This window comes from Oncorhynchus mykiss, chromosome 3, assembly GCF_013265735.2.
Source record: "Oncorhynchus mykiss isolate Arlee chromosome 3, USDA_OmykA_1.1, whole genome shotgun sequence".
Taxonomy (NCBI): Eukaryota; Metazoa; Chordata; class Actinopteri; order Salmoniformes; family Salmonidae; genus Oncorhynchus; species Oncorhynchus mykiss.
Window position 1 is genome coordinate 63,022,251 of NC_048567.1, and position 72,089 is coordinate 63,094,339.

Consider the following 72,089-nt stretch of genomic DNA (forward strand, 5'->3'; position numbering starts at 1 on the left):
TCTCAGAGGTCCGTTAAAAGCTCAGAGAGCATCATGAAGAACAAGGAACACACCAGGCAGGTCCGAGATACTGTTGTGAAGAAGTTTAAAGCCGGATTTGGATACAAAAAGATTTCCCAAGCTTTAAACATCCCAAGGAGCACTGTGCAAGCGATAATATTGAAATGGAAGGAGTATCAGACCACTGCAAATCTACCAAGACCTGACCGTCCCTCTAAACTTTCAGCTCATACAAGGAGAAGACTGATCAGAGATGCAGCCAAGAGGCCCATGATCACTCTGGATGAACTGCACAGATCTACAGCTGAGGTGGGAGACTCTGTCCATAGGACAACAATCAGTCGTATATTGCACAAATCTGGCCTTTATGGAAGAGTGGCAAGAAGAATGCAATTTCTTAAAGATATCCATAAAAAGTGTTGTTTAAGGTTTGCCACAAGCCACCTGGGAGACACACCAAACATGTGGAAGAAGGTGCTCTGGTCAGATGAAACCAAAATTGAACTTTTTGGCAACAATGCAAAACGTTATGTTTGGCGTAAAAGCAACACAGCTCATCACACTGAACACACCATCCCCACTGTCAAACATGGTGGTGGCAGCATCATGGTTTGGGCCTGCTTTTCTTCAGCAGGGACAGGGAAGATGGTTAAAATTGATGGGAAGATGGATGGAGCCAAATACAGGACCATTCTGGAAGAATGAATGAACCTGATGAGTCTGCAAAAGACCTGAGACTGGGACGGAGATTTGTCTTCCAACAAGACAATGATCCAAAACATAAAGCAAAATCTACAATGGAATGGTTCAAAAATAAACATATCCAGGTGTTAGAATGGCCAAGTCAAAGTCCAGACCTGAATCCAATCGAGAATCTGTGGAAAGAACTGAAAACTGCTGTTCACAAATGCTCTCCATCCAACCTCACTGAGCTCGAGCTGTTTTGCAAGGAGGAATGGGAAAAAATGTCAGTCTCTCGATGTGCAAAACTGATAGCGACATACCCCAAGCGACTTACAGCTGTAATCGCAGCAAAAGGTGGCGCTACAAAGTATTAACTTAAGGGGGCTGAATAATTTTGCACGCCCAATTTTTCAGTTTTTGATTTGTTAAAAAAGTTTGAAATATCCAATAAATTTCGTTCCACTTCATGATTGTGTCCCACTTGTTGTTGATTCTTCACAAAAAAATACAGTTTTATATCTTTATGTTTGAAGCCTGAAATGTGGCAAAAGGTCGCAAAGTTCAAGGGGGCCGAATACTTTCGCAAGGCACTGTATATATATATACTGTACGCACGTCACACAGACATACATACCCACATATATAAATTTATATAAAAATGCATACATATACTGTGCCTTTGGAGAGTATTCATGACACATGATCTTAGGTTAAAAGCAGCCAGCTGAATCAGATGCTTGCCTGTTTCTTCATGTTGTCATTGAGTTCCTTGATGGAGTTGAAGCTGGACTTTAACCTCTTGTTCTCTCTGGTTCTCTCACTCAGCTGCTCCTGTAGCTGACTCACCTCCTCACTGCGGCTCTGACGGAATACAAACATTTTCAGAACTGCTCACACAACGCACTTTTCAAAAAACTGTGAAGAAGAGATCATATTCAACCTTGAGGGATTGCTGAAGATGTGTGTTTACCTCCTCTTGCTGTAGCAGTCTGTTCTCTCTGTCCTGGAGCTGGGCCGACCACTGCAGCTGGCTCAAACGTTCTGCCTGTAGTTGTTGGTAGATGTGCAGCATCTCCTGGTAAACCTGTCCCATCACTGAGGGGCAGGAGGGGGAGAGGACAGGGGAGGACTGCTTCTGCCTCACCCCTCTCTCCTCTTTCTCCCCCCTCACCTCCTCTTCTCTGGCCAGGCCTACGGTGGACTCAGTCTCTCGGGAGCCCAAGGTACGGGCTAGGCTGGAGGGCAGGGTCACATCTGAAACAGAAGAACTCATACATTGTTTTTTTGTCAAGTGTTTTCAGTTTGAAGAAAGCAGTATTGGTATGATTAATATGATTATTATTAATATGAATATATTACCTTTATTATCAACATAAAAACAATACATTATCTTGCTACATCTGTTGAGACATGCTGAACATAAGAAGACCCGACACACCTGTCTCTGTGTAGTGGGTCTGTGTGTCCAGGAGAGGGCTGAAAATATAGTTCTCACTCAGGTCCTCCTCACTGTCATCCCGACTACAGTCACTGTACAACCTGGGTAAGCAGACAGGTACACGTCAGTGGCATATAGTAGCTTGGCACCATCAATTATAACACAAGGTGTTGGTCTGACAGAAATGCCTGGAGAAAGACTGACCTGTCTGGAGGGTTGGTGACAGCCTGGAACAGCTCCTGTAAGGCTCTATTGTAACCGCTCATCTCCCTGGTGGTGCTGCGTCTAGACCTGGGGGACTTCACAACTCTCTGCTGCCCACCATGGTAGTGTCTTCCACTCAGCGCAGGTGCTTTCTGCTCTGTAGAGACCTGTCAAAAGGCAATAATGAGCTATAGCATGTTCAGTTACTGCAACGTACGTGCGTGCACAACCTAGTACTAGTAATAACAAGCCAACTAACGTTAGCTAACTATTTAGCTAACTAACTAAGTCGATAACGTTAGCTAGCTAGAGTTAGCTGGTTTGCTTCTTCTCTTGGTAACGACTCCGAGTGATCCAGCTAGCTAGCAAACACAGATAGCTAGCTGGAGCACTCGGGGTCGTTACCAAGGGAACAATCAAACCTGCTAGCTAGTTACTGTAAGCTAGCTAAATATTTAGCTAGTTTGCTTGTTAGCTATATACACATTACTAACCCGTTTCCTTTCCAGATATTTCATTTTCAGCCTCTCAACCGTAACGTCCAACTCGCTCCCTGACGATTCCTTGTTCATCTTGAGATTTCACACAGATGTATTGTTTTTCAACAAACGCCAAAAGCAGTCAACTTGTTGTCAGTTTGAATTATGTGCATTTTTCCTAAACCGGAAATGAAAAACCTACAAGTCTGCTGTCATCCTGAGGGCGGCGCCATTACACAATACATACATATACACATACCTATTCTGACGTTGTGCTCGTGTTGCAGTTTGAGGGACCGTCACTGCTGTTGTAGCCTTCTGTGCTCAGTGCTTGGATGAATCTATCAACCTGTTCAAGAACCTGTTCCACATTCTGTAAAATAATACATTCACATGCATACATTATTAAGATACTGTTAAGACCAGCTATTATTTGCCTCAGAATGATGTAAAATTGTATTAGTTCCTCACCCAGGTGGTATTTAAATGCATATAGGTTAACAGTGAGATATGATTCATACTGTATGAATCATAACATAACTCATCTTTAGACTGATATAGATACATAAATACCATCTGGGTGTGGAGGGAACCATAGTCTGAGGTAACAGAACCATCAGAGTGGAGGCACGTTCTGTTGGGGAGGCATCATCTGATGGAACTCTTCCATAACACCATGACTCCCCTCTTTCTGGCATCGTTTTCTTTTCAAGAGAACACACTATCAAATTAACATTTTCAAATCTTGTCATTGTGTTGTTTATTTCAAAAACAAATCTCCTTACATTTGCCTCACAAACATTACCCTCTGTACTTACGGTAAGAAAAACATTCATACCATATTCTAAGTTTATGAGTGGGAGTTAAATAATCAGTATTCTAGCACCTCCTCTCTTAATGACACACGTATTCGCCTGCTGTGCCTCTGGATCAGAGCTCTCTGTGCTATGGGTGGAGGACAATGGTGGAGCAACTTTCTCAGCTCTCTTTAATCAGCTATAGAGATCTCTGCATTAAGACAGAATATAAAGCACCCATATGGCATATAACACAAAAGTTGCACTGTAGAAGTGGAATATCTAGCTTATTAACAACACTGATTGAGTATCACAACTTTAATCACTACTTTTGTAGCATCAACAAAAACAATGATCACAACAAATATTGTTTGGAGAATAAGTCAAAACTTTTGATATGTTATATTTCAGATATGTCTACTAGCTTGGGGAGGTTGGTAGTTATAGAACAGACAGAAACACCATGATCAGCTATTCTAAGACCTTGCAATGATCGAGGCTGATGGTTTAAGTCCAGAGTTTCATCCTACAGTTTAACCAGTTTCTGTCTATTCATTTAAACACCATCCCGACTACGACAGTAACCCAATCAAACATCAAGGAGATGATGACCTCATGGCTCTCTATAAATAGACTCTTATGGATCTGAGGTCCTCTTAACTTTCCTCCAAAGCTCAGCAATGTGCCAGTCCCATTAGACTGACCTGGCTGGAGTGTCCATTAGTCTTGGCAGAGTATTACAGGTAATTTCCTCCGGGTAAAGATTTAAAGTCTCTTGTGTTTATTCTGTTGATAGTCTCTGATCTCAGGCAGTCAGATGCTATCCCGGATCCAACACAACTCTGAACTGAATGGCGTGCACATGCTTGCGTGTGTGTGTGTGTGCGTGCATGTAACATTACAACAACCTAACATCGTTATTAACCTATAGAAGTACGAGATCGCCATCCCTGTGACCGGGTATGTGACTAAAGATTTACAGTGCCTTCAGAAAGTATTCACACCCCTGGACTTTTTCCACATTTTGTTGTATTACAAAGTGGGATTAAAATGGATTTCATTGTAATTTTTGGTCAATGATCTACCCAAAATACTCTGTGGTGGATAAAAAAAAAACACTTGTAAAAACTTTATAAAAAATAAAACACTCATATTTCTTGATTAGATAAGTATTCAACCCCCTTAGTTAATACATGTTAGAATCACCTTTGGCAGCGATTACAGCTGGGAGTCTTTCTGGGTCTCTTAAGAGCTTTCCACTCCTGAATTGTACAATATTTGCATTATTCTTCTTTTTCAATTCTTCACACTCTCTCAAGTTGGATGTTAGTCACTGGTAGACAGCCATTTTTAAGTCTTGACATAGATTTTCAAGCAGATTTAAGTCAAAACTGTAACTAGGCCACTCAGGAACATTCAATGTTGTCTTAGTAAGCAACTTCAGGACATCCAGTGCCTTCAGAAAGTATTCACACCCCTGACTTTATCCACATTTTGTTGTTTTACAGCCTGAATTTAGAATTGGTTAATATTAGATTTTGTGTGCATGGCCTGTACACAATACTGTCAAAGTTTAATTATGTTTTTAGAAATGTTTACAATTTTTTTTAAATTAAAAGCTAAACTGTTTTGAGTCAAAAAGTATATAACCTCTTTATTATGACAAGCCAAAATAAGTTCAGGAGAAAAAAAATATACTTAACAAGTCCCATAATAAGTTGCATGGACTCACTCTGTGTACAATAACGTGTTTATCGTGATTTTTGAATGACTACATCATCTCTGTACCCCACACATACAATTATCTATAATGTCCCTCAGTTGAGCAGTGAATTTCAAACACAGATTCAACCACAAAGACCAGGGTAGTTTTCCAATGTCTTGAAAAGAAGACTACCTATTAGTAGATGTGTAAAAAAGCAGACATCGAATATCCCTTTAAGAATTGTGAAGTTACATAATTACACTTTGGATGGTTTCACGGATCCCTCCGGAATTTTCATTACGCGCACCTGTCCCCTATTCCCACTGATTAGTACTTGTATAAGTGTGCCCTTTGGTTTCCATTGGGCTGTCCATTATCGGTACAATGTCCATTGGTGCGTGTGAGTACCTGTGCTGTGTGTTTAGGCTTTCGTGCCATTGTGGATTGCGCAGATGACTACAGGTCTCATCCCGTGTGTTAATCATTGTGCGAGTGTGTTATTTATTCAAGGTACTCCTCGCTCTTTTGTTTTGGGTTTCTACCCTGTTTTTTGTTACGTGTTTGTTTGGTCTTCGTTCCCGTGCCTTTACACGGCACGCCGTAATTTGGGCTTAATTTAAAAAATTATATTACGCATTCCTGTGCCTGTCTCCCGAATCTCTTCATACCAACGTGACAGTATCAATACACTCAGTCACAACAAAGATATAGGCACCCTCAACTCCAATGCCAGAAAGGAAGGAAACTGCTCAGGGATTTCACCTTGAGGCCAATGGTTACTTTAAAAAAGTTAGAGTTTATTGGTTTTATTGGAGAAAACTGAGGATGGATCAACAACATTGTAGTTACTCCACAATACTAACCTAATGGACAGAGTGAGGCACTAAAGGAAAACGGCAAAAAATGAGTTATGTTTGGGGCAAATCCAACACATCACTGAGTACCACTCCTTATATTTTCAACAGGGTGGTGGCTGCATTTTGTTATGGGTATGTTTGTCATCAGCAAGAATAGAGGTTTTTTTTTAGGATGAAAAGAAAATGAAATAGAGCCAAGTACAGGCAAAATCCTAGAGAAAAACCTGGTTGAGTCTGCTTTCCAAGAGATACTAGGAGACAAATTCAGCTTTCAGCAGGACAATAACCTAAAACACAAGGCCAAATATACACTGAAGTTGCTTACCAAGATGCCATTGAATGATCCTGGAGTGGCCTAGTTATAGTTTTGACTTAAATCGACTTGAAAATATATGAATAGACTTGAAAATGACTGTCTAGCAATGATCAACAACCAACTTGACAGAGCTTGAATACTTTTTTTAAGAACGTGCAAATATTGTACAATCCAGGTGTGCAAAGCTCTTAGAGACTTACCCAGAAAGAGTCACTGTAATTGCTGCCAAAGTTGATTCTAACATGTATTGACTCAGGGGGTTGATACTTAGTTTGTCAGTATGGGTTTTTTTTGTGTAGATGTGTGAGAAAACATTTAAGTAAAATGTAATCCATTTTGAATTCAGGCTACAACACAACAACATGTGAAATAAGTCAAAGGGTATGAATACTTTGAGGGCACTGTAAAGTTAATTTCTTTTCCACATTTTTTGCAGTTTTACTTTAGTGACTTGTTGCAAACAGGATGCATGTTTTGAAATATATGTATTCTGTACAGGCTTCCTTTTTTTCACCCTGTAAATTAGTTTAGTATTGTGGAGTAACTACAATGTTGATCCATCCTCAGTTTTCTCCTATCACAGCCATTAAAGTTTCAATATGTACATTTTTGGGCGACCGACAAAATGCACATAGAAATGTGAGTTAGACGGTCATTCTCATTGAAAGCAAACGTAAGAAGCGGTAGATCTGTTCTGTGTTCTATTTCTATGCTTCTCGTTCTTAAGTATGGCTTTTGCGTCTTTTACTTTCAGTTATGTACACCAGCTTCAAACAGTTGAAAATACAATATTTTGGTTATTGTAAAGATTTTTCACAGCGGATTAGATGGTGCAATGATTCTCTACACTATAAACTGCTTGTTTTGTCAAACTGAAATTAGACGGAGTATTAGAATTTTAGCAACCAGGAAATGGCGGAGAGATTTCTGAATATTGTACCTTTAAACTCTGTAACTGTTTTAAAGTCAGCATTGACCTCGTGGTGAAATCGTGGTTTTCTTCCTCTCCGGCAACTGAGTTAGGAAGGACGCCTGTATTTGTAGTATTTGTAATGAATAACTTCACTATGCTCAAATGGATATTCAATGTCGTTTTCTACCCATAGGTGCCCTTCTTTGCGAGACATTGGAAAACCTCACTGGTCTTTGTGGTTGAATCTGTGTTTGATATTCACTGTTCGACTTAGCGACCCTACAGATACTTGTATGTGTGAGGTACCTTTGTCTAAATTGGACTCCACCCTGCCTAAATAAAGGTTAAATAAAAAACAAATGTGTGTCCTCTCTGCCCGTGTCAGAGGCGAAGCCTACACCTGACCAGTCTCTGGAAGGCCTTCTTAAAGTCTTCGTTGAAGATAGTGTAGATGAGAGGGTTGATAAGGGAGTTGAGGTACCCCAGCCAGGTGAGGAAGTCAGCCAGCTCTATGGAGGTGTTGCAGGAGCCACACGTGTTGACGATCACCTCCTTCAGGAAGAAAGGCATCCAGCAGACCACGAAGGCCCCCAGTATCAGTCCTAACGTAGATGCAGCGCGTCGCTCCCTGGTCCCTGAGATACGCTGCCGTCTCAACCCACATTCACGCTCCCGCCTCGACTCGCTCTGGGGACTTTTTACGGCGATGCGCACGCGGTCTCCCTCCGTGGAGGGGTCTGAGTAAGACTTTTCCGGGGGGTTCAGGGTGTCTGGGCTCTGGGGGTCTCCATCAGTGGGGCAGGAGGGGAGGGTGGTTCCGTTGACCATGGAGGAGTGCTGGCTGGCTCTGCTGGCCCCCCTGCGGAGGTACAGAGTCTGAGCTGCTCTGTAGATCTTATAGTAGAGGATGAGGATGAGGAGCAGGGGAATATAGAAGGCCCCCAGGGTGGAGTAGAGGGTAAAGGCGATGTGGTGGTGCGTTATCAGACACTGGTCCTCCTCTGGCCCCCCACCATGGTTCCTCCACAGCAGAGGGGGAAGGGATATGAGGACGGACAGGAACCAGACGACGGCGACAGTGATGCCAGCTCGGAGGCCGGTGCGTTTGCGTGAGTACTCCACGGCGTCAGTGATGGCCCAGTAGCGGTCCAGAGCGATGGCTGCCAGGTGGAGGATGGAACAAGTGCAGCAGGTGATGTCAACACTCAGCCAAACATTACAGACAGCCTCACCCATCACCCAGCTTTCCCTGAGGATTCAGACAGAATATTGATAGGGATTATGTTTGTGACTGCACTTTATTATTATTTTGATCACAAACAGTATACTTTGATTACATGTCTTTTAAACATATATGTGCATCTGAAATGCTGTAAGACACTTTATGCTGCAAGACAAATCAAACAAATTGTGCAATAATGAATCTTTGTAGCTACCTCTGTATGTAGAGGATGCTGAAGGGCATGACCAAGATGGCCACCAGCAGGTCCGTCACCGCCAGAGAGCAGATCAGGTAGTTGGCCGGATGATGTAACTTTCTGGTTACGATGATGGCTGTGATCACCAGGGAGTTGATAACCATTGTCATGACAGCGAGCAGGGACAGGGTGAGGGTGAGGATGATTTTACTTGGTGGGGTTATAGAACCCCCATCCCCCTCCTCACCCCCACCCAGGGAGAAGACCCCCTCTGTACAGTTAGACAAGTCCATCCTAGAGAGGAGAGGAGACAAGAGAAAGATAAGGTTCTGCACCAAGGCTAGCAGTATAGATGAACGATGCGTAAGAGTTTAAAAAGGTACTCACACTCAAACCATGTAGGACTTCAGATTGACCAGGCAGATGATTAATGAAGCGTAATCCTCCATAGCTGTATAAGCTGTGTGTACCTTTGTGATGTGTGTTTATTGGTGTGCCCTCTCCAGCAGTAACCTGTGTCAGTAGCTTCTTTCTGGTATCTCTGGACTCAACCAATATTTCACAGACACCTGGAAAAAGAAAGGGAGGAAAGGAGGGGGAGAGAGAGAGAGAGAGAAACAGTCAGTGGAAAAATAAATCACCAATGAGAGTCCAGCCGCTGATTTCATAACACCCACCCATCCACCCACCCACCCACACACACACACGCCTGATGTGATCTCTGATCAAAGCCGTGACCATCATCACATGCACGCACGCACACAAACACACACAAGGTGCAATCACGGATCAAAGGCGGTACAATCTGCACAAAAGCAGACGCTCATCGGTGTATGTGTATACTTGTATCTCTGTACTCTAGTTACCACTTATTTTGAGTTGATCAGTTAAGAATTGAACGGGAATTCAGCATTGACCCTAAAGACACTCATGTTAATTTCCTTGTTCCATATGATGTTCTGTGCTTTATTGTCCATTTACATGGAAGTTCATTTTGTGAAGCCAGCATACAAATACACAAAAAACAATACACTATAATACATACAATATGGAAAACACCAGAAAGATAATAATTAATGCACATTTACACTGAGTGTACAAAACATTAGGAACACCTTCCTAATATTGAGTTGCACCCCGTTTTGCCCTCAGAACAGCCTTAATTCGTCAGGGCATGGACTCTACAAGGTGTTGAAAGCATTCCGCAGGGATGCTGGCCCATGTTGACTCCAATGCTTCCCACAGTTATGTCAAATTGGGTGGATGTCGTTTGGTTGGTGGACCATTCTTCATAAACACTGAAAACTGTTGAGCGTGAAAAACCCACCAGTGTTGCAGTTTTTGACACACTCAAACCGGTGTGCCTGGTACCTACTACCATACCCTGTTCAAAGGCACTTCAATATTTTGTCTTGTCCATTCACCCTCTGATGTCTCAATTGTCTCAAGACTTAAAAATCCTTCTTTACGTCTCTTCCTCTTCATCTACACTGATTGAAGTGGATTTAACAGGTAATATCAATAAGGGATCATATCTTTCACTTGGATACACATGGTCAGTCTGTTATGGAAAGAGCAGGTGTTCCTAATGATTTGTACACTAAGTGTAATTATCCAGTCTCTGCGGTCTACTGTCTGACCATGTACTGAGCCTACATCTGTTTGATGCTGTATATTTCTACAGTGAGCTGTGAGAAGTTGTCATAGAACAGTTGTCATAGCAACTCTGACTTTTTATGAAGGACGGACTGAAGAAAAACACAACAAGTCAGATAAACTCACACATCATTAAATGCATGCACATGCACGCAAGTACGCACACAAACAGCTGTATAGACCTCTCTCCTGTCTGTAAGCATATCAGCTGTCTGAATCTACTCCTCCAGAGTTGACCCGAATATATAGAATACTACTCATTTAAAGTCAAGGAACAGCATGCACTGTAATCTAGTAATGCACTGTATTTACATATGAAGTGTTTCTCAACAGAGTGGTTCATTTAAACCTGTCAGCTTCAGTCTGTCAGTGTGTGTGTGTGTGTGTGTGTTTGTTGATTGACAGTCTTCGGTGAGGCAATCTTCCAGCAGCAGCAAAGGGAGAACCTGCGCCTCCTGCTGCATTCAAGTCTTTCACTTACAGTAATCATACAGTGGAGCACTGCTCAGTCAGAGAGCGATACATGTTTGTGGATGAGGTTTACAAAGCAGGAAATTATAGGGACCGATACCTGGTGCTGTGTAATTGGAATGTACCCATTTAAAACGTCAATCTGTGGATTAAAGCGCTATGACTGGTAGAGTCACTGACATGTCCCTATGGAGATGCAAAACTGAGTGGGACTATTTTAACAGACTGCAGATTGAACTGGGATTTAAACAGACCTGTTTCAGCCAAGGCTTGGAGAATGCACCAGTCCCCTCCCTCTCCCAGCCCCCCCCCCCCCCCCAACCATTCAAAACTGGAATAGACATAAAGCATCTATCCATCTGTCTGTCTGTAAGGGACAACCAACAGGCAACAAGAGACAATTGAGTCGGGTGCAAATGTTAGGGGTTTTATTTTCTCAAACTTGACGTTGATTACAAAGTAAGTTCAACTGTTCTACCACCTCAAACATAGATACATATTTAACTGAGGTCTACACAGTAGAACAGGCACCACTCCACAGGTTAACTCAGGCCATAAGGTAAGCACACAGAATATAAAAGGGAATGGCAGGTAGGCTTTAAAGATACATATAAATGATCAAGCATCTATTCCAATTTTTTGTTGGATAAACATGATTTGAAGCATTAATATGATCATTAACATGATTAGTCATGCTGAGACCAAGGTCTTTTTACAGATGAGCCCTGTATAGACATCAATATACAAATCAATATTCAATAAAAGGTGTCTGTTTGATATTTGAAATGAAGACTGTGACCCAACTATGTTGGGTTATTATTTGTTTGGACATTAAATGTTTGGTGCAAATTAAAGTGCAAAGGATAGGGATATTTAGCTGTGCTACGTGGCCATCACTATAGCTGCCTCTTCTTTTTAGTTTATCAAAAAAAGGGGAAACTAAATGCATTCAGCAGCTTTCATATGACCCTGAAGAAACTTGTACGATACGATATACCTTATGGTCCGTTTACATGGAAGTTCATTTTGTGAAGACAGCATACAAATACACAAAAAAACAATACACTATAATACATTCAATATGGAAAACACCGGAAAGATAATTACTTCACACATAATTATCCAGTCTCTGCGGTCTACTGTCTGACCATGTACTGAGCCTACATCTGTTCTATGCTGTATAGTTGTATATTTCTACAGTCAGCTGTGAGAAACAATTTCAGGGTGCGATAGGTGGGATGCCATTACAGTACATTCCTTCTCCCATTCTGCAGGAAGGAATAAGAACAGTTGTCATAGAAACTCTGACATTCTATTTGTGAAGGATGGATAGAAGAAAAGCACAACTCAAGTCAGATAAACTCACATATCATTAAGTACACACACACACAGTGAAACATTGCTAAAACGGTGGATCGTCCCGAAACCTGCTGAGGGGAGGACAGCTCATAATAATGGCTGGAATGGATTAAATGAAATGGTATCAAACACATGGTTTCCATTCCATGTATTCCTTTCCAGCCATGAGCCTGTCCTCCCAATTAAGGTGCCACCCACCTATGACAGTATTATAGTAATGCACTGTATTTATTACGTACAGTACCAGTCAAATGTTTGGACACACCTACTCATTCAAGGGTTTTTCTAAATGTTTTACTATTTTCTACATTGTAGAATAATAGTGAAGACATCAAAACTATGAAATAACACATATGGAATCATGTAGTAAGCAAAAAAAGTGTTAAATCTAAATATATTTTAGATTCTTCAAAGTAGCCACCCTTTGCCTTGATGACAGCATTGCACACCAACTTCATGAGGAATGCTTTTCCAACAGTCTTGAAGGAGTTCCCACATATGCTGAGCACATGTTGGCTGCTTTTCCTTCACTCTGCGGTCCAACTCATCCCAAACCATCTCAATTGGGTTGAGGTCAGGTAATTGTAGAGGCCAGGTCATCTGATGCAGCACTCCATCACTCTCTTTCTTGGTCAAATAGCCCTTACACAGCCTGGAGGTGTGTTGGGTCATTGTCCTGTGAAAAACAAATGATAACGCAAACCAGATGGGATGGCGTATCGCTGCAGAATGCTGTGGTAGCCATGCTGGATAAGTGTGCCTTTTTCTAAATAAATCACACAGTGTCACCAGCAAAGCACCCTCCACACCATCACACCTCCTCCATGCTTCTCAGTGGGAACCACACATGCAGAGATCATCTGTTCACCTACTCTGTGTCTCACAAAGACACAGCGGTTGGAACCAAACATCTCAAATTTGGACTCATCAGACCAAAGGACAGATTTTCACAGTTCTAATGTCCATTGCTCATATTTCTTGTCCCAAGCAAGTATGTTCTTCTTTTTGGTGTCCTTTAGTAGTGGTTTCTTTGCAGCAATTTGACCATGAAGGCCTGATTCACGCAGTCTCCTCTGAACAGTTGATATTGAAATGTGTCTGTTACTTGAAGTCTATGAAGCATTTATTTGGGCTGAGGTGCAGTTAACTCTAATGAACTTATCCTCTGCAGCAGAGGTAACTCTGGGTCTTTCCTGTGGCCGTCCTCATGAGAGACAGTTTCATCAAAGCACTTGATGTTTTTTGCGACTGCACTTGAAGAAACTTTCAAGGTTCTTGAAAATTTCCGGATTGACTGACCTTCATGTTTTAAAGTAATGATGGACTGTCGTTTCCCTTTGCTTATTTGAGCCTTAATATGGACTTGGTCTTTTACCAGATAGCCCTATCTTCTGTATACCACCCCTACCTTGTCAAAACACAACTGATTTGCTCAAACGCATTAAGAAAGAAATTCCACAAATAAACTTTTAACAAGGCACACCTGTTTATTGAAATGCATTCCAGGTGACGAACTCATGAAGCTGGTTGAGAGAATGCCAAGAGTAGGCAAAGCTGTCATCAAGGTAAAGGGTGGCTACTTTGAAGAATATCAAATATAAAATATATTTTGATTTGTTTAACACTTTTTTGGTTACTACATGATTCCATATGTGTAATTTCATAGTTTTGATGTCTTCACTATTATTCTACAATGTAGAAATTAAAGAAAAACCCTTGAATGAGTAAGTGTGTCCAAACTTTTAACTGGTACTGTATGTTGTGTTTCTCACCAGAGTGGTCGGTCGGTCGGTCGGTCGGCCGGCCAGCCAGCCAGCCAGCCAGCCAGCCAGCCAGCCGGCTGTCTGTCGTTGATTGACAGTCTTTAGTGAGCCAATCCTCCAGCAGCAGCAAAGGGATAACCTATGCCTCATGCTGCCTTCAAGTCTTTCACTTACAGCAATCATACAGTGGAGCACTGCTCAGTCAGGGAGAGTGACACAATTCTGCATGAGGTTCAAAAGCAGGAAATTATAGGGCTGATACCTGATGCAATATGGTGGCGTACTATATGGCCTTGCTTTTTTGTGATTATTTTGGCGTTTATCTTAACTTTTTTGCATTAAATGTATTCACTATCTTTTCTTATGATCAACAAAATCTTTTGAACCTTAGATCAGCAGTTACTAATCTCAATTCCAGCCTCAACTCATCTACCCTGGACCCTTTGTGTACCTCCATCCAATCTTCGGCTACCCAAGAGGAAATGCCGGTGAACGAGGCAGGAGAGCTGGTTTCCTGGTGAAACTAAGGTGAAGGGAAAACCGGCCACCCCTTCCCTCCATTCTATTGGCCAACACCGAGTCACTTGATAATAAGATGGATGACCTCCGATCACAGATTTGCTATCAATGGGACTCTCGTGACAGTAACATTCTCTGTTTTTCTGAAACATGGCTTTTGGACAAGAGAACCCCCATGGCTATTCAACTTGATGGATTCTCCATTCTCCGAGCAGACAGGTCATTGGATTCAGGAAAATCCAGATGGGTAGGGGTATGTCTCGTCATCAACAACAGATGGTGAACAGACTCTAGCTCAGTAGAAGTCTCAACCTATTGTTCAGCCATCTTGGAATACCTGATGGTCAAATGCCAACTCTTCTACCTCCTGAGAGAGTTTATCGGTTACCGTGACTGCTGTGTAAATTCCACTTCAGGACAACAACAGCAACAACATATATTTGGCATTTAACAAACTGTATGAGGCTATAAACAAGCAGGAAACCATGCACCTGGACGCTGCTTTTCTTTTTCCTGGCGATTTTAAACATTTGCATAACTAAGACATTTGATGCCCAACTTCTATCAACACGTCTCCTTTGCCACTAGGGGTGATAAAGTCCTAGACCAGTGTTACTCAACCCACGAGTAAGCATACAAAGCCCTCCCTCGTTCCCTCTTCGGCAAATCAGATCATGACTCTATACTCCTGCTGTCACACACTGATCTGTTTCACCTGTCCTTGTGATTGTCTCCACCCCCCCCCCCCAGGTGTCGCTTATTTTCCCCGGTGTATTTATCTCCGTGTTTCCTGTCTCTATGTGCCAGTTTGTCTTGTCAAGTCAACCAGTGTGTTTTTCCCGTGCGCCTGCTTTTTCTTATCTCTCTTTTGCTAGTCCTCCCGGTTTTGACCCTTGCCTGACCTGACTCTGAACCCAACTGCCGGACCTCGAGCCTGCCTGCCACTCTGTACCTCCTGGACTCTGACCTGGTTTTGATATTTTGCCTGTCCACGACCACTCTTGCCTACCCCTTGGATTATAATAAATATCAAAGACTCAAACCATCTGCCTCCTGTGTCTGCCTCTGGGTCTCGCCTTGTACCCTTATACCTGCTTCCTGTTCACAAACAAAAGCACCAGAAGTACCTGTGACACGCTCCGTAGAGGAATAGTCCTCCGAATCAGAGGCTATGTTGCAGGACTGCTTTGCTAGCGCTGACTGGAATATGGTTCGGGACTCTGTCGACGAGCTAACCACCTCTGTCTCTGGCTTCATTACCCTGGATCCAATGCTCAATGCATGAAGCAGGGGTTACAGTCCATTATGGATTACAAAGGTAGACCTAGCCATGATCTGCCCAACGATGCCTCTCTACCAGATGAACTCAATGCATTTTGTGCACGCTTCAACAAAAGCAACACTGAGCCGTGCAGAGGACTGGATGATCTTGTTCTCCGAGGCTGACGTGAGCAGGTTTTTAAAAACATGTATTTAAAAAACGTATAATTAAACAAATTGGTAACAGACTTTCAGCACCATTATAGGGAAGGACATTCAACAAGCACAGCACTTACACAAATGATTGGCTGAGAGAAATTGATGATAAAAATATTGCTGGTGAAGCTTTTGACATTATCGATCATAGTCTGCTGCTGAAGAAACGTATGTGTTATGGCTTTACACCCTTTGCTATATTGTGGATAAAGAGTTATCCGTCTATCAGAACAGAGGGTGTTCTATAATGGAAGCCTCTCCAACATAATCCAGGTAGAATCAGGAATTCCACTGGCAGTTGTCTAGGCCCCTTACACACTGGCTTTACTCGTTAAAATGTATGTATGTGGATGACTCAAACCTATACATGTCAACTACTACAGCGACTGAAATGACAGCAACACTTAACAAAGAGCTTCAGTTGATTTCAGAATGGGTGGCAAGGAATAAGTTAGTTCTAAATTTTTTAAACTAAAAGCATTGTATTTGGGACAAATAATTCACTAAACCCTAAACCTCAACTAAATCTTGTAATGAATCATGTGTAAATTGAGCAAGTTGAGGTGACTAAACTGCTTGCAGTAACCCTGGAATGTAAACTGTTAGGGGATCCCTAACAAATAGTGCACTCCAAGCTCGTCACTAAGCTCAGGTCCCTGGGACTGAACACCTCCCTCTGCAACATGTTGATACAACAGTAGCTAGGATGGGGAGAAGTCTGTCCATAATAAAGCGCTGCTCTCCCTTAACACTACCAACAAGGCAGGTCCTACAGGCCCTAGTTTTGTCGCACCTGGACTACTGTTTAGTCGTGTGGTCAGGTGCCACAAAGAGGGACTTAAGGGCAGCACGGCTGGTCCTTAAAAGTACACGGGGAGCTAACATTAATGATATGCATGTCAATCTCTCATTGCTAAAATAGGAAGAGATTGACTTCATCACTACTTGTTTTTGTAAGACGTTTTGACATGCTGAATGCACTGAGCTGTCTGTTTTAAACTACTAGCACACAGCTTGGACACCCATGCATACCCCACAAGAATGTCACCAGAGGTCTCTGCACAATTCCCAAGTCCAAAACAGACTATGGGATGCACACAGTACTACATAGAGCCATGACTACATGGAACTCTATTCCTCATTAGGTAATGAATGCAAGCAGCAGAATTAGATAAAACATTTTAAAAATTGCAAAAATACACCTTATGGAACAGCGGGGACTGAAGAGACACACACACAATAAGGTACATACACACGCATACGCACACAAGCGATAGCACACGCACTCTACACACGTACATTGTAATATTGTTGGTATGGTGTGGTGGTATTGTACATTTTGTACTGTAGATATGTGATGTAATAATGTTATACGATGTACTGTTTATATGTAATGTAAGTGTCTTCATGTGTTTGGACCCCAGGAAGAGTAGCTGCTGCCTTGGCAACAGCTAATGGGGATCCCTAACAAATAGTGCACTCCAAGCTCGTCACTAAGCTCAGGTCCCTGGGACTGAACACCTCCCTCTGCAACTGGATCCTGGATTTCCTGATGGACTGACCCCAGGTGGTGAGAGTAGGCAACACCACCACTACCATGCTGAATCTCAACACGCCGTGTGCTTAGCGCCCACCTGTACTCACTGTTTACCCACGACTGTGTGCCCACACCCCCATCCACATTGATGGGGCCGCAGTGTAGAGGGTCAACAGCTTCAAGTTCCTTGGTGTTCACATCACCGAGGACTTGACATGGTCCTCTTACACCAGAAAAAGCATGACAACCTCTTTTCCTTCAGGAGGATGAAACGATTTGGCATGGCCTTTCAAATCCTTAGGAATGTTTACAGCTGCACCATTGAGAGCATCCTGACTGATTGTATCACCGTCTAGTATGGCAACTGCACCACCCACGAACGGAAGCCCATACAGAGGGTGTTATGGATGGGCCAACGCATTACTGGGGGTGATTTCCCAGCCATCCAGAATGTACATGATAGACGGCGTCTGAGAAAGGTCAGAAAACTTGCCAAAGACTCCAGCCACCCGAGACATGGCCTATTCTCCATGCTCCCGTCCGGCAGACAGTACAGGTGCATCAAGGCTTAGACCAACAGACTCCTAGACTGCTTTTATCCCCTGGCCATAAGACTGTTAAATGGAGAACTACTACTGCTCTCCTTCTCCCACAGACTACCCACACTGCCTATATGTATGCACATCCACAGGTTTCTACCCACTCAGACAACCTACGCTGCTGCTAAAATGATTTGATTACTCCATTACGCTTCTGTCCATTGATTACTGATTGCAATTAACATTAGTATTTATCCTGCTACTGATCACTATTACTCCTGTTTACATGTATATTTTACTTTTATATTAGTATATTATTTATATATTCCTGCTACAAGTCACTTTTTTTACATGAATATCCTACTACCAGTAACTTATGTATAAACCCACCTCAACCACTCAAGTACCCTTGCACTGGCACTGATCTGTATATACTTGCATTCTCATTTCTTTATCATAGTTCTTGTGCTTCAAAAATATGTTTTATTATTATTATTATTATTATTATTATTATTATTATTATTATTATTATTATTATTATTATTATTATTATTATTATTATTATTATTACTGCATTGTTGGGAAAGAGCTCAAGGTAAAAATGTCACTCCACTGTTTAACACCTTTTGTATCCTGTGCACGTGGCGAATAAACTTTCAAACTTGATGCTGTGTAATTGGAATACACACATTTAAACATCATAGTGCCATCTGTTTTGTCACCAAAGCTTCATATACTACCAACCACTACGACCTGTATGCTCTTGTTGGCTGGCTCTCACTACATCCGTCACCAAACCCACTGGCTCCAGGTCATCTATAAGTCTTTGATAGGTAAAGCCCTGCCTTATCTCAGCTCACTGATCACCATAGCAACACCCACCCATAGCACGCGCTCCAGCAGGTATATTGCACTGGTCATCCCCAAAGCCAACACTTCCTTTGGCCGCCTTTCCTTCCAGTTCTCTGCTGATAATGACTGGAACGAATTGCAAAAATCTCTAAAGCTGGAGTCTTATATCTCCCTATATAACTTTAAGCATCAGCTGTCAGAGCAGCTTACCGATCACTGTACCTGTACACAGCCCATCTGTAAATAGCACACCCAACTACCTCATCCCCATATTATTACTTATTATTATTGCTCTTTTGCACCCCAGTATCTCTACTTGCACATCATCATCTGCACATCTATCACTCCAGTATTAATGCTAAATTGTAATTATTTTCACCTCTAGGGCCTATTTATTGCCTACCTCCCTACTCTTCTACATTTGCGCACACTGTACACAGATTTTACTTTTCTTTTCTTTTGTGTTATTGACTGTGTAACGCTATTGTTTTTGTCGCACTGCTTTGCTCTATCTTGGCCAGGTCGCAGTTGTAAATGAGAACTTGTTCTCAACTGGCCTACCTGGTTAAATAAAGGTGAAATAAAATAAAATTAAAATAAACTGTGGATTGAAGTACTGACGTGTCCTTATGGAGATGCAAACCTGACTAATTTAACAGGCTGCATGTAGAACTGGAATTTTAACAGGCCTGTTTCAGTAGAACCATGTTTAAGTTGAACCTGGACTTAAACACACCGGTTTCAGTTGAACCTGGATTTTTTGTGCTGAAAAATGGTTTTGCCCACGCTACAGATGGCTACATCGATTGCTAATACAGGACTAGTAAAGGCCCAGTGCACTACTTTTGTGATTTTGTTTTAGATGTACTGTATATTATTATAATTGTTTATTTAATTCAGATTGTCCTGAGGGTCTGTATCTGTGTGGGGATGTACAGTGCTTTCAGAAAGTATTTACACCGCTTGTCTTCACCTACATTTTGTTACAGCCTGAATTTGAGATTTTGTTTCACTGGCCAACACACATTTCCCCATAATGTCAAATTCTGATTTTAAACATTTTTACAAAATAATAAAAAATAAAGCTGAACTGTCTTGAGTCAATAAGTATTCAACCCCTTTGTTATGGCAAGCCTAAATAAGTTCAGGAGTAAAACTTTGCTCTGTGTGCAATAATAGTGTTAAACATTATTTTATTAATAACTACCTCATCTCTGTATCCCACACATACAATTATCTCCCTCAGTCAAGCAGTGAATTTCAAACACAGATTCAACCAGAAAGGTCAGGGAGGTTTTCCAATGCCCCTCAAAGAAGGGCATCTACTGGTAGAAAAAAGCAGACATTGACTATCTCTTTGAGCATGGTGAAGTATTAATTACATTTTAGATGCTGTATCAATACATCCAGTCACTACAAAGATACAGGCGTCCTTCCTAACTTAGTTGGCCGGAGAGGAAGGAAACCGCTCAAGGATTTCACCATGAGGCCAATGGTGACTTTAAAACAGTTAAATAGTTTAATGGCTGTGATAGGAGAAAACTGAGGATGGATCAACAACATAGTTACTCCACAATACCACCCTAAATGCAGAGTGAAAAGGAAGCCTGTACAGAATAAAAATATTCCAAAACATACATCCTGTTAACAAGGCAGTAAAGTAAAACTGCAAAAAGATGTGGCAAAGAGGTTAACCTTATGTCCTGAATAAAAAGCTTTATGTTTGGGGCAAATCCAACACAACAACACATCATCGAGTACCACTCTTCATATTTTAAAGCATGGTGGTGGATTCATCCTGTTATGGGTATGCTTATAATCTGCAAAGACTAGGGAGTTTTTTAAGATGAAAAGAAAAAGAATTGCGCTAAGCACAGGCAAAATCCCGGAGGGTAACCTGGTCCAATCTGCTTTCCAACAGACACTGGGTGTCACACCCTGATCTGTTTCACCTGTCTTGCGCTTGTCTCCACCCCCCTCCAGGTGTCACCCATGTGCCCCATTATGTATTTATACCTGTGATCTCTGTTTGTTTGTTGCCAGTTCGTCTTGTCAAGCCTACCAGCATTTGTCCTGTACTCCTGTTCTCTCTAATCCCTGTTTTCTAGTTCTCACAGTTTTGACCATTCTGCTTGCCCTGACCCTGCCTGCCGTTCTGTACCTTTCGGACTATGTTCTGGATTACTGACCTCTGCCTACCCTTGACCTGCAAGATGCCTGCCCCCTGTTTTTGTAATAAACTTTTGTTATTTCGAACTGTCTGCATCTGGGTCTTATCCTGAGGTCTGATAGTACGAACTGGTCATGACTGACCCAGTAGACACGGACCAGTTCCGCAACAACATCTCCTCAGAAGGAGTCACAATTAAGAGACATGAGGAGTTACTTTTGGGTCTTCTGGACGGATTCCAGACATTAGCAGAACGCTATGACTGTGCCTTGAATACATTGCTGGAGCAATACATTGCTGGATTATCTGTGAAGCAGCCGACAGTAGCCTCCCAGTCCCCAAGCAACACCGCAGTCAGCAGTGCGTCTCTCCAGGCCACCCCGGCTTCCCGAGAACCCTGCTTACCTCCTCTGGAACGCTTCGTTGGAGGGTTAGGATCCTGTGGGGCGTTTCTCTGCCAGAGTTCCCTCATTTTCGAGCTGCAGCCTGACGCTAATGTCCGGGAGGGCTCTCGCCTGGGCGACGGCGGTGTGGGAACAACAATCTGCCGTGTGTTTCAGCCTGGAGGTCTTCGTGGCTGAGGTGAAAAAGGTTTTCGACTCTCTGTTGTCCGGGAGATAGTCTGCCCGGAAGATACTCCAGCTTCGCCAAGACTCACTCAGTGTGGCGGAATATGCCGTTGATTTCCTCACTGCTGATAGTGCCTGGATCACGAATCCGTGTTCAACACATTCCTTTATGGATTATAGGAGGAGCTCGTCAGATGTGGCAGGGCTTGAAAAATATTACAGACTACAAAGGGAAACCAGCAACACTGAAGCATGCATGAGAGCACCAGCTGTTCCGGATGACTGTGTGATCATGCTCTCCATAGCTGATGTGAGCTAGACCTTTAAACAGGTCAACATTCACCAAGCCGCAGGGCCAGACAGATTGCCAGGAAGTGTACTCAAAGCATGCGCGGACCAACTGTCTTCACAAGAGTCTTCACTGACATTTTTAACCTCTCCCTGACTGAGTCTGTAAAACCTACACGTTTCAAAAAGACCACCATAGTCCCTGTGCCCAAGAAAGCGAAGGTAACCTGCCTAAATGATTACTGCCCCGTAGCACTTACGTCGGTAGCCATGAAAGGCTGGTCATGGCTCACATCAATGCAATCATGCAAGAACCCTAGACCCACTCCAATTCGCATACCGCCCCAATAAATCCACAGATGACGCAATCTCAATCGCACTCCACACTGCCCTTTCCTACACCTCCCTCTACTACTTGATCCTGGACTTACTGACGGTGGTAAGGGTAGGCAACAACACATCTGTCACGCTGATCCTCAACACTGGGGCCCCTCAGGTGTGCGTGCTTAGTCCTCTCCTGTACTCCCTGTTCACCCACGACTGCGTGGCCAAGCATGACTCCAACACCATCATTAAGTTTGCTGACGACACAACAGTGGTAGGCCTGATCACCAACGAGACAGGCTATAGGGAGGAGGTCAGAGACCAGGGTCGAGAGTATCAAGTTCCTTGGTGTCCACATCACCAACAAACTATCATGGTCCAAACACACCAAGACAGTTGTGAAGAGGGCATGACAATATCTTTACCCCCTCGGGAGACTGAAAAGATTTGGCATGGGTCCCCAGATCCTCCCCAAAAAATTATACTGCTGCACCATCGAGAGCATCCTGACCGGTTATATCACCGCCTGGTATGGCAACTGCTCGTCATCTGACTGTAAGTTGCTACAGAGGGTAGTGCATACGGCCCAGTACATCACTGGGGCCAAGCCTGGAGAAATGTAACCGCTCTCAAATTCACAGACAGAGATATGGATGCAAAGACTGACCATCCAATATATACAAAATGTTTTTTAACCATGTTTCAAGGCTATACAGTGTTGTATAAATCTACTTTGGTTTACAAACATTGGAGTAAAACAAGCTTTTATTTTGGGTTATGGTGGGATATGACAGTTGAACTAAGTTTATTGGCATTTCTAAGTTATATTCTTCAAGAATCAATGGGTATATATATATATATATATATATATATATATATATATATATATATCCATTGATTCTTGAAGAATATAACTTAGAAATATATATATATATATATAAGTAATTTATAAGTCCAAAAATTGATGTAGAAACTGCAGAATGCTGCTTTAGGGGGAAAAGGCCCTGGAAGAGATCAGTATTCACAACACGTTGCTCTCCGCCACAGGACCCAAGGAGTCATTTAGACCAAAACATTTTAACAGTCACTTAATAGTGAGACCATAGAGGTGCCTTTGTTCTGGCTGGGTGTGTGCTTCACTAAAAACTCAAGAGTAGGATGCCAGGAGAGAGGAGGGAGACAATGCTAAGGTGCTCAAACATTTCAATTTGACTGCAGTCTTTATTTGTTTGAGGACGTAACCTGTCGAGGTATGAAACCTTTTATGTTCGCTCTTACTCGCCTGACAAAAGAAGAATCACTTCACTGTTTCATCCTGCTTCCAGGCTTTTAGACTAATCATCAGTGTCTCTAAATAAGACGTCTGCTGTCTGTCTGGGATAACTGGAACAGAGGAGGTTTGTGGGTAATATCATTAATTGCAGGATCAAAGCTATACACAAGCGAGGCAGGAAACACCTCTCTCTCTTTCGGGTGTATCAAAGACCCTGCTGACCCTTCATGGCATTGATCAACAACGGCTCCCTAATCATGCTGTTTAGTCATGGTTCTCTCTCTCTCTATTTCTTTCTTGTCTGTCTCTCTCTGACAAACAACAGGGTTTGACTGAGACACTGACTTTTAAAAACTCAATATCCTCACTGCCTCTAGGTTTGAGGTTTGCTCTTCTGTACTCTTTAGTCTTCATATTAAAATATTCCTGCCATTGCCTGAATCTATGATGGATGAACAGTACAAAGTCTGTTTCAGATTCCCCTCCCTCACTTTCTTCCTTTTCCCCTCCCTTTATCCTGCTTCCTCAGTTACAACAGAAGTGACTACATATGAACTGTTCTCGTCACCAAAGGCAGGGAGGAGATGAAGTCAAGTCACAGTTTGTCAAAACAACATGGTGTCAATCTGTCCTATTCAGTTGGGATGGAAACCTGGTTCCCCAGAGTCTCACCTTCCCCAGAGCTCTCCTCTCAACAGGGAAGACAAGTCTGGGATGTGGGCTGAGGAGCTGTGGAGAGAGAGTCAACGGGAGGATGGCTCTGAAGCAAAGATTTGCCACACTTTCACCAAGGATTTTCACAGAGCATGAAAACACACACATGCACAAGAAATAAGTGCTCTTCCCACCACCCCAGATTCACTCTTCTCTCCCTCAGTGTTTGTTTTTTTGACAGGCTGAGTGCTAAGGTATCAGTGCATGACTGTCTGCCTGACTTTAATGAGAAAACAGTAGTCAGATAATGTCTGACTCTGAACTGTGCAGCTGCTTAACACTAACAGGACTCCCAACATATCGAATTGGTGGCTTGCTAAACCATATTTTCAGAATACACTGTAGAATGCATGGTAAAAAAAAAACTGAAGTGTTTTACAGAATTAATGCTACAGATTGAAGTGCATTATGGGTAAAATGCAGAAAAATACTGTTATTAACTGTAATTGGAAGCCTCTTGTAAAAATGACTAACATACTGTATTTCTTTACAGTAATAGCTGATGACTACTGCGACTACGCATGTCAAGTGAGAGGCATGAAGCTGGTAGGGGTCTACTGTCGTGCCTCGGCTTACCTTTGTGCACTCAGGGAGTTAACTACTTCGTCTTCTTTTCCTTATCCTGGGTGACCTAAATTATGATTGGGAAATGCAGGCTTCAGACAATCTAAAATACATGTGTAATGATCTGAATGATCTAACCCAGCCGATGACTTAGCCTACACGGCCCAACCCTAAAGATCCTTCACAGTCAACTCTGATCTTATTTTAATGAATACACCAGAGTTCTACTGGTGTCTTCGCCCAAGACATTAGTGACCCTTTCCCAGTTGTTTGTGTTAGAGATGTGAGAATACAAAAATCAAAGCCTTGTGTAATCACCTAGATGAACTTTAAAAGTTAAATTGACCAGGCTTTTTTACATTTTTTATTTTAGTGACATTGATTGCATCTCAGCTATCCCTGAACCTGATTTAGCTTTGTGCCTTTTTACAGATGTCTTCAATACAATCGTGGATAATCATGCTTCCTTAAAACAAAATAAGGGTTAAAAGGTAGATTGAATGCCTGGTACACTCCAGAATTGTCAGAAGTCATTCATCAAAGAGATGATGCTTGGGTCAAGTCCAGAAACACAGGCTTAAGCCCAGGCTGGCAAGCTTTTAAGCAACTGAAGAATCACTTTGTAAGACAAATCAGAAAGGCTAAATCTGATTACTATATAACCACTCTGCGAACCCGGCAACATTTTTGAAAACTATCAAATTGTAATGAACACGATGGGAGACAGAGAGCTGGTTTCAAGCGCAGGGCGCAGCAGGTGTTTATTTGTAAAGGACCACAGGGGGAGGCAGGTAGCTGGGTCCAGGGGCAGGCAGAAGGTCATACACAGGAGGAGGCAGGTAGCTGGGTCCAGGGGCAGGCAGAAGGTCATACACAGGAGGAGGCAGGTAGCTGGGTCCAGGGGCAGGCAGAAGGTCATACACAGGGGGAGGCCGGTAGCTGGGTCCAGGGGCAGGCAGAAGGTCATACACAGGGGGAGGCCGGTAGCTGGTTCCAGGGGCAGGCAGAAGGTCATACACAGGGGGAGGCCGGTAGCTGGGTCCAGGGGCAGGCAGAAGGTCATACACAGGGGGAGGTCGGTAGCTGGGTCCAGGGGCAGGCAGAAGGTCATACACAGGAAGAGGCAGGTAGCTGGGTCCAGGGGCAGGCAGAAGGTCATACACAGGGGGAGGCCGGTAGCTGGGTCCAGGGGCAGGCAGAAGGTCATACACAGGGGGAGGTCGGTAGCTGGGTCCAGGGGCAGGCAGAAGGTCATACACAGGGGGAGGTCGGTAGCTGGGTCCAGGGGCAGGCAGAAGGTCATACACAGGGGGAGGTCGGTAGCTGGGTCCAGGGGCAGGCAGAAGGTCATACACAGGGGGAGGTCGGTAGCTGGGTCCAGGGGCAGGCAGAAGGTCATACACAGGAGGAGGCAGGTAGCTGGGTCCAGGGGCAGGCAGAAGGTCATACACAGGGGGAGGTCGGTAGCTGGGTCCAGGGGCAGGCAGAAGGTCATACACAGGAAGAGGCAGGTAGCTGGGTCCAGGGGCAGGCAGAAGGTCATACACAGGAGGAGGCAGGTAGCTGGGTCCAGGGGCAGGCAGAAGGTCATACACAGGGGGAGGTCGGTAGCTGGGTCCAGGGGCAGGCAGAAGGTCATACACAGGAAGAGGCAGGTAGCTGGTTCCAGGGGCAGGCAGAAGGTCATACACAGGGGGAGGCCGGTAGCTGGGTCCAGGGGCAGGCAGAAGGTCATACACAGGGGGAGGTCGGTAGCTGGGTCCAGGGGCAGGCAGAAGGTCATACACAGGAAGAGGCAGGTAGCTGGGTCCAGGGGCAGGCAGAAGGTCATACACAGGGGGAGGCCGGTAGCTGGGTCCAGGGGCAGGCAGAAGGTCATACACAGGGGGAGGTCGGTAGCTGGGTCCAGGGGCAGGCAGAAGGTCATACACAGGGGGAGGTCGGTAGCTGGGTCCAGGGGCAGGCAGAAGGTCATACACAGGGGGAGGTCGGTAGCTGGGTCCAGGGGCAGGCAGAAGGTCATACACAGGGGGAGGTCGGTAGCTGGGTCCAGGGGCAGGCAGAAGGTCATACACAGGAGGAGGCAGGTAGCTGGGTCCAGGGGCAGGCAGAAGGTCATACACAGGGGGAGGTCGGTAGCTGGGTCCAGGGGCAGGCAGAAGGTCATACACAGGGGGAGGTCGGTAGCTGGGTCCAGGGGCAGGCAGAAGGTCATACACAGGAGGAGGCAGGTAGCTGGGTCCAGGGGCAGGCAGAAGGTCATACACAGGGGGAGGTCGGTAGCTGGGTCCAGGGGCAGGCAGAAGGTCATACACAGGAAGAGGCAGGTAGCTGGGTCCAGGGGCAGGCAGAAGGTCATACACAGGGGGAGGCCGGTAGCTGGGTCCAGGGGCAGGCAGAAGGTCATACACAGGGGGAGGTCAGTAGCTGGGTCCAGGGGCAGGCAGAAGGTCATACACAGGGGGAAGTCGGTAGCTGGGTCCAGGGGCAGGCAGAAGGTCATACACAGGGGGAGGTCGGTAGCTGGGTCCAGGGGCAGGCAGAAGGTCATACACAGGAGGAGGCAGGTAGCTGGGTCCAGGGGCAGGCAGAAGGTCATACACAGGCGGAGGTCGGTAGCTGGGTCCAGGGGCAGGCAGAAGGTCATACACAGGGGGTGCAAAAGGGCAACAGTACAGGGAGGGAAAAGGCTAGTAACGTAGTCGGGGAGATTAGGCAATAGGTAGATAACAGGAAATCCAATAGGCTAAAGAACTGAACTAAATAGTGTGTGATCATGACATACAGGTGTATGAACAGGTGATTAGAATTCAGGTGATTGGGATCTGGAGAGTGAGCTGCGTTCAGGGGACCCTAGGTGTTTGAGAGTGTGGGCTGGAAAGTGAGCTGCGTTCGGGGGATCTACATGTTTGAGGGTGTGAGTTGGAAGTAGAGGTTACACAAATCCCTGAAGGGTTCTACATCCTCCTCTCTGCCACACCAAATTAATTCAGACACTGGCCTCATTACGAGAAAAAAATGCCATCATTGATGCATTTAATCACCATTTTATTTCACTAGGCTATCTCTTTGAAATAACTTCTAAGCCTATTCACAATGATATTGGGCTAGATGCTGATAGGGAAAACTTGCTGAATTATCAGAAATTATAGTCAAAGTTTTTCATTTAGGCTATTGACAGAAAAATAAGTCCTGGATCCTTTGTTAGCAATAGACAACAAGAAATCCACAGGGGCCAACCAATTTGTTCCCGGTCTGCTTAAGTGTGCAGTGCCCATCATTGTTGGCTCAATAACCCACCGTTTGTATTTAACATTATCAGGAAATCAGCTAATGGGGCTGTCACTCCATAAGGGCGAGGATTTGAATAAATATCGAAACCATTTCAAGGCTTCCTTGTCAAGCAAGGATTTTTTAATCATCGTTAAAATGTACAATTTTGCTCTTTTTTTTTTTTAAATCAGAGAAATGTATTTTGAATGTAAACCAATGAGTGTTTAGGCCTGGGCATAGTACTATTACAGCAACCACTTTAGTTGTTAACGATCTTGTCAATGCTTTAGACACTAAAATGAAATGTGCTGCTTTGTTTGTGGACCTGCCAAAAGCTTTTGATACTGTTGATCATGATATTTTATTGAATAAGTTGTCCTCGATAGGCCTGAGCTCTGACGCCTGTTCATGGTTTCATGATCATCTTAGTGACACAACTCAGGCCATTTGTGATTGATGGGGTTAAGTCTGAATTTCTTAAAGTACATAAAGGTGTACCACAGGGGTCAATTTTGGGACCAGTTCTCTTCACTATTTATATAAACACCATTGGTCAAGCTGTTAAACTGTAAACTTCATCTATATGCGAATGATAGTATTAGGGATGCTATTGCCCCGACTGTTGATCTGGCTGTGCAAAAACTACAGTCAGATTTTATAGCCATGCAGGAATCCCTTGCTGATTTTAAAACTTGTGCTTAATATAGGCAAAACAAAATACTTGTTCTTTTCAAACTCTTGTAAGAATGTTTCAGATGAACTACATGGTCACTTATTAGGTGGTTCTTTAATCGAATGTGTTCCCACATAAAATACTTAGGTATTTTGATTGATATGGATTTTGACATTTAAAAAACATATAGCGGAGCTGGTTAAGAAGCTAAGTTAAATTAGCTTTTTCTACAGAAACAGATTGTGCCTTTCTTTAAGCAGAAGGAAGCAGATTATTCAGTCAAACTTTTTATTTGTTCTTGATTATGGTGATATTGTTTGTCAAAGTGCAGCTGCTCCTACTCTTAAACCTTTGGATGCCATCTACCATAGTGCAGTTTTGGTACTCATTACTGTATCCTGTATCAAAAGGTTGGCTGGACTTCGCTAAAGACCCGTAGATCTCTACATTACTCCCTTTTTGTTTACAAGGCCCTACGTCAACTTCCGTCTTATCTAACTTTGATGTTGAAGTATAGACACCTGACTAGCCTAACCCGTTCACAGGAATAGCTACCTCTAGAGGTTCCTAGGGTGTACTCCGAGCTAGGTAAATCTGCTTTTAGTTTTAATGCGGTATATTGCTGAAACAAAATTCTAAATACATTTAAGATTGATGTTCTGGTGCTGTTCGGGCAATTTCAAATATTGATTTCAAAGAAACTTTGGTTTAACAGTACATTACTGTAAAGAAGTGCTTTCTTTACAGCAATGTACTGTTAAACCAAAGTTTATTTTGTATTTACAGTAACATACTGTACCTTTTCTTACAGTAACTTACAGTTAACTGGTTGCCAGTAAAGTTACCGCAAAAACAAGTTACGTTTTTTACTATGTAATTTAATTCCACCACACAGAATACAGTATAGCCTAGTGGTTAGAGTGTTGGGCCAGTAACCGAAAGGTTGCTGGATTGAATCCCTGAGCTGACTAGCTGAAAATCTGTTCCCCGGGCGCCGTGGATGTCGATTAAGGAAGCCCCCGCACCCCTCTGATTCTCTAACATATTTTGAGGCGTGCCTTGTAAGAGGCTACATTTGTTGCACCCGTGAATGAGAGTTTAACTGATATGTGATAGTAGTGCTCCAACAATTAAATGTGTAAAGGGGACAGATCGGAGTGGCAGCAAGACTGAAACTTGTTTTCAGTCTTGTTTTGTTCACAGTTTTGTTTTGCCTGTTTTATGAATAGACATATGACTGTATTAATAGACATATGACATATTTTGGGATTATTTTTTTGATTGATTGGCTGCTTGATTGCTTTTGTTTTATTGGATGACTATTTGGTTTGCCTAATTTTAATTGATTGATTACTTATTGTTTGAATTGTTTATTATTTGGAATGTTTAATTATGGATAGAATTTTTAATTGTTGACCATTTTCAACTGTAATGACTTTAATTACAGTTAAATTTAAATTGACCTTTAAATGGTTGAGTACTTGCCATTACCTTGGTCTGTTTGGCACAGTAGTCACTCTTCATTTTTTCACATTTTGTTATGTTACAGCCTTATTAAAACATTTATTAAATTGTCTTTTCCCTCAAAGTACACACAATACCCCATAATGACAAAGCAAAAACAGGTTTTAGACGTTTTTGCTAATTTACATATTAAAAAAATAATAATAAAAATAAACATTTATATAAGTAGACCCTTTACTCTGTACTTTGTTAAAGCACCTTTGGCAGCGATTACAGCCTCAAGTTTTCTTGGGTATGAAGCTACAATCTTAGCACACCTGTATTTGGGGAGTTTCTCCCATTCTTCTCTGCAGATCCTCTCAAGCTCTGTCAGGTTGGATTGGGATCGTCGCTGCTCAGGTCTCTCCAGAGATATTAGATCGAGTTCAAGTACAGGCTCTGGCTGGGCCACTGAAGGACATTGAGACTTGTCCCAAAGCCAATCCCACGTTGTCTTGGCTGTGTGCTTAGGGTTGTTGTCCTGTTGGAAGGTGAACTTTCGCCCCAGTCTGAGGCCCTGAGCCCTCTGGAAATAGGGTTTTCATCAAGGATCTCTTTGTACATTGATCCGTTCATCTTTCCCTCAATCCTGACAAGTCTCCCAGTCCCTGCCGCTGAAAAACATCCCCACAGCATTATACTGCCACCACCATGCTTCACAGTAGGGATGGTGCCTGGTTTCCTCCAGACGTGACACCTGACATCCAGGCCAAACAGTTGAATCTTTTCATATATATATATATATATATAAAATATTATTATTTTTTTTAAAATTTTTTTTGTTGAATTTTTAGCCCTTTTTCTCCCAATTTCGTGGTATCCAATTGTTGTAGTAGCTACTATCTTGTCTCATCGCTACAACTCCCGTACGGGCTCGGGAGAGACGAAGGTTGAAAGTCATGCGTCCTCCGATACACAACCCAACCAGCCGCACTGCTTCTTAACACAGCGCGCATCCAACCCGGAAGCCAGCCGCACCAATGTGTCGGAGGCTACACCGTGCACCTGGCAACCTTGGTTAGCGCGCACTGCGCCCGGCCCGCCACAGGAGTCGCTGGGTTTTGACTTTAGTTTATTTAGTAAATATTTTATTAACTCTATTTCTTGAACTGCATTGTTGGTTAAGGGCTCGTAAAAAAGTTTTTCACAGTAAGGTCTACCTACACCTGTTGTATTCGGCACATGTGACAAATAAAATTGGATTTGATTATTAGTCAAGGACTGAAATACATGCTGTACATTTAAAATGTCTCACACAGCCTACATATCAGTATGTACACACAATATCTAGGTCTAATACATAATACAGTGCACATTATAATATATATATATAAAATGGCTGTGTGTCTTCACAGTCCCCTTTGTGCAGTAAGGTGTTATTTTATCTGTATTTTAAATCTGGTTTTATTGCTAGCTTGAGTTTACCTGGGGTGGCAGAGTTCCATGTAGTCATGGCGATATTTAATACTACAATCCAATGATTGTTATTTTATCTGTATTTTAAATCTGGTTTTATTGCTAGCTTGAGTTTACCTGGGGTGGCAGAGTTCCATGTAGTCATGGCGATATTTAATACTACAATCCAATGATTGTTATTTTATCTGTATTTTAAATCTGGTTTTATTGCTAGCTTGAGTTTACCTGGGGTGGCAGAGTTCCATGTAGTCATGGCGATATTTAATACTACAATCCAATGATTGTTATTTTATCTGTATTTTAAATCTGGTTTTATTGCTAGCTTGAGTTTACCTGGGGTGGCAGAGAGTTCCATGTAGTCATGCCGAAATGTAATACTGTGCGCTTCCCAGTCTCTGGACCTAGGGACTGTGAAGAGACCTCTGGTTGCATGTCTTGTTGTACTGATGAGTGTCTGAACTGTGTGCCAACGGCTTGAACAGACAGTTCCGTACCTTCATCACATCAATACCTCACACAAAGACCAATAATGATGCAGTCAATCTCTCCTCAACTTTGAGCCAGGAGAGACTGACATGAATGTGACTGACACTCCCTCCGTATACGTCTAAGAGTGATATGTGCTGCTTTGTTTAGGACCAACTGCAATTGACTTATGTCCTTCTTTGCCGCACATGACCACACAGCTGGGCAGTAGTCCAGGTGCAACTACACATGACCACACAGCTGGGCAGTAGTCCAGGTGCAACTACACATGACCACACAGCTGGGCAGTAGTCCAGGTGCAACTACACATGACCACACAGCTGGGCAGTAGTCCAGGTTCAACTACACATGACCACACAGCTGGGCAGTAGTCCAGGTGCAACAAAACTAGGGCCTTTAGGACCTGTCTGGTCAACTGAGGTGTCAAGAAGGCAGAGCAACACCCTATCATGGACAGACCTCTTCCCATTTTTGCAACCATTGAGTCTATATGTATAATGCTGTATTGTTTAATACAGTACTGTTTTTCTTACTGTAAATGTTTTTACAGCATCCCTGCTGTCAAGTAAAATCACATTATTTAGCTGGCAACTCTGCTGCCAGTACAATGCTGTAAATTTACAGGGGAATGTTTTACAGTGTAGCTTCCCCAACACTGGGTTTGGTTTACTTCCCTAGCACTACACAGCTGATTCAAATAACCAACTCATCATCAAGCAAAATGTGCACCCAGGTGGGGCCCCAGAACCATGTTTGGGGAAACCCTGCTTTACAGGACTGCTCTGAATGCTGCTCTCATTAGAGAATGGGTCAAATAAGTCATTACAACAGAAACACACAGCCAGGCTATAAGAATGGGAGGATAGTGGATGAAGGGAAGAGGGGAAGGGAGGATGAGAGGGGGTTGAAGCTTTCCTCTCCCTGCTAGTTAACCAGTGACAATCTAAATAGCCGCCTGCACAGGAACTCTATATACATCACTATGGAACAGATGCAGAAGTCCTATCTTCATTAAATGCACAATGAACAGGACCATGATACAAGACCAGGGACGATCATTTTCAGGGGAAACTGTCGTCAGCAGGTTACTATCTTGGGTTCATTAAAATAATAATTTCTCAATTTCAAGACAATTAGAGTCATTTCAGTAGGCTAAAACATAATGCTGTGAATGGAAGGAGAATGGAAGAAGGAAATGGTTCCAAGGCCACCTGCAGCAGCAAGCCATTCATTTGGATTCCCGCACATTCAATGTATTTGTTCCGTTGCAAAAATTCACACCCCACGAAAAGTGAAATTATTTATAATTTGCAATATTATAACGACCGATGGTGAATAAACTCGCAGCATTTCCTCACCTGTGTTCTCAACGGCGATAAAGCTGTCAGTTGTTGGTTGGTTTTCTGAATGGTGTCCTCCTGCTCATGTACTGGTGTTTCGTTCCCTGGTCGGTGTTTGAGCGGGGCGGAGGAGGTGATATATATCATATAGATCTACTCTACACCGCGACCCTCTTTGGTTACTGACGCCCTCACGCCATCGAAGAATACGCAATTGGGAGCCAGCACGCGCACGGGTGGTCCTCCAACATTTAATATCGTGCACCAGCAGCGCTCAATAGCCTGGGAATTGACATATAGGCATTAATTTTTATTCTCACACTTTTTGCTATGTACAAATTAGAAGAAAAGTGATCAAAGTTCATTCGAGTTGCCAATTCGTTAATTCTCCTGCCCCCACAAAAAAAACGTAATATGAAAAAGTTGCTTTTAGCCCGGGCCTAATATTCTAAGAGTTGATTCGGGGTGGGCTGGGCCGGATTTATGATTTGCTCAACATTGTAACCTACGTTTGAGACCAACGGGTGGCGGTGGCTGTGTGAGAAGCGTGCCAGTATCTCTCACATAACTAGAATTAGATTAACTTCATATGATATCTCCCTCTCTGCTCTGATAGACATGAGCCTGCAACTCTCCAGCGTTGCACTATATGTATTTCCTTATAGAATCGCGCGAAGGGATCTGAAGGAACTGCAGCACCCCTAATGAATGTATATGCCAAAGTGATATAATTACCACTGTCTGTTCAGAATCAAATGAAATAATTCAGAATAGCCTACTACACCAAGGGAAGGCCTATAATTAAGCCACAGAGGATCTATAGCTTTTTTTTTTTTAAATAGCCTAGCTGTGGATTGTAGCCAAATAACAAGGAATAGCCTACAGTCGGGAACGCGAGGCAAATCTTTTGGCGAAAAAACAGCATGCAGACAAAACAGGCCTTTAGCCATTTGTCAAATACAATCGAAGGAAAACACAGGTCGGAAAGCAAATGGCTCCTGCTGAAAAGAGAAGACTCAATGCTGTAGGTTACCAAAATATTAGATCAACTTCCAAATATAGTGTTATAAAGTAAAACAAGAGAGATAGGCTTTTTGTACGAGCGCATCCGCCATCACCAGCAAGTGAGCTGCGCATCATTGGGTGAGTCAGTGAAAGTGAAAAGCATTTTTAGGACTATAATTTATCGTCTTAATGTAGCCAACAATATGTCTCCACACCTAGGACTAGGCTATTGATGCATTCAAGACCAGGTCGTTTTATTGATCTCAGTTTGTCAATATCAAAGTAGTCTGACATTTCGATCATTTATTTGTGCGGTATTAAAAAGGATTCTGCGCTCACTTTTTTGTTCTGGACCCTCCCGATTTAGAAATGATTAAGCACTGGCTATAAGTAGGTAGCCTATCTGCGTGGAATCTGTTTGAAGCTAGCCACAATAACGATGATTTCTGTTTTGCTTCAGAATAAAAGTATCTCATTGAAAGCGATTTAAACGGATACAAATAGAGGAATCATGCCATATTTGGACTAGATAATGCTAAACAAGGTCGGGATGTTATATACATTCAACAAAATACAAATGAGTTAATTGCAGTTGAAATCTCTGTGAATATATTAGACTTTAGTATTGCATGGGGGCCATACTTAGAGTGCAATCGGAAATGGTTCAGACCCCTTCATCTTTTCCACATTTTGTTACATTACAGCTTTATTCTAAAATATATATTTTTTATCTCATCAATATACACATAATACCACATAATGACAAAGCGCAAACAGGTTTTTAGAAATGTTTGCAAATGTATGAAAAACAACAGAAATACCTTATTTACATAATGATTCAGACCCTTTGCTATGAGACTCGAAATTGAGCTCAGGTGCATCCTGTTTCCATTGATCATCCTTGAAATGTTTCTACAACTTGATTGGGGTCCACCTGTGGTAAATTCAATTGATTGGACATGATTTGGAAAGGCACACACACCTGTCTGTATAAGGTCCCACAGTTAACAGTGCATGTCAGAGAAAAAAAACAAGCCACGAATTGTCTGTAGAGCTCCGTGACAGGATTGTTTCGAGGCACAGATCTGGGGAAGGGTACCTACACATTTCTGCAGCATTGAAGGTCCCCAAGAGCACAGTATCCTCCATCATTTTTAAATGGAAGAAATTTCTAACCACCAAGATTCGTCCTAGAGCTGACTGCCTGGCCAAACTGAGCAATCGGGGAAGGAGGGCCTTGGTCAGGGAGGTGACCAAGAATCCTATGGTCACTGACAGAGTTCGTCTGTGGAGATGGGAGAACCTTCCAGAAGGACAGCACTCCACCAATCAGGCCTTTATGGTAGAGTGGCAAAACGGAAGCCACCTCTCAGTAAAAGGCAAATGACAGCCCACTTTGAGTTTCCCAAAAGGCACCTAAAAAAACTCTGACCATGAGAAACAAGATTCTCTGGTCTAATGAAACCAAGCGTCACATCTGGAGGAAACCAAGGCTGTAATTGCTGCCAAAGGTGCTGTTTTTGCTTTGTCATTATGGGGTATTGTGTGTAGATTGAGTACAATTTTTTTTAAATTAATTTTAGAATAAGGCTGTAATGTCACAAAATGTGGAAAAAGTGAAGGTGCCTGAATACTTTCCGAATGCACTGTATATGCAATGTACAGGCTTACCTATAGATCTTAGGTCCATGAAATGGGGTATCAGCCCACTTACTCAGTGACACCCACAGAACACTACTGTGAAGAGTTTTCACAGATATTAGCATTATAGCACTTATTGGTGGACTTTGAAACCGGTGTGAAATGAGACACATTAAGCTCACCAGTAAACCAACTATGTATTGAACGTTCACACTGCAATGTACTTACTGCCTTGTCTTATATCCCAGCAATAATGCCATGCATTAAAGGTGCAATATGCAGAAAACACTCTGCCATCTCCTGGTTGCTAAAATTCTAATATAAGTAAACACCTAATTTAAGTATGTGGCAAAACAATCAATGTATAGTGTAGAGAATCATTGTACCATCTAAACTGCTGTGAAATAAATTTTCAATAACCACAAATATGGACATTTAAGAACCAGAAGCATATAAATAGTGCACATAGAAAATATCTACTGCTTATTAGACTTGCTTTCAATGAGAATGACAGATCTATAACTCACATTTCTATGTTAATTTGGTCCGGTCGCCCAAAACATGACCATCACCATGTTCTACCAACTGAGACACCTGCATCAAGCATAGATTATATACAGTATATATATCATATATGTATGTATATATATATCTCTATCTATATATATATATTGTGTGTGTATATATATATATATATATATATATATATATATATTAGGTAACCATCATCATAATGTCCCTTTTTAGCGGCACATGGTTCTACAACACCACCATAACAGATAATAGCCCACCAACGTGAAAGTACTTGTTTTCTATGGTACCTGTGTTAAGTGGAAATGTTAGGGGAGATGAAAAGGAAGGAAACATGAAGACGGTTGTAGTTAACCTCTAACTGACCTTGGGCAGAACCTGTGCATGAATTATTATTGCCATCAAAATGCAAAGCTGAGATAACAGAGAAAAGTTTGGCAACATGTCAAAGTCAACAAAACGAATGGAAACTGCCATTCATACAGATTTACCAGTCGGATCTACAATCAGATATGCTCCAAAACACTTACACGCACGCAAGTGTACACCCACATAGGAGGTTTAGGCCCAGTGCTCGTCAGAGAACATTCCCGCCACACACACACGCACACAAACACATCCCAAACAAGTGCACTGCAAATTGTAAAACGTCAGGTGCTAGCTGTTGATTTCAGAACAATGTTTATCCAATGATGTTATCAGCTCCTGTGCTATTAGAAGGACATGGGACTGGGTGAGGAGGGGACTGGGTGAACGATGATGACGGGGGAGACAGGGAGATGTTTAGTCTGTGTTGGTCACTGAATTAAGGGCCAGCTGAAGCCATATTTTGTCCTGTCTTGGCTCTGGATGGGCATTGTGGGTTTTACACCGTTTGAAAGGGCAGAGTTGGTTTTAACACTGCTTGGTTGGGTGGTGTGTGGATTTAGATGGGCTGTGTTACAGGCACAGCCCAATGGCCTCTACTCTGACCATCACACTATAGACCTTGCAGGGGAAGGGCCATTGTCCTCTGACAGGTGCATGGTGTCACCCTGTCTCTCCTACACAACGCCAGTCCTTCCACTGAAAGTACAGACAATCGTGCTCAGAGATCATGGAGGTGGATGAAGAAAAGACAGGTCTTACATTGTCTGAACATTATCAACACTAACATGCTAACACTCCCTTGCTAGGTTTGGATACAGAAATTCCCCTCTTAAAATATAATATCCATGGTTCAATGTAGTTACATCTTTCCCTCCTAAATATCAAATTTGATTTTCTCTCCATAACTCCCAATTGAGTAAGAAGTGGGCGTAATAGCAAAGTAGGGCATAGAGAGTGCAGAAGTCTAGAAGTCTACCAAAACAATCTGGGCTCCTTCTACAATGACTCATTACTCTTTGAGAAACAAGGAGGGATTATACAGTTGACTCAATTCCCTTTCAACAAACCCTGCAAAAGTTTCCTTGAATTGTAATAAAATTCAGATTCTTGCCAGTGAGCTTCAGTCAGTTCTTCAGAATGTACAGGTGTTCTGAGGTGTTCTGTTCTGTATTTTGTAACAGTCTGGAGATAAGACTATATGAGTCAGAAAGTTGGCATCCCTGGCCAGATATTGACGGTACTGAAGGAGTATAATTAATACGGTGCACTGTCTCTGCTAGTCCAATCCACTCTTTACAGCATGCAGCATTGCTGGTGATTATCGGGGTTATGGGTGGGTTTGGCTGGGGTAGGCCGTCAGTGTAAAATAAGAACTTGTAATTAACTGACTTGCCTAGTTAAATAAAAATACCCCGTAATGACAAAGCAAAAACAGGTTTCCAAATATATATTTAAAAAAGAATGAAATATCACATTTACGTAAGTATTCAGACCCTCAACTTTGAAACACCTTTGGCAGTGATTACAGCCTTGAGTCTTCTTGGGTATGGCGCTACAAGCCTGGCATACCTGTATTTGGGGAGTTTCTCCCATTCTTCTCTGCAGATCTTCTCAAGCTCTGTCAGGTTGGATGGGGAGCGTTGCTGCGCAGCTATTTTCAGGTCTTTCCAGAGATGTTAGATTGGGTTCAAGTCTGGGCTCTGGCTGGGCCACTCAAGGACATTCAGAGACTTGTCCCTAAGCCACTCATGTTTTGTCTTGGCTGTGTGCTTAGGGTCGTTGTCCTGTTGGAAGGTGAACCTTCGCCCCAGTCTGAGGTCCTGAGCGCTCTGGAGCAGGTTTTCATCAACGATCTCTCTGTACCTTGCTTCGTTCATCTTTCCCTTGATTCTGACTATTCTCCCAGTCCCTGCTGCTGAAAAACATCCCCACAGCATGATGCTGCCACCACCGTGCTTCACCATAGGGATGTTGCCTAGGTTTTCTCTAGACGTGATGCTTGACAAAGAGTTCCAAAGAGTTCAATCTTGTTATCATCAGACTAGAGAATCTTGTTTCTCATAGTCTGAGAGTCCTTTAGGTTGGGCTCCAATTGGGCTGTCATGTGCCTTTTACTGAGGAGAGTCTTCCGTCTGGCCACTCTACCATAAAGGTCTGATAGGTGGAGTGCTGGATAGACGGTTGTCCTTCTGGAAGGTTCTCCTATCTCCACAGATGAACTCTGGAGCTCTATCAGAGTGACCATCGGATTCTTGGTCACCTCCCTGACCAAGGCCCTTCTCCCCCAATTGCTCAGTTTGGCTGGGCGGCCAGCTCTAGGTAGAGTCTTGGTGGTTCCAAACTTCTTCGATTTAAGAATGATGGAGGCCACTGTGTTCTTGGGGTCCTTCAATGCTGCAGAAATCTTTTAGTACCCTTCCCCAGATCTGTGCCTTGACACAATCCTGTCTCGGAGCTCTGCAGACAATTCCTTTGACCTCATGGCTTGGTTTTTAGCTCTGACATGCACTGTCAACTGTGGGACCTTAAATAGACAGGTGTGTGCCTTTCCACATCATGTCCAATCAGTTGGATTTACCACAGGTGGACTCCAATCAAGTTGTAGAAACATCTTAAGGATGATCAATGGAAACAGGTTACACCTGAGCCCAATAAGGAGTCTCATAGCAAAGGGTCTGAATACTTATGTAAAGAAGGTATTTCTGTTTTTTAAATTGGAAAAAAATGGGCGGAAATTCCTAAAACCTGTTTCCGCTTTCCGCTTTGTCATTATGTGTGTTAGTGATGATAAAAAAAACATTTAAGCAATTTTAGAATAACGTAACAAAATGTGGAAAAAGTCACCTCCCGGGTGGCGCAGTGGTCTAGAGCACTGTGCCACCAGAGACTCTGGGTTCAAGCCCAGGCTCTGTCGCAACCGGGAGGTCCATGGAGCGACGCACAATTGGCCTAGCGTCGTCCGGGTTAGGGGAGGTTTGGCCGGTAGGGATATCATTGTCCTGTGGCGGGCCGGGCGCAGTGCACGCTAACCAATGTTTTCTCAGAAACATTGGTGCGGCTGGCTTCCGGGTTGGATGCACACTGTGTTAAGAAGCAGTGCGGCTTGGTTGGCTTGTGTATCAAAGGACGCATGGCTTTCAACCTTCTTCTCTCTTGAGCCCATACGGGAGTTGTAGCGATGAGACAAGATAGATACTAACAAATGGATACCACAAAATTGGGGAGAAAAGGGGGTAAAATTCAACAACAAAAAAATGTGGTACAAGTCAAGGGGTCTGAATACTTTCCGAATGCACTGTATGCTGTGGACGGGACCACATTCCAGTTGTGCCTCTGGTCTCTTATAAATTAATTAAAGGATGATGAGGACTTGCTGAGCATCACTACACTATTTGAAAAAAAGGGTTCTTCAGGTGTCCCTATAGGAGCTTGTGTGTTCGTGTGTTTGTGCTTTCCTGCGTGTGTGCACGTGTATCCAGCCAACTACCTAGGTAATGATGGCAATCTGCATGGTGATGATTAGTGCCACCCGGGGGCCATTCTCCCCTCAGCAGCCTTCTGTGGAATTAAACTGCCACCACATTCCATCCCTTTCATACTTGTCAGTTAGTCTGTGACTGTTAGAGCAGCATGGTGGTTAAAGTAACCAGATCTACATCACTAACTGATCAGATCAAACAGGTCCTCATTTAAAATAAATAATATAGATGTTCTGTGATGAGTAACCTCGTCCCCAGGCTCAATTAACAGAGAGCCGTCTGGGGATGAAATTATGTGATGGGGGTGTATAAAGTGGGGGAAGGTGGGGTGAAAAAAGAAAACATTGTGGCATTCCAAAAATAACATTTAATAAAGTTGTAGTTATGTAATAAACAATTTTAGTACATTCTCAAAGAACCCACACAATAGCCCATTGATTCTGTTTTTTATTGTCAGATACTGTACACTGGATAGGTGCAGTGAAATGTGTTGTTTTACAGGATCAGCCATAGTGGTACTGGAGAAAATGAGGGTAATGTGACTAGCTCTAGATGTTCGTGACACTCTAATCAGATGAGTCCTCATACGACCCAAGTGTCTTCTTATCTTTTGTCAGAAGTAACCCTGAAAGTTGAGAAAATATACCTCTCCTTTAGAGTAAAGAACAGAAAACGTCCTGTGTTTAAATATCGTACGATACCTCACCTTAACTGCACTATACCATTGTGAATAAGGTGGTAATAGTAATATTGTTTTGAACATGATGAAATATTCATAGATGGAGACACACTGTCACCAAGCAAACCCTCCCCAGTTGGTCTCAGTGGCCATGGGAGCCATGGGAGGTATGTTTTCTTATAACCCTGTGAGACCCACGGCAGGAAAAACGCAACGTTTCCCACTGTATATTGCATCGCGTACAGGTCCTAAACTAAAAAACAATGTCAAACACTACATACTCCTTAGACCCACATGTATCTCTTAGTAGTATTTGTTGTGTGTCAATAGGATTCTTGTGGCATCAGTAGCTTCTGAAACACAAGGGACCTGTCCCCTAGTCCCCTACACAAGCGTATGTTGTACGCCATACATGACTTGAGATGTAATTTCCTGTCTTCCCCAAGATGAAATGATTATGTAGAGAAAAATGAATAGAGGAAAGAACGTTGTGAGCCAGAGCTTGAGGTAGTTTTTCAAGAATTGCAAAAAAAGCCAGTAGGGACAGCCAAATAAAAACTATGTGTCTGTAAACAATTTTTGGAAAAAATGTATTGTGTCATGCACAAAGTAGATGTCCTAACCGCCTTGTAGTTAACAAGAAACTTGTTGAGTGGTTGAAAAACAAGTTTTAATGACTCCAACCTAAGTGTATGTAAACTTCCAACTTCAACTGTACATATGATATGGGTGATGCAATATTTACAAACACTTAAAGTGACTAAGATACCGTAGAATAGTATAGAGTACAGTTTACACATATGAGATGAGTAATGCAAGATACGGGGACATTATTAAAGTGGCTAGTGATCCATTTCTAAAAGTGGCCAGTGATTCCTAGTCTATGTCTATAGGCAGCCACCTCTGATGTGCTAGTGATGGCCATTTAGCAGTCTGATGGCCTTGAGATAGAAGCTGTTTTTCAAATATTACTAAATGTAAGTTAGATGTTCCTCATTCATAGAAAATAGTTATTCCTTTCAAGAATATACATTTTTGATAGCAAAATACTAATATTTGGATCGGTCAAGTTGATCAATTTAGCTATTTCAGATAAAATATAACTTCATTTCAGATTCACAGTTGTCAAAAATGTTCCATCACGTCAATGCTTTTCATCCATTTTGATATGATTTCTATAGAATTTCAGTTTTCTTACTACAAAATGTTTCTACAATCAAAGCCCAATGTGGCATTTATGCAACAATTCCAGAATATTTTTCTACAAACTTAAAAATATATTTATTTTATTGTCATAATTAGAGGCCTATTACAAGTATTTCTGAAGGGTAATTTAAAAAATACTAATTTGGATCTATGCTTGGGTGTCAACAGGAATTACCCTTAAGAGGGCAAACTCATGGGACTGATCTGGACTCATCTGTACCTGTATAAGCAGAGGTAGAGCCTAATAGTGATGTTTACTGATAATTAAATATCCATAAATGTTTTTAAACTGCAGAAGTCTTGGTGACGTTGTAAAGGTGTGTTGATGTCTCAGTGGTTGAGGACACATTATCATGACACAAAGAGAGAGACACACAATAATATTATGATTTAAATAGACACTACCTCTGCAATCCGCGCTGCAGTAGCTAAATAGGAAAATAGCTTGGCTCAGTTTACGCTCCAAAACACACACACACACACACACATGTGGCAGTGCGCAGGAACACCCAGACCCACCCATTTCTGTCAAAGGGGAAATGAGTCAGAGAGAAGGCCAACGCCAGTGAACCCAGCCAGACTCAGACCCCGACAACAAGGACAGACCAACATGGACCAGACAGAGCCAGATGATGGGGTTGAACGATAATGAGGAAGAAGTTGCACAAAGAAGCTGTACAATGTGACAGAATCTTTCACCAGCAACTCATTACATTGATTTGCTGGATACAGTGTTTCATTGTTAGCACAGCCACATGAATTTGAAGCCTTAAGTCAGGTACGTGTGTGTGTGTGTGACTGTGGTGGGTGTGTTTATGTTGTTTACTAACATCCTTGAAGTTCCAGCCAAACTCCCATCTGCATTTGGCTTAGATTCTCATCGTAACAAATTAATGAAATGATTTATTGCTGCCTTTCATTGAATTACCTGAGGTGAACCATTTTGTCAAACATTTGCAAGGGGTACATTCAAGAGGCACAAAATGGCACAAATCGTTGTGAAACAAAGGAGTTTACCAGAGTTCAGTTGCTGCAGCAGTAGACTACTTCTCCTATCCTGTCTTCTCCTATCCTGTCTTCTCCTATCCTGTCTTCTCCTATCCTGTCTTCTCCTATGCTCTGCTCTCCTTGCCGCCTCGTCATCTCTCCTTACCTCTCCCCTCCCTCCCTGGACAGAGCAGACCAGCAGCAGAAGCAGATGTGGAGGCTGGTAACAGGATAATGACTCAGATATTCTGCTACTGGAGTGAAATAATTGCTAGTAGGTTTATCCCTGGAGGGGGGGCATAGCACCTGGTCACTTCCTATTCCCGTTTTCCTCACAGGGCAACTGTCTCCCCCAGCTAGTGGTGTTCCATGATAGAGGGGAATGGAATCTCATCCTCACGTCTGACTACACTAACATAACTCTGTGGATGGTAAGAATGGAACCTCACCCTCACGTCTGACTACACTAACATCACTCTGTGGATGGTAAGAATGGAACCCCACCCTCACGTCTGACTACACTAACATCACTCTGTGGATGGTAAGAATGGAACCCCACCCTCACGTCTGACTACACTAACATCACTCTGTGGATGGTAAGAATGGAACCTCACCCTCACGTCTGACTACACTAACATCACTCTGTGGATGGTAAGAATGGAACCCCACCCTCACGTCTGACTACACTAACATCACTCTGTGGATGGTAAGAATGGAACCTCACCCTCACGTCTGACTAAACTAACATCACTCTGTGGGTGGTAAGAATGGAACCTCACCCTCACGTCTGACTACGCTAACATCACTCTGTGGATGGTAAGAATGGAACCTCACCCTCACGTCTGACTAAACTAACATCACTCTGTGGATGGTAAGAATGGAACCTCACCCTCACGTCTGACTAAACTAACATCACTCTGTGGATGGTAAGAATGGGCTTTTTCTTTGACTATTTTCAACATTTTAGAATAATAGTGAAGGCATCAAAGCTATGAAATAACACAAATGAATCAAAATATATTTAATATTTTACATTCTTCAAAGTAGCCACCCTTTGCCTTCATGACAGCTTTGCACACTCTTGGCATTCTCACATCCAGCTTCTCCCGGAATGCTTTTCCAACAGTCTTGAAGGAGTTCCCACATCAGCTGAGCACTTGTTGGCTGCTTTTCCTGCACTCTGCGGTCCAACTCATCCCAAACTATATCAATTGGGTTGAGGTCGGGTGATTGTGGAGGCCAGGTCATCTGATGCAACACTCCGTCACTCTCCTTCCTGGTCAAATAGCCCTTACACAGCCTGGGGGTGGGTTGGGTCATTGTCCTGTTGAAGAACAAATGATAGTCCCACTAAGCGCAAACCAGATGGGATTGCGTATCGCTGCAGAATGCTGTGGTAGCCATGCTGGTTGAGTGTGCCTTGAGTTCTAAATAAATCACTCACAGTTTCCCCAGCAAAGCACCCCCACACTATCACACCTCCTCCTCATGGGTGATCTCAGAGAACATCCGATCACCTACTCTGTGTCTCACAAAGACACTGCAAATTTGGACTCATCAGACCAAAGGACAGATTTCCACCAGTCTAATGTCCATTGCTCGTGTTTCTTGGCCCAAGCAAGTCTCTTCTTATTATTGGTGACCTTTTGTAGTGAATTCTTTGCAGCAATATGACCATGAAGGCCTGATTCACGCAGTCTCCTCTGAACAGTTGATGTTGAGATGTGTCTGTTACTTGAACTCTGTGAATTAATTATTTGGGCTTCAATTTTTGAGGCTCGTAACTCTAATGAACTTTTCCTCTGGGTCTTCCTTTCCTGTGGTGGTTCTCGTGAGAGCCAGTTTCAGCATAGCTCTTGATGTTTTTTTTCCGACTGCACTTGAAGAAACATTAAAAGTTTCCGGATTGACTGACCTTCATGTCTTAAAGTCATGATGGACTGTATTTCTCTTTGCTTATTTGAGCTGTTCTTGCCATAATATGGACTGGGTCTTTTACCAAATAGGGATATCTTCGGTATACCTCATGTACCTTGTCACAACACAACTGATTGGCTCAAACGCATTAAGAAGGAAAGAAATTCCACAAATGAACTTTTAACAATGCATTCCAGGTGACTACCTCATGAAGCTGGTTGAGAGAATGCCAAGAGTGTGCAAAGCTGTCATCAAGGCAAAGGGTGGCTACTATGAAGAATCTCAAATATAAAATATATTTTGATTTGTTTAACACTTTTTTGGTTACTGCATAATTCCATGTGTGTTATTTCATAGTTTTGATATCTTTCTACATATCAATGTAGAAAATAGTAAACATAAAGAAAAACCCTTGAATGAGCAGGTGTGTCCAAATTTTTGACTGGTAGGGAATGAATGACAAATGTAGATATTTAAGACTTGTAGAGTTCAACACGTTTACAGAGACTGGCTGGAAGAAGAGATAGATACAGAGCCATTACAGGAGCTAAAACAGGCAGACAGACAGACACTGGAGAATCTAAAGCGATGAAGTCAGACTGATATTTTAGAAAATAAACACCATAGATTTTCTGTCCACTCCCAAGGAGGGCCACAGCTGGGCTGTGATCTGACCTCTATCAGTGGACAGAGATACCGTGTGCATGTGTGTGGCTGGAATGTTCTCTACCACCCACAGAGACGAGCACAGGGCCAATAGTTGTGTTTGTGACTACTAGGCCAATAGTTGATGTGAATCATGTTTGATGGTCAGCAGGCAGTCTGGATGTGACATGGGGATTACGCAAGTTCTCCCCTCATCTCCCTTCCCCTCCCCTCTCCTATACTTAATCTGTGTTAGTCATTAGTGTGGCGTTAGCAGGAAGTCTAGTGGAGCCAGGAAACGCATGGGTAATGTTATACACTTAACATCTCGGCAGTTACAGGCATCTGTAAAAAGTATTTCTCCAATGTCATACAAGAAGACGCACAGATTTTTTTTTTACAACTAATCAAAACTTTAAAACTCTCCACATTCATTATGCTATGATCTCAGTGGGGGACCAAACAATCCTGGTGTGTGTGTATGCACGTGACCGCAGCAATCATGTGTCTTTGTTTTACACTGAGGGCTTGAGAAAATAAGGAACAAAGCCTTTGCCCACACTAAAAATCTGTGCTAATTTATTAGAGGCTGGCTGTTGCAACCAGACATAGGTTGTAGCTGTCACGATCGTCGTAAGGAACGGACCAAAATGCAGCGTGGTATGTGTTCATGATGAAGTTTTTAATTAAAGAAAACACTGAATACAAACTATACAAAACAATAAACGACCGTGAAGCTATAATGAGACCTGGGGCCTGTTGCACAAAACTAGGATAAGGGATTAAGCCAGGATATCTTGGTGATCCTGGCTCAATTGATCCGTAATCCGGTTGCACTAAAGATGGATAGGGGGCAGGAGGATATGTTATGGTATAAATTACCATGGAGATTTATTCTGTGGAGCTAGCCTGCTCCAGACCAGGCTAAATTCCAGGATCTATTTAATCTCATCCCTAATGTCAGTCAGCAGTCACCACAAATGGAAACCAATAGTTATTTCACTGCTCACTATACATTGTTATCACATATAACTAGACCCACTGTTATTTAAACGTTTGTGATCATTAATTTCAATGATTTTGGATAAAAAATGATTTTTAGATGATGTTGCTATCATTAGATAATTTACAGTTTCCCATAGACTATAAGGCTATATATAAAATGCTAGAATATTAGGGCCACAGAGGGGAAAAAAACACAAGTCATAAAATTGTAACCAGTTGTTTTAAAGGAGGACAGTTGTTAAAATGACAGATGTGGGGCATTTCGTGAAATTGTACTTCAGTATGGTTTCATAAACAAAGACATGCTGATGTGCCAGAATATTAAGTATCACATTGTCATAAGTATCAAAACTGTAAAAACAATATGTAGCTTTTCTGCAGAAAGAACCAGCCTCAAATTTATGACTTTATCCTTTTTCTTCAGTGTGGCCCTAGTACTCTGTCATATAAACAAATACACATTCCATATGAATATAAAAACACAATGTGTAACATTATGTTCCTTTATTGAATAAGGACAAAACAAAGCAGGTAAACCATCAGCTCCTTTCAAAACTGAAGTCACAGTGACTCTACAAGATGGAAAGCACAGAATCTAAGCATATTATACAAAATGATACATATACAGACCTTTGAATGTGTATAACACACCCTGCATGTCTGCACACTAAAATAAATGCAGGACAAATCCATACACATCAACTGAACAGACAAATGAATGGATGCAGTAGCCTCCCTGCAGCCTTGTATTACACACAGTATACCGCACAAACATCATAAGAGGCCAAATTCGTCAAAAAACGAACCCAAAAAAACCCAAATTCCTCTGCCACCGCAGGACATATTTAACCAAAATTGAAAGCACACATACTAACTAAAATAATTCAACACATATTGGTCCCTCAGCAGCCGACCACTGTCGTCATCAGGGAAGATTGCCGGATTGTCCCAGTCCATGGCTGGTGGCACTCTGGGGGCCCTCTCCTTCCTCAGGCAGGCCACATTGTGGAGGACAGCACAAGCCACAGTAATATCACATGCCCTAACAGGGCTGACCCTTAATTTGTGAAGGCAGTGAAAGCGTGCCTTCAGGAGGCCAAAGGTCATTTCAACTCTGGCCCTGGTCCTGGCATGGGCATGGTTGTAGGCCTGCTGTGCTTCCTGGGGGTCTGTGAAAGGTGTCAGGAGAAAAGGCTGGCAGCCATACCCCCTGTCTCCCAGCAACACAGAGAATTCACCTGTCAACACAAAATCTCATCATTACTACCTCATAAACACAGTGATATTCTTGACACAGCCATGATGGTTATAAATAGGGGTTGTGTGGCTTACCTTGTGATAGGCACTGATAGATTTCAGAGGCCCGAAAGATTCTGGAGTCATGGACTGAGCCAGGCCATTTTGCCACAACATTGCTGATCACACAGTCAGCATTGCAGACCATCTGAAATCATAAGATGAGGAATATTACACCAATCAATGCACATCACTGGCAATGCAGAGTGTTCGTCAATGGACAATATCAAAAAGTTATGTTCACCTGAACATTAATGCTGTGAAAGGATTTCCTATTCACAAAATCAGCCTCATGGGCACCTGAGGGGGCTTTTATCCTTATGTGTGTGCAGTCCACTGCACCAATGACATTGGGGAAACCTGTCACACAAAGTAATGAGTATCCTACTATGTGTTAACAGTTGTCCTGTAATTTGTAGATCCTCTTACCTGCAATCCTATAGAACTCCTCTTTGATGTCACAGAGTCTTCTGTGGCCAGGGAAGGAGATGAAGACATCTGCTAATGCTTTGATAGCCAGACACACACTCCTTATTGTGCGGCAAATTGTGGCCTTGTTCAGCTGTTCTGCATCCCCCACTGAGTACAGGAAGGCTCCACTAGCAAAAAAGCGCAAGGCCACACAAACCATTTGCTCCACACTCAGTGCATGGCTCCGTGCAGTGCGGTGCTTAATCCTGGGACCCAGTAGTCTGCATAGATACCTGATGCCATCTGCAGAAAACCTGTATCTTTCATATAGATGGTCATCAGGGAAGGCCAGTGGGTCCAACCGGTCCCTGAAGACCCTTTCTCACCTGAAGGCTCTCCTCAGCACAAGTGCTTCTTCATCCACCACATCTCGCACAAATGGGCATGCCATTGTCAGAGCAGAAAGGAACACACAATTTTGGGCCTTCATATAGGCTAGTGGCCACACCTGGTGCTGGGGGGGGTGGGCAAAAGAGGGCGATGCCTTATAACGATGACGTGGTTGTACTGATTGCTGGGAAAATAAAAAAAACCTTAGAAAGATGCCACCGTCCTGTGTGCTCACAATAAGAGCTCATATGTCATGGCTCACTTGACTTTACGAGAATATACCTAATTTTTATTTTGAGCTGTGTCATCTTCTTGGAGCTGGGGGAGGAAAGAAAAATAATGATTAATACATTTGTGTTACAGTTAGCATACAGTGTACATTGAAGGCATATCTCACCTCCCTCTCAAGTTTTTTTATTTCAAGGTCCAGTTTCCTAATTGTCCTCTTTTTTATTTCGAACTCCAGTGCAAGATTTTCCATCTTTTTCTTCTTGTACTGAATGTCTATGTCTGCCAGTTCTATTTGGCACCGGAGGTGGTTGCCATACAACTTTCTGATAGCTTGTGAGCTCTGTGAACACAATACAATTAGCGCAGCTGGAATTTGGCAGGATGTGGTGTCCTTTTATTAATACGCACTATGTTGCCAGGCTGGTTTTCCCACTGTATAGCATCTGGGTCCTGTAAAAGAAATTAGATTTTTTGATTTTGATGAGGACTCCTCACCATTGTAGAGTAAATAGTACTTTCACAGTCTTAACATGATACCTCATGCCTTCTGGAATCCAGAGAGATGGTCTCCTCCTCATCATCGTCTCCATCATGTGCTGTTGCTGCTGCACTGGGGCCTTCACCCTATCACATTTAATCGGATTCATATTGAAGCTAGTAGACAAGACATGCCAGGCCTACAGTATGCCTTTGATGGAGTACTCACTGGATCAGCATCGTCTGGTGCTTGTGCTGGTGGCTCTAACAGGAACACAGTGCTGCCAGACACTGCAAGGCAATAGGTAAACCAAAGTCAGACAGTCCAAATTGATTCAATATGAATGTGGTTGTATCCCATGTAGAGATGGAAGGACATACCTTGAATGAAGTCTCTTTCCCCCCAGGGATCCCCTCTAAGACGGGCCTGCCTTTATTTAGCTCCAAGGCCATGTCCTCTGCTGGGGTAAGGTCAGCCTTTGGTGACCCACCACCCGTGCCTTGTCTGTGGGTATTCTTTTTCACTGCTAAAACAGTACAGACAATGTGTGAGCAGGCACCTTCTGGGTACAATATATGCTTGTGCTTTGTTAAATATTAGTCAGGGACCATACCATTCTGCAGAATGTTCTTGTATTTGATTTTGACCTGCTGCCATGTCCGTTTTGGCCCGTTCATGTTTAATCTACACACACACACACACACACACACACACTTAATGGAGTCACACTGCAAAAAATTACTTGGTATTTTTGTCTTGTTTTCAGTAAAAATATCAAAAATTTTATCATAGCTTTATACAGTGTGATGGAGTTACTTTACACAATTTCACTCATATCTGCAGTGCATTTCAATAAAAAAAAATTAACCGTTTCATAATTACAGTACAACTGCATTTTTGGAGATGTGAATTAAATATTTGAATTGTAATTGTGATGTTTCAGCGGAGCGGTGAGTGTGTAATTGTGCACTACTTACGCATTCAGGCGGTCTGCAATACTTTGCCACGCTTTTTCTCTTTGCTTTATCACTGTGGCGGTGTTGCCTTTCTTCTTAATTATATATTTTACCTCCTCGTATGCCTCCATGAGGATTTGTGCTTCCGACGGGGAAAAGTACGCGGCTCTAGTTGCCATGGTAAATCAGTTAATCTGTGATCTGTGGCGGGGTCTATTTGAGTGAGCCGTGAGCGCGCACCTATCCAGGATTGGTTTCACCTGGCTTAATGAATCCGTGTCTGCTCATCCTGGCTTGGTCTTTGTGCAACCAATTAAGCCTGGACGCACATGTTTTGGCTTCATTGAGCTCAGCTGAGTCATTTATCCCGGATGTCTTAATTCTACTTTTGTGCAACAGGCCCCTGTGCTGACACAAGCAACTAACATAGACAATCACCCACAAACAAACAGTGAAACCCAGGCTACCTAAGTATGATTCTCAATCAGAGACAACTAATGACACCTGCCTCTGATTGAGAACTATACTAGGCCGAAACATAGAAATACCAAAATCATAGAAAAACAAACATAGACTGCCCACCACAACTCACGCCCTGACCATACTAAATAATGACAAAACAACAGAAATAAAGGTCAGAACGTGACAACAGCAGACTGTCACCTGTATTAACTGTGGTCTGCTGGGACTCTGGGAGGGACTGGCCGGGTTATTATAGTGCTACATACTGCTACTGCTACTGTCAGTCCATGGAAAATAAAGCTCAAAAAGCCTTCTTCTACTGGTTACATCAGTCCATGGAAAATAAAGCTCAAAAAGCCTTCTTCTACTGATTACGTCAGTCCATGGAAAATAAAGCTCAAAAAGCCTTCGTCTACTGATTACATCAGTCCATGGAAAATAAAGCTCAAAAAGCCTTCTTCTACTGATTACATCAGTCCATGGAAAATAAAGCTCAAAAAGCCTTCTTCTACTGATTACATCAGTCCATGGAAAATAAAGCTCCAAAAGCCTTCTTCTACTGATTACGTCAGTCCATGGAAAATAAAGCTCAAAAAGCCTTCTTCTACTGATTACATCAGTCCATGGAAAATAAAGCTCAAAAAGCCTTCTTCTACTGATTACATCAGTCCATGGAAAATAAAGCTCAAAAAGCCTTATTCTACTGATTACATCAGTCCATGGAAAATAAAGCTCAAAAAGCCTTCTTCTACTGATTACGTCAGTCCATGGAAAATAAAGCTCAAAAAGCCTTCTTCTACTGATTACGTCAGTCCATGGAAAATAAAGCTCCAAAAGCCTTCTTCTACTGATTACGTCAGTCCATGGAAAATAAAGCTCAAAAAGCCTTCTTCTACTGATTACGTCAGTCCATGGAAAATAAAGCTCAAAAAGCCTTCTTCTACTGATTACGTCAGCCCATGGAAAATAAAGCTCAAAAAGCCTTCTTCTACTGATTACGTCAGTAAAAGCAAAACAAAGTTCAAAAAGATTTATGAACAGTGGAATTCAGCTCAAACAGGGTGGATGCATGTTAATGAACTGGATTAGCAGTGGCTATAACCAGAGAGGAAGAGGCGAAGCAAGAGGGCTTACTCCACCCAAAATCTGTCCATGAAAATAGAACCACGAAGTGGAGAATTTTTGTATGGAGGTCAATGAGAGTGTCGAATTTGGTCAACAAAAATGTAATTGCTCATTTTCTACCTGAGGCTTATTTGATCGAATAGAAGTTTCCTAATGGTTAAGCTGTTTCGAATGCACTGATATACGTGGGTTTTAACACTGTTTCCCATGCTTGTTCAATGAGCCATAAACAATTAATGAACATGCACCTGTGGAACGGTCGTTAAGACACTAACAGCTTACAGACGGTAGGCAATTAAGGTCACAGTTCTGAAAACTTAGGACACTAAATACACCTTTCTACTGACTCTGAAAAACACAAAAAAAAAATGCCCAGGGTCCCTGATCATCTGTGTGAACGTTCCTTAGGCATGCTGCAAGGAGGGATGAGGTCTGCAGATGTGGCCAGGGCAATAAATTGCAATGTCCCCATTGTGAGACGCCTAAGACAGTGCTACAGGGAGGCAGGACGGACAGCTGATCGTCCTCACAGTGGCAGACCACGTGTAACAACACTTGCACAGGATCGGTACATCCGAACATCACAGCTGCAGGACAGGTACAGGACAGCAACAACAACTGCCCGAGTTACACCAGGAACGCACAATCCCTCCATCAGTGCTCAGACTGTCCGCAATAGGCTGAGAGAGGCTAGACTGAGGGCTTGTAGGCCTGTTGTAAGGCAGGTCCTCACCAGACATCACCGGCAACAACATCGCCTATGGGCACAAACCCACCGTCGCTGGACCAGACAGGACTGGCAAAAAGTGCTCTTCACTGACAATTGCGGATTTGTCTCACCAGGGGTGATGGTCGGATCCGCGTTTATCGTCGAAGGAATGAGCATTACACCGAGGCCTGTACTCTGAAGCGGGATCAATTTGGAGGTGGAGGCTCTGTCATGGTTTGGGGCGGTGTGTCACAGCATCACCGGACTGAGCTTGTTGTCATTGTAGGCAATCTCAACGCTGTGCGTTACAGGGAAGACATCCTCCTCCCTCATGTGGTACTCTTCCTGCAGGCTCATCCTGACATGACCCTCCAGCATGACAATTTCACCAGCCATACTGCTCATTCTGCGTGTGATTTCCTGCAAGACATGAATGTCATTGTTCTGCCATGGCCAACGAAGAGCAAGGATCTCAATCCCATTGAGCACGTCTGGGACCTGTTGGATCAGAGGGTGAGGGCTAGAAATGTCCAGGAACTTGCAGGTGCCTTGGGGGAAGAGTGGGGTAACATCTCACAGCAAGAACTGGCAAACCTGGTGCAGTCCATGAGGAGGAGATGCACTGCAGTACTTAATACAGCTGGTGGCCACACCAGATACTGACTGTTACTTTTGATTTTGACCACCCCTTTGTTCAGGGACACATTATTCCATTTCTGTTAGTCACATGTCTGTGGAACGTTTTCAGTTTGTCTCAGTTGTTGAATCTTGTTGTTCATACAAATATTTACACATGTTAAGTTTGCTGAAAATAAGCGCAGTTGACAGTGAGAGGATGTTTCTTTTATTGCTGAGTTTATAATTGTTTTGTGAGCGAAAACAACATTGATTCATGGTCGTTCTTGAATTGCGGTTGCATTGGCCATGAAAAACACTTTAAAATGACAAATAGTTACACATCATACGTATTTTTGTTTATAGTGAACTGTTCATCAATGATAAATTGTAATGCAAGTCTTTTAAACTGTATGTTTAGTCATTGTATAAAGTTCTATGGGTAAGCAAACCTGGCTGGTCCCAGCAGTGATGTGTAGAGTTGTAGTGACATGTTTAGTCATTGTATAAAGTTCTATGGGTAAGCAAACCTGGCTGGTCCCAGCAGTGATGTGTAGAGTTGTAGTGACATGTTTAGTCATTGTATAAAGTTCTATGGGTAAGCAAACCTGGCTGGTCCCAGCAGTGATGTGTAGAGTTGTAGTGACATGTTTAGTCATTGTATAAAGTTCTATGGGTAAGCAAACCTGGCTGGTCCCAGCAGTGATGTGTAGAGTTGTAGTGACATGTTTAGTCATTGTATAAAGTTCTATGGGTAAGCAAACCTGGCTGGTCCCAGCAGTGATGTGTAGAGTTGTAGTGACATGTTTAGTCATTGTATAAAGTTCTATGGGTAAGCAAACCTGGCTGGTCCCAGCAGTGATGTGTAGAGTTGTAGTGACATGTTTAGTCATTGTATAAAGTTCTATGGGTAAGCAAACCTGGCTGGTCCCAGCAGTGATGTGTAGAGTTGTAGTGACATGTTTAGTCATTGTATAAAGTTCTATGGGTAAGCAAACCTGGCTGGTCCCAGCAGTGATGTGTAGAGTTGTAGTGACATGTTTAGTCATTGTATAAAGTTCTATGGGTAAGCAAACCTGGCTGGTCCCAGCAGTGATGTGTAGAGTTGTAGTGACATGTTTAGTCATTGTATAAAGTTCTATGGGTAAGCAAACCTGGCTGGTCCCAGCAGTGATGTGTAGAGTTGTAGTGACATGTTTAGTCATTGTATAAAGTTCTATGGGTAAGCAAACCTGGCTGGTCCCAGCAGTGATGTGTAGAGTTGTAGTGACATGTTTAGTCATTGTATAAAGTTCTATGGGTAAGCAAACCTGGCTGGTTCCAGCAGTGATGTGTAGAGTTGTAGTGACATGTTTAGTCATTGTATAAAGTTCTATGGGTAAGCAAACCTGGCTGGTCCCAGCAGTGATGTGTAGAGTTGTAGTGACATGTTTAGTCATTGTATAAAGTTCTATGGGTAAGCAAACCTGGCTGGTCCCAGCAGTGATGTGTAGAGTTGTAGTGACATGTTTAGTCATTGTATAAAGTTCTATGGGTAAGCAAACCTGGCTGGTCCCAGCAGTGATGTGTAGAGTTGTAGTGACATGTTTAGTCATTGTATAAAGTTCTATGGGTAAGCAAACCTGGCTGGTCCCAGCAGTGATGTGTAGAGTTGTAGTGACATGTTTAGTCATTGTATAAAGTTCTATGGGTAAGCAAACCTGGCTGGTCCCAGCAGTGATGTGTAGAGTTGTAGTGACATGTTTAGTCATTGTATAAAGTTCTATGGGTAAGCAAACCTGGCTGGTCCCAGCAGTGATGTGTAGAGTTGTAGTGACATGTTTAGTCATTGTATAAAGTTCTATGGGTAAGCAAACCTGGCTGGTCCCAGCAGTGATGTGTAGAGTTGTAGTGACATGTTTAGTCATTGTATAAAGTTCTATGGGTAAGGAAACCTGGCTGGTCCCAGCAGTGATGTGTAGAGTTGTAGTGACATGTTTAGTCATTGTATAAAGTTCTATGGGTAAGCAAACCTGGCTGGTCCCAGCAGTGATGTGTAGAGTTGTAGTGACATGTTTAGTCATTGTATAAAGTTCTATGGGTAAGCAAACCTGGCTGGTCCCAGCAGTGATGTGTAGAGTTGTAGTGACATGTTTAGTCATTGTATAAAGTTCTATGGGTAAGCAAACCTGGCTGGTCCCAGCAGTGATGTGTAGAGTTGTAGTGACATGTTTAGTCATTGTATAAAGTTCTATGGGTAAGCAAACCTGGCTGGTCCCAGCAGTGATGTGTAGAGTTGTAGTGACATGTTTAGTCATTGTATAAAGTTCTATGGGTAAGCAAACCTGGCTGGTCCCAGCAGTGATGTGTAGAGTTGTAGTGACATGTTTAGTCATTGTATAAAGTTCTATGGGTAAGCAAACCTGGCTGGTCCCAGCAGTAATGTGTAGAGTTGTAGTGACATGTTTAGTCATTGTATAAAGTTCTATGGGTAAGCAAACCTGGCTGGTCCCAGCAGTGATGTGTAGAGTTGTAGTGACATGTTTAGTCATTGTATAAAGTTCTATGGGTAAGCAAACCTGGCTGGTCCCAGCAGTGATGTGTAGAGTTGTAGTGACATGTTTAGTCATTGTATAAAGTTCTATGGGTAAGCAAACCTGGCTGGTCCCAGCAGTGATGTGTAGAGTTGTAGTGACATGTTTAGTCATTGTATAAAGTTCTATGGGTAAGCAAACCTGGCTGGTCCCAGCAGTGATGTGTAGAGTTGTAGTGACATGTTTAGTCATTGTATAAAGTTCTATGGGTAAGCAAACCTGGCTGGTCCCAGCAGTGATGTGTAGAGTTGTAGTGACATGTTTAGTCATTGTATAAAGTTCTATGGGTAAGCAAACCTGGCTGGTCCCAGCAGTGATGTGTAGAGTTGTAGTGACATGTTTAGTCATTGTATAAAGTTCTATGGGTAAGCAAACCTGGCTGGTCCCAGCAGTGATGTGTAGAGTTGTAGTGACATGTTTAGTCATTGTATAAAGTTCTATGGGTAAGCAAACCTGGCTGGTCCCAGCAGTAATGTGTAGAGTTGTAGTGACATGTTTAGTCATTGCATAAAGTTCTATGGGTAAGCAAACCTGGCTGGTCCCAGCAGTGATGTGTAGAGTTGTAGTGACATGTTTAGTCATTGTATAAAGTTCTATGGGTAAGCAAACCTGGCTGGTCCCAGCAGTGATGTGTAGAGTTGTAGTGACATGTTTAGTCATTGTATAAAGTTCTATGGGTAAGCAAATCAGCTGGTCCCAGCAGTAATGTGTAGAGTTGTAGTGACATGTTTAGTCATTGCATAAAGTTCTATGGGTAAGCAAACCTGGCTGGTCCCAGCAGTGATGTGTAGAGTTGTAGTGACATGTTTAGTCATTGTATAAAGTTCTATGGGTAAGCAAACCTGGCTGGTCCCAGCAGTAATGTGTAGAGTTGTAGTGACATGTTTTGGGGATTTATTAACAGTACCAGTCAAAAGATTGGACACACCTACTTATTCAAGGGTTTTTCTTTATTTTTACTATTCATTGTAGAATAATAGTGAAGACATCAAAACTATGAAATACACATATGGAATCATGTAGTAACCAAAAAAGTGGTCGGGTGACTTGCCTATTTAAATGTTTTTAAAGTGGTTGGGTGACTTGCCTATTTAAATGTTTTTAAAGTGGTTGGGTGACTTGCCTATTTAAATGTTTTTAAAGTGGTTGGGTGACTTGCCTATTTAAATGTTTTTAAAGTGGTCGGGTGACTTGCCTATTTAAATGTTTTTAAAGTGGTCGGGTGACTTGCCTATTTAAATGTTTTTAAAGTGGTCGGGTGACTTGCCTATTTAAATGTTTTTAAAGTGGTTGGGTGACTTGCCTATTTAAATGTTTTTAAAGTGGTTGGGTGACTTGCCTATTTAAATGTTTTTAAAGTGATCGGGTGACTTGCCTATTTAAATGTTTTTAAAGTGGTTGGGTGACTTGCCTATTTAAATGTTTTTAAAGTGGTCGGGTGACTTGCCTATTTAAATGTTTTTAAAGTGGTTGGGTGACTTGCCTATTTAAATGTTTTTAAAGTGGTTGGGTGACTTGCCTATTTAAATGTTTTTAAAGTGGTTGGGTGACTTGCCTATTTAAATGTTTTTAAAGTGGTTGGGTGACTTGCCAAGTTAAATAAAGGTTCAATTAAAAATTGAAAAAAAATACCTTGTCACAACGCAACTGATTGGCTCAAACGAATTAAGAAGGAAAGAAATTCCACAAATGATCTTTTAACAAGGCACACCAGTTAATTGAAATGTATTCCAGGTGACTAACTCATGAAGCTGGTTGAGAGAATGCCAAGTGTGGGCAGAGCTGTCATCAAGGCAAAGGGTGGCTACTTTGAAGAATCTCAAATACAAAATATAGTTTGATTTGTTTAACACTTGTCTGGTTACTACATGATTCCATATGTGTTATTTCATAGTGTTGATATCTTCACTATAATTCTACAATGTAGAAAATAGTCAAATAACGAAAAACCCTTCAATTAGTAGGTGTGTCCAAACTTTTGACTGGTACCGTAGTATACTGTATATAGATATATGATTTTTAATGCTATAAAGTGAACAAAATTATTTATTTTATTGTATAGATCAATAAAACAAAGAAGGCTATACAATACCTATTTTCTTTACCAGTATAATGTGTGACCCTCAGTTTTATGTAATTAATATTACCGCCTTGAAAATCACTCATTACAAAGATATACAACGACCTTGAGCATTCTGTCCAGTGGTGAATTGTTATCGGGGGAGAGGTTTAAAGTAAAAAGATTTGCTTATCACACGTTTAAGTATGTCATAATATGAGGATTTCATTTATAAATTGGTGTGTCTAAATCAAAAATGTCACTTGGTGTTAAACTAAAATAATACTGTTAACAAAATGATTAATCATATCACTTTAGTAAATTATTTTGAAAGGATAGATGACCTTAGATTTGAGCATTTGTGGCCATTTCATTGGTGTTACCATCATTGATGTTACTACTCCTACTGGTGGCAGAACGTTATCATAATGGTAAACATTATTTTAAGGAATTCATCTACCATATTAGTTGATTTAGAATGGGGAAATGGACCCAAATAGCCTACGTTTAAATAAATACAAATAAAAAGAAATCCGAAAAATCCAAGTTCGCAGTCGGCTCTGCTGACGGTGTGTTTGCGAGATGCTGGATACTAACCAGAGCCCTTCAACATTACTGCAGTGCAATAGAAGTCTCTGCCGGCAGCTAGCCACATGACTGACTTGCATATCTATAAGCGACTATTTACCAGTTGTGCACTCATTCTTCGAGTCTTTTTTTTTTCAAGTCCCTGCGACACCTGCCGTGTCTACAGACATCACTGAAACAAACAAAAAAGACTCGAAGAATGAGTGCACAACTGGTAAATAGAGACTTATATTGCACTGCAGTAACGTTGAAGGGCTCTGGTTAGTATTACTTAGACAGCTAGAAGGATGAGGTAAGAAGCTACCTCAACAGGAGCAAAAAATACGCAACAAAGTTCTCATAATAACTTTGCTTTGCAAATTGTAGGCTACTGAGACAGACGATGTGGCTCTCAGTGGTAAGGCCAAGGCAGGCTGCAATGCATGCATGAGGAAGCAAACAGAGAGAGAGGTTAGTACAGGGGTTCCCAAAGTTGGGGTCAGGGCCCCATGTGGGGTCCCCTGAGGAAACAAGTTAGGAACAACAACAACAACAACAACAACAACAAAATGTTTCAATATGAACATCTTCACATGGTTTATCTTCCCTATATTCCTAGTCATACATTAAATGCAATCAAAATGCAAACAATACAATACATTTCCATTTTGTCGCTGATGCTACCTGTCATTGTGAATCATTTATAATATTTCCTCCTTCCAGGGGTATAACATTACAATTGTATAGTTAATAGGCTATTTGCTTGACTGATTGACTGAGGTGAATGAACCTACAGCAACCAAGGTGATAATGGCCAGGGTCATTTTTGCTGTTCTCCAAATAGCATTTTAAAGTTTTTTCATTGTATAGAAATACAGTAAATGAGCTTCAAAATTTTCCTTTCGGACCTCACTGAAACTCTAACCATGGTTACGGCCCTGGGGGCCATCACGTGTGAGTCGTGACTCATGAATGGACAGATAGATGGTAAAATCAAAGAATCTTCAATCCCATATTGTCTTTAAGACACTCCTCCTCACCTACAAAGCCTTTCACAACCTGGCACCCACCTATACCTCTATGACCTTCTCCCAACCTATACCCCCTCCTTCCGCTCCTCCTTTGCTGGACTACTTGTCACCCCCCCTCTTCCCATTCTGCCATGTGTGCCTGGGCCTTCAGCTTTCCCCCGTATCCTTATGTAATACATGTATCACTAGCCACTTTAACTATGCCACTTTGTTTACATACTCATCTCATATGTATATACTGTACTCGATACAATCTACTGTATCTGCCTATGCTGCTCTGTACCATCACTCATTCATATATCCTTATGTACATATTCTTTATCCCCTCACACTGTGTACAAGACAGTAGTTTTGGAATTGTTAGTTAGATTACTTGTTGGTTATTACTGCATTGTCGGAACTAGAAGCACAAGCATTTCGCTACACTCGCATTAACATCTGCTAACCATGTGTATGTGACAAATAAAATTTGATTTGATTTGATTTGAGAACCATTTTAAAGAACCCTTTTGGGTTCCAGGTAGAACCTTCTGTGGAAAGGGTTCTACATGGAACCCAAAACAGTTCTACCTGGAACCAAAAAGGGTTCTCCTATGGGGAAAGCCGAAGAACCACTTTGGAACCCTTTTTTCTAAAAGTGTAGCATACTATACTACATACTGGAGTGTCCCTTGATCATGTTTAGTACTTACTATAGAATGTTGTAGTATACTGTATAATACTATAGTAAATACTACAGTATTATATAAAAAACAGTAGTAACAACTATAGAAATTTCAGCAAAAACACTGTAGTCCACATAAACAAGATTTTTTCAACTATAGTAAATTCTACAGTATTTAATTTGCATATACCTTGCCCATTCCCCTCCCCATATCCCAATTTGTGCCACCCGTAAGTGAGAAACCTACATGCCAAGAATAGACCATATATTATGTTCCTTACCAGTTATAGAAAAGATCAGAAGCTCTGAACACTCCATTCAGAACCCAGTCCTACCTACCTACAGGTTTTGGAACCATAGTTCTATTTGTATTTCTCCAGTAGGTTTCCTCAAGGAGAAAGACCCTGACTTCTATGTCAAAGAAAATGTAATAAAAACACATGAGTAAATACTACAGTAATGTCCCAAAAACACTACACTAAATACTACTGTCCGCAAAAACACTACAGTAAATACTACAGTATACAAAAAAAAGTTTTTTCCTGCAGTATTTATATAGTAAACTGTGAATACTACAGTATTCACTGTAGTGTTCTTGTGGACTTCGTAAAAACACTACAGTAAATACTACAGAAAAGTCTGCAAAAACACTACTGTGAATACTATAGTGTACACAATAGCAAACACTATAGTATTTTTTCATGTGGGTATAGCCTAGCAACTATGATTGACTCTGTCCCCCCTTTCTGTGCCTTCCCATTTTCCTATGCATCCCGATGTGTCTCCCCAACCTTAACCCTTACCCTAAATCGGGTCTGTATCTTATTCCCAACCCTACCCCCTAAACCTAAACCCTTACCCTTAAGCAGATATGTATCCTATTCCCAACCCTTAATGTACGATGTCCTTGAGTGTCTTGAAAGGCATCTGCAAAATAAAATGTATTATGATTATTTTATTATTATTAAGGATGGATCAGTGCAGTTTTGGAGGCTGTTTCACGTCCCTGATCAGAAACTCTCCTCTCTGCCCACCACCCCATTAGTCTCGTAAACCTGACCCTAGGCAAAAATATCATTAATACATTGTCCTCCTGGTCTCTGTCTAAAAGAACCAGCCTGCTCAAATGAGCCCAGCCCAGGCCAACAGTATCAGCACTGGACAGCACATTTAAAAGAGCTGATCACAGCCCTGTCCCTAATTATCATCCCCAGCCTGACCAGTATAAAGACCCAGTCCTTACATCCTCGGTCCCTGGTCTGAATCAAAAAGCTGTCACCTGTCCTGTAATTAGTTTGCTGTGCATGTTGACTTGCCAGGTTTCCTCCAGACGTGATGCTTGGCATTCAGGCCACAGTGTTCAATCTTGGTTTCATCGGACCAGAGAATCTTGTTTCTCATGGTCTGAGAGCCTTTAGGTGCCTTTTTAGCCAACTTCAAGCGGTCTGTCATGTGCCTTTTAATGAGGAGTGGCTTCTGTCTGGCCACTCTAACATAAAGGCCTGATTGGTAGAGTGCTGGAGAGATGGTTGTCCTTCTGGAAGGTTCTCCCTTCTCCACAGAAGAACACTGGAGTTCTGTCAGAGTGACCATCAGGTTCTTGGTCACCTCCCTGACCAAGGCTCTTCTCCCCCGATTGCACAGTTTGGCTGCGAGGCCAGCTCTAGGAGTCTTGGTGGTTCCCAAACTTCTTCGATTTAAGAATGATGGAGGCCACTGTGTTCTTGGGGACCTTCAATGCTGCACACATTTTTGGTACCCTTCCCCAGATCTGTGCCTCAACAGGGAAACAGGATGCACCTGAGCACAATTTTGAATCTCTTAGCAAAGGGTCTGAATAGTTACAGTTATAGTCAGAGGTTTACATACACTTAGGTTTGAATTAAGTCATTTTCCACAAATTTCTTGTAAACAAACTATAGTTTTGGCAAGTCGGTTAGGACATCTACTTTGTGCATGACACAAGTAATTTTTCCAACAATTGTTTACAGACAGATTATTTCACTCATAATTCACTGTATCACAATTCCAGTGGGTCTACATACACTAAGTTGACTGTGCCATTAAAACGGCTTGGCCATTCCAGAAAATGATGTCATAGATTTAGAAGCTTCTGATAGGCTAATCAAAATAAATCAGCCAAGACCTCCACAAGTCTGGTTCATCCTTGGGAGCAATTTCCAAATGCCTGAAGGTACCATGTTCATCTGTACAAACAATAGAACGCAAGTATAAACACCATGGGACCACGCAGCCATCATACCGCTCAGGAAGGAGACGCGTTCTGTCTCCTAGAGATGAACGTACTTTGGTGCGAAAAGTGCAAGTCAATTCCAGAACAACAGCAAAGGACCTTGTGAAGATGCTGGAGGAAACAGGTACAAAAGTGTCTATATCCACAGTAAAACGCGTCCTATATCGTCATAACCTGAAAGGCCGCTCAGCAAGGAAGAAGCCACTGCTCCAAAACCGCCATAAAAAAACAGACTACCGTTTGCAACTGCACATGGGGACAAAGATCGTACTTTTTTGGAGAAATGTCCTCTGGTCTAATGAAACAAATATTGAACTGTTTGGCAATAATGACCATCATTATGTTTGGAGGAAAAATGCTTGCAAGCCGAAGAACACCATCCCAACCGTGAAGCACGGGGGTGGCATCATATTGTGGGGGTGCTTTTGCTGCAGGAGGGACTGGTGCACTTCACAAAATAGATGGCATTATGAGGAAAGGAAAATTATGTGGATATATTGAAGCAACATCTCAAGACATCAGTCAGGAAGTTAAAGCTTGGTCGCAAATGGGTCTTCCAAATGGACAATGACCCCAAGCATACTTCCATAGTTGTGTCAAAATGGCTTAAGGACAACAAAGTCAAGGTATTGGAGTGGGCATCACAAAGCCCTGACCTCATTCCCATAGAAAATGTGTGGGCAGAACTAAAAAAGCGTGTGCGAGCAAGGAGGCCTACAAACCTGACTCCGTTATACCAGCTCTGTCCAGGGGAATGGGCCAAAATTTACCCAACTTATTGTGGGAAGCTTGTGGAAGGCTACCCACAACGTTTGACCCAAGTTAAACAATTTAAAGATAATGCTACCCAATACTAATTGAGTGTATGTAAACTTCTGACCCACTGGGAATCAAATAAAATTATCAAATCAAATCAAATGTTATTTGTCACATACACATGGTTAGCAGATGTTAATGCGAGTGTAGCGAATTGCTTGTGCTTGTAGTTCCGACCATGCAGTAATATCTAACAAGTAATCTAACCTAACAATTTCACAACAACTACCTTACACACACAAGTGTGAAGGAATGAATACGAATATGTACATAAAAATATATGAATGAGTGATGGCCGAAAGGCATAGGCAAGATGCAGTAGATGGTATAGAGTACAGTATATACAGTGAGATGAGTAATGTAGGGTATGTAAACATTATATAAAGTGGCATTGTTTAAAGTGGCTAGTGATATATTTTTACATCAATTCCCATCAATTACCATTATTAAAGTGGCTGGAGTTGAGTCAGTGTGTTGGCAGCAGCCACTCAATGTTAGTGATTGCTGTTTAACAGTCTGATAGCCTTGAGATAGAAGCTGTTTTTCAGTCTCTCGGTCCCCGCGTTGATGCACCTGTACTGACCTCACCTTCTGGATGATAGCGGGGTGAACAGGCAGTGGCTCGGGTGGTTGTTGTCCTTGATGATCTTTTTGGCCTTCCTGTGACATCGGGTGGTGTAGGTGTCCTGGAGGGCAGGTAGTTTGCCCCCGGTGATGCGTTGTGCAGACCTCACTACCCTCTGGAGAGCCTTATGGCTATGGGCGGAACAGTTGACGTACCAGGCGGTGATGCAGCCCGACAGGATGCTCTCGATTGTGCATCTATAAAAGTTTGTGAGTGTTTTTGTTGACAAGCCAAATTTCTTCAGCCTCCTGAGGTTGAAGAGGCGCTGCTGTGCCTTCTTCAACATGCTGTCTGTGTGGGTGGACCATTTCAGTTTGTCCGTGATGTGTACGCTGAGGAACTTAACTTTCAACCTTCTCCACTACTGTCCCGTCGATGTGGATAGGGGGCTGCGCCCTCTGCTGTTTCCTGAGGTCCATGATCATCTCCTTTGTTTTGTTGACATTGAGTGTGAGGTTATTTTCCTGACACCGCACTCCGAGGGCCCTCACGTCCTCCCTGTAGGCCGTCTCGTCGTTGTTGGTAATCAAGCCTACCACTGTAGTGTCGTCTGCAAACTTGATGATTGAGTTGGAGGCGTGCATGGCCACGTAGTCATGGGTGAACAGGGAGTACAGGAGAGGGCTGAGAATGCACCCTTGTGGTGCCCCAGTGTTGAGGATCAGCGGGGTGGAGATGTTGTTACCTACCCTCACCACCTGGGGGCGGCCCGTCAGGAAGTCCAGGACCCAGTTGCACAGGGTGGGGTCGAGACCCAGGGTCTGAGCTTAATGACGAGTTTGGAGGGTACTATGGTGTTAAATGCTGAGCTGTAGTTGATGAACAGCATTTTCACATAGGTATTCCTCTTGTCCATATGGGTTAGGGTAGTGTGCAGTGTGATTGCGATTGCGTCGTCGGTGGACCTATTGGGGCGGTCAGCAAATTGGAGTGGGTCTAGGGTGTCAGGTAGGGTGGAGGTGATATAGTCCTTGACTAGTCTCTCAAAGCACTTCATGATGACGGAAGTGAGTGCTACGAGGCGATAGTCATTTAGCTCAGTTACCTTCGCTTTCTTGGGAACAGGAACAATGGTGGCCCTCTTGAAGCATGTCGGAATAGCAGACTGGGATAAGGATTGATTGAATATGTCCGTAAACACAACAGACTGCTGGTCTGCGCATGCTCTGAGGATGCGGCTGGGGATGCCGTCTGGGCCGGCAGCATTGCGAGGATTAACACGTTTAAATGTTTTACTCACGTTGGCTACAGTGAAGGAGAGCCTGGAGGTTTTGGTAGCGGGCCGTGTCAGTGGCACTGTGTTGTCCTCAAAGCGAGCAAAGAAGTTGTTTAGTTTGTCTGGGAGCAAGACTTCGTGGTCCGCGGCGGGGCTTGTTTTCCTTTTGTAGTCCGTGAATAGTCATGTTTCCGGTCACCTTTCCCTGATTTAACCTGTTAGAGCTCTAGGGGCGCTATTTCATTTTTGGATAAAAAACGTTCCCGTTTTAAGCGCGATATTTTGTCACGAAAAGATGCTCGACTATGCATATTCTTGACAGTTTTGGAAAGAAAACACTCTGAAGTTTCAGAATCTGCAAAGATTTTGTCTGTAAGTGCCCCAGAACTCATTCTACAGGCGAAACCAAGATGATGCATCACCCAGGAATTAGCAGAATTTCTGAAGCTCTGTTTTCCATTCTCTCCTTATATGGCTGTGATTGCGCAACGAATGAGCCTACACTTTCTGTCGTTCGCCCAAGGTCTTAGCAGCATTGTGACGTATTTGTAGGCATATCATTGGAAGATTGACCATAAGAGACTACATTTTCCAAGTGTCCGCCTGGTGTCCTGCGTCGAATTCGGTGCGCAATTGCCAGCTGCTTCCACTTTACCATTTGATTCAGGGGAGAAAGCATGTGTCCAAGAACGATGTATCAATGAAGAGATATGTGAAAAACACCTTGATGATTGATTCTAAACAACGTTTGCCATGTTTTCAGTCGATATTATGGAATTAATTTGGAAAAAAGTTTGCGTTTTGAGGACTGAATTTATGGATTTTTTTTGGTAGCCAAATGTGATGTATAAAACGGAGCTATTTCTAATACACAAGGAATCTTTTTGGAAAAACTGAGCATCTGCTATCTAACTGAGAGTATCCTCATTGAAAACATCAGAAGTTCTTCAAAGGTAAATTATTTTATTTGAAGGCTTTTATGTTTTTGTTAATGTTGCGTGCTGGATGCTAACGCTAATGCTAACGCTAAATGCTAACGCGAAATGCTAACTCTAGCTAGCTACTTTTACACAAATTATTGTTTTCCTATGGTTGAGAAGCATATTTTGAAAATCTGAGATGACAGTGTTGTTTACAAAAGGCTAAGCTTGAGAGATGGCATATTTATTTCATTTCATTTGCGATTTTCATAAATAGTTAACGTTGTGTTATGCTAATGAGCTTGCTGATAGATTTACACAATCCTGGATACAGGGGTTTTTTCATAGCTAAACGTGACGCAGAAAACGGAGCGATTTGTCCTAAACAAATAATCTTTCAGGAAAAACTGAACATTTGCTATCTGAGAGTCTCCTCATTGAAAACATCTGAAGTTCTTCAAAGGTAAATGATTTTTTTGAATGCTTTTCTGTTTTTTTGTGTAAATGTTGCCAGCTGAATGCTAATGCTAAATGCTACGTTAGCCATCAATACTGTTACACAAATGCTTGTTTTGCAATGGTTGAGAAGCATATTTTGAAAATCTGAGATGACAGTGTTGTTAACAAAAGGCTAAGCTTGAGAGCTAGCATATTTATTTCATTTCATTTGCGATTTTCATGAATAGTTAACGCTGCGTTATGGTAATGAGCTTGAGTCTGTATTCACGAACCCGGATCCGGGATGGGGAGATCAGAAAGGTTAAAGCAGTGGTTCGCGCTTTCAGTTTTGCGCAAATGCTGCCATCAATCCACGGTTTCTGGTTGGGGAATGTTTTAATAGACGCTGTGGGTACAACATCACCGATGCACTTGCTAATAAACTCGCTCACCGAATCAGCGTATTCATCAATGTTATTGCCCGCCACAATGCGGAACATATCCCAGTCCACGTGATCAAGGCAATCTTGAAGTGAGGAATCCGATTGTTCGGACCAGCGTTGAACAGACCTGAGCACGGGCACTTCCTGTTTTAGTTTCTGTCTATAGGCTGGGAGCAACAAAATGGAGTCGTGGTCAGATTTTCCGGAAGGAGGGCGGAGGAGGGCTTTATTTATTATAAGTTAGAATAACAATGATCCAGGGTTTTGCCAGCCCGGGTCGCGCATTCAATATGCTGATCAAATTTAGGGAGCCCTGTTAAAATCCCCAGGTACAATAAACGCAGCCTCAGGATATGTGGTTTCCAGTTTACATAGAGTAAAATGAAGTTCTTTCAGGGCCGTTGATGTGTCTGATTGGGAGTGGGATATACACGACTGTGATTATGATCGCAGAGAATTCTCTTGGCAGATAATGTGGTCGACATTTGATTGTAAGGAATTCTAGGTCAGGTGAACAAAAGGACTTGAGTTCCTGTATGTTATTATGATCACACCACGTCTCGTTAATCATAAGGCATACACACCTGGCCTTCTTCTTACCAGAGAGATGTTTGTTTCTGTCGGCGCGATGCATGAAGAAGCCGGGTGGCTGTACCGACTCTGATGACGTATCCAGAGTGAGCCATGTTTCCGTGAAACAGAGAATGTTACAATCTCTGATGTTTCTCTGGAAGGCAACCCTTGCTCGGATTTTGTCTACCTTGTTGTCAAGAGACTGGACATTGGCGAGTAGTATACTCGGGAGCGGTGCGCGATGTGCCCGTCTACAGAGCCTGACCATAAGACCACTCCGTCTGCCCCCTCTTCGGCGCCGTTGTTTTGGGTCGCCGGCTGGGATCCGATCCATTGTCCTGGATGGTGGACCAAACAGAGGATCCGCTTCGAGAAAGTCATATTCCTGGTCGTAATGTTGGTGAGTTGACGTTGCTCTTATATACAATAGTTCCTCTTGACTGTATGAAATAAAACCTAATATTTCTTGGGGTAACAATGTAAGAAATAACACATAAACAACCAAAATACTGCAAAGTTTCCTAGGAACGCGAAGCGAGGCGGCCATCTCTGTCGGCGCCGGCCATCTCCGCCGGCCATGTGATGAAAGAAATAAAAGCTGAAATAAATTATTCTCTCTACTATCATTCTGACATTTCACATTCTTAAAATAAAGTGGTAATCCTAACTGACCTAAGACAGGGACTTTTTACTAGGACTAAATGTCAGGAATTGTGAAAAACTGAGTTTAAATGTATTTTGCTAAGGTGTATGTAAACTTCCCACTTCAACTGTATGTAGTGATGATACTATTGACATATGTAGTGATGATACTATTGATATATGTATTGATGATACTATTCACATGTGTACTGTAGTGTGCCTTTCTACAGTAGCACTCGTGACTTTCTGTCTTTACAAATGTTACTCTAGCAACGCTTGAAATGGAATAAGATGGGAATATCTGTTCCCTATAGAGTCTCGTGCTCACAACATTCAACCATATTATACAAATAGCAAAGAAATAGAGAGAAACCCAGAGAGAGAGAAACAAAGTGATTGAGAGAGAGAGAAGGGAGAAACTCTTAGAGACCCAGCTAGAGAGAATATTAAATTACCCATTTCTCTGTCCTCTGTGCTGTCTGGAGAATGTGGAGAGCCCTCCTGAGACCTATCCACCTGAGCATGTACCTGTGTAGCCGAGGGAAGAGGGGGACCAGCCAGGCATAGCAGCTTTTACATGTACAGGGCAGAAAAGAGAAGTCAGCACCTGAGTGCCTACCAGCAAATGGCTATGAGGCGATGAGAGGGTAGTGGAGGAGAGCAGTGCGAGCAGAGGAGAGGAGAGAGGAGAGAGGAGGAGAGGAGAGGAGAGGAGAGGATAGCAGCGGATAGCAGCGGATAGGAGAGGAGAAGGAAGAAGAGAGGCGTGGAGTGGAAATAAGGCGAGGAGAGATGATGAGAGGAGAAGAGAGAGTGGAGCAGAACCAGAGGAAGTCGCATCTACTTGATAGGAAGGAGGTTGTGTGATCATTGTGATGTCATGCCAGGTGTTCAGCTCGGATCCTTCACCACCCTGGCAGGAGACTCCCTGCCACTCCTCCTTCACTACGCCGGCGCTGCCGACTGCCTGCCCTCCTCCGCCTCACACACACACACACACACACACACACACACACACACACACACACACACACACACACACACACACACAACATGGTGTCCACAGGTAACCTCTCACCCCCACCACCTACCTGAGAATGGCTAAGAGGAGAGGAGAGGGTATAGGAGGAGAGGAGAGGAGGGCAGTGTGAGCAGAGGAGAAGAGAGGAGAGCAGAGGAGAGAGCAGGAGAAGAGAGGGGAGGAGAGAAGAGCAGAACTGAGGAGGTCTATCTACTTGATCCTGTCCAGATAGGAAGGAGGTTGTGTGATCATTGTGATGTCATGCCAGGCATTCAGCTCTGACTCCTTCACCACGCCTACACTGCTGACTGCCTGCCCTCCTCCACCTCCACACACAACATGGTGTCTGCAGGTAGCCTCTCACCCCCACTGCAAACCCATAATCTCTGAGTCCTAACCTCTGATAACCGCTTAGATTGGATTGAAAGACACTTGTCTCTCTAAACCATTTCCAGACTTCTAACAGTGGTGTTTGGTCATGTTCTCTGTGCTTTGCAATCTGGGCTGCAGAGTGACAGAAATGTATTAACTTACACCCTCACACTGGCACGCTCATGCGCACACACACATGCAGGCACATGCACACACACGACAGCTGAGGATGACGATTTTGGCCTGCATCTGAACAGTAATGCTTGCACAGTTTATTATAAGATTCAGTCAGCATTCTGCTTAACAGCCTGCTACCATTGAACACACTGAAGCCTCCATACAGACAGTGATGTGAATGGTGTATTCTCTTTCCTATTGGAATTTTTGGAAGCAGTGGAAGCAATTTTTTACAGGCCTATAATATATCCATCTTGTCTGAGTGTTTTAATCCAATCTAATGTGAGCCAAAGTACATCAGGGAGGGAAGGAGAAATTCCATAGACAAGTAGTCGTTTGTTTAAATGCATTTTAATTATGTAAATGTGTTGTGTCTGTCTGTAGATAATTATTACTGTAGTATGTAGTGTAATTAGACTTCACCAGAAGAACACAACACCTGCTGATTGAGATTAAATGTTCTGTTCATTGTCATTGAAAATGAACCCACACTATGCGGAATGTAATTAACTCAATCAACACTACAGCTTCTACAATAAAGAATGGAAACCAAGCACAATTCTATCGGTATCACTCAATGCAGTTTCTTTCAGAAACAGGTGTACCCGTGGACACTTAAAAATATACTTACATGGGTACACCAAAAAGCCATGTCTAAACTGATTTAAGGTCTCTCTCCCTCACTCCCCCTCTGATGATGATGGTGATGATAATTATGATGATGAAGGTTTCCTCCCTAGCTCATAAGATGCTGTCTGACTGTATATCTCAGACCAGAATCCTCCAGACCTGCAGCTTCCCGCAACCCAACATGGTTAACGGAGCAAACACACTGCAGAGTACACACACGATGGCGTAGCCAGCCTCAGCCCGGTCAATTCCTGACAGTCTGCACAACGCGATATCAACCCAGAGCATATCGGACTGCTTTTTCTCAACCACATATCCAGATTCCTACCGCAAGCTCTGAAACTTTACTCCGGATCATCGCAGCTAGCTAGCTGGCTAACGTCTCTGTCCCGAAGCAAGCACCAGTTAGCCTGCAGCTGTCCTCGAGCTAGGCCCATCTCCCGGCTAGCTGAAGAGATCCACCAGACAATTCCTGGGTTTCAATACCTCTTTTGCCAATTGGCCTGGACCCTTTGCTGCCGACACGGAGCCCCGCTGATCCATCACGACTGTTCTGCCGACGTAACCGTCCGAGGGGGTTTCAACAGGCTCTTCTGTTGCGACGTCCCTCTGAGGCCCATCTGCTAGCCCCGGCCTGCTAGCTGTCTGAGTCGCCGTGTCTCCAGCTCGCCTAGCTACTCACTGGACCCTATGATCACTCGGCTACACATGCCTCTCCCTAATGTCAATATGTCTTGTCTATTGCTGTTTTGGTTAGTGATTTTTGTCTTATTTCACTGTAGAGCCTCCAGCTCTGCTCAATATGCCTTAGCTAGCCCTTTTGTTCCACCCCCCACACATGCGGTGACCTCACCTGGCTTAAATGATGCCTCTAGAGACAAAACCTCTCTCATCTTCACTCAATGCCTAGGTTAACCTCCACTGTACTCACATCCTACCATACCCTTGTCTGTACATTATGCCTTGAATCTATTCTTCCTAGCCCAGAATTCTGCTCCTTTTACTCTCTTTCGAATGCACTAGACAACCAGTTCTTATAGCCTTTAGCCGTACCCTTATCCTACTCCTCCGGTAGGATCACTCCTCTGGTGATGTAGAGATTAACCTCGGCCCTGCAGCCCCCAGCATCACTCCTTTTCCCCAGGCGCTCTCATTATTGACTTTAACATTAGAAGCCTCCTCCCTAAGTTTGTTTTATTCACTGCTTAAGCACACTCAGCCAACCCTGATGTCCTAGCCGTGTCTGAATCCTGGCTTAGGAAGGCCACCAAAAATCCAGAAATGTCCATCCCTAACTATAACATTTTCCGACAAGATAGAACTGCCACAGGGGGCGAAGTTGCAATCTACTGCAG

At 42.8% G+C, this 72,089-nt stretch overlaps 2 protein-coding genes across 2 annotated transcripts in view; both read right to left on the bottom strand.

The window, feature by feature from the left end:
• LOC110520360 (coiled-coil domain-containing protein 138) overlaps positions 1–3,031 on the bottom strand; it is a 14,148-nt gene extending 11,117 nt beyond the window's left edge. The window contains exons 1-5 of the mRNA XM_021597622.2: positions 2,821–3,031; positions 2,327–2,493; positions 2,123–2,223; positions 1,655–1,938; positions 1,426–1,545 (exon numbers count right to left, since the gene is read on the bottom strand). Coding sequence (XP_021453297.2) covers positions 1,426–1,545; positions 1,655–1,938; positions 2,123–2,223; positions 2,327–2,493; positions 2,821–2,898 — 750 coding nt within the window. The 5' untranslated portion in view covers positions 2,899–3,031. The remainder of the gene's footprint in view (positions 1–1,425; positions 1,546–1,654; positions 1,939–2,122; positions 2,224–2,326; positions 2,494–2,820) is intronic.
• Positions 3,032–6,627: 3,596 nt separating this feature from the next.
• Positions 6,628–34,483, bottom strand: LOC110520361 (5-hydroxytryptamine receptor 1F-like). Its single transcript, XM_021597623.2, has 4 exons — positions 33,595–34,483; positions 9,199–9,380; positions 8,830–9,105; positions 6,628–8,642 (listed from the first exon to the last, which is right to left on the bottom strand). The coding sequence occupies exons 3-4, from the start codon at positions 9,102–9,104 to the stop codon at positions 7,775–7,777; spliced, it is 1,143 nt and encodes a 380-aa protein (XP_021453298.1). The 5' UTR covers position 9,105; positions 9,199–9,380; positions 33,595–34,483; the 3' UTR covers positions 6,628–7,774.
• Between the last annotated feature and the right edge of the window lie 37,606 nt (positions 34,484–72,089).

Coding starts and splice junctions, on each gene's coding strand:
- LOC110520361 (XM_021597623.2), bottom strand. CDS start 9,104: ATGGACTTGTCTAACTGTACAGAGGGGGTCTTCTCCCTGGGTGGGGGT. Junction 8,643..8,829: donor AGCATCCTCTACATACAGAG/GTAGCTACAAAG, acceptor CTGAATCCTCAG/GGAAAGCTGGGTGATGGGTG.